The sequence below is a fragment of the Epinephelus lanceolatus genome, chromosome 22 (genome assembly GCF_041903045.1).
Source record: "Epinephelus lanceolatus isolate andai-2023 chromosome 22, ASM4190304v1, whole genome shotgun sequence".
Taxonomy (NCBI): Eukaryota; Metazoa; Chordata; class Actinopteri; order Perciformes; family Serranidae; genus Epinephelus; species Epinephelus lanceolatus.
This window is the reverse complement of record NC_135755.1, coordinates 34,974,837-35,025,676: the sequence shown is the minus strand read 5'-3', so window position 1 is coordinate 35,025,676 and position 50,840 is coordinate 34,974,837. Positions and strand designations below refer to the sequence as shown.

Here is a 50,840-nt window from a genome sequence, read left to right as displayed (position 1 = left end):
AAGAACTGAAAGACTCTTACAAAAAGCAATTAGACGCTGTGATACTTGCCAAGGGAGGCACTGTTATGCACTGCCCAGGCAGGTGCCCAAACTTTTGCTTCAGGCCCTTTTTTGTTGTTATTTTAAAACTGTAAAAGACTGAAATAAAAACATTTTAAAAAGTCTTGGTTAAGACTTGCTTAAAATATTGAAGAAATGTGTCATCTTCATGTCCTTTGGAGATCTGGTCATCTTCTACTTACTTAACTATTCACAGTAAACAAAATTTTGACCAGGGGTGCCCAAACTTTTGCATACTGCTGTAATTGATTGTATTATATACTGCACAAATCATTTTGCACTCTGTCATCTAGTATACTCACTGTCACTGTTGTAATACCAGTGCACACTCTTGGGCCTTCACATTCTGTTCTCATGGCAAGAAAATTTACATTTACAAAGTTTGTGGCATCTGACCGATTTCCAATGACAACTTAAATTTCCGCAAAATTATCAGTGCCTCCTAGAATAGTAGTAGAAGTATTCCTTTAAAGTGTGATCCCTTTCCACACAAGGTAGGGCCAGGACCTTCCTTGAAGACAAGTCTTGGAGGCACTGATGATTTTGTAGAAATTTAAGTTGTCATTGGAAATCGATCAGATGCCACAAACTTTATACAATGTAAATTTTCTTGCCATGAGAACAGAATGTGAAGGCAGTGAGTGTAATGAATAGATTTTCCAACCGAATGTTGGACATACATAGCAGCAGGTGAAGTTTTCCTCACTCCCATGAAGGCCATTGCTGCTTGGACTGGAGTGTGGCTGCATCAGCTCTCGTCTTCATGTGTGGCAATGACTAGGGCCCAGCTGTCTCAGGTAGATCCAGCGACGTTGGCCACGTTCTGAAAACTTCCAGTTTCAGAAGTTCCCTATCCAGATGATGAATTGCTGTCTTCTTCAAAATGACTGACAAAGTGCCCCAACTAACTCGCGTAGCATGTTCCTTATGTTAGCATGTAAGCTATATGAAACTAGCTAATGTTAGCTAGCTAACTGGACATTGTATACTTATTGTATGATGATTAACCCCAAGACCCCACAGGAGGACTGGGTTACAGAGGGTGTCAAAAATGTCCCCCCATGTTAAATTGGTGATTACGGCCCTGGTGTGCAGTGTATGACACATCTCACCAGCGTGTAGGAACTTGTCAGAAAAGACACACCACAGTATTTTTCCGACATCTCCTCACTCTACTGCTCTTGTGTTTTTCTTAAAGATACAAATTACAGTATTCAAACCCTAATCCAGTTTCTTGTGGATTAGGGCTGTGTGTCATTATTCCCAACAGATCAGCCCACCAACCGCTCAGTCCTCACATTTGAGTCTGGACAGGACTGAAGCAACGAGTGAAACAAGACACCTCCACCTCCTCTGCTGACTGTGTCAAGCTCACACAGCTAAGATCCAATTCAACCGGAAACACACTGCGAGTCAAATATGAGACTGGCAGTAACGGAGCTGGCACCTTTTTTTGATGAAATAAAAGAGTGCTGATTTAAGTGCAATCTTGCATAGCTGACAGAGTCTGTACTTTATGTTTGTCTCATATTACATACACATCTTTTTTTTTTTTTTTTTTAAAAAAAAAAACAACTTCTTGATCCACTGAGTCTAAAATAGTTTACCAGATGTAGCCTATTGTACATCATTAGAGGTCTGTTGGGCCTACTTTCATTTTTGTTAAATATATCATCAATTCCATCTTAAGGAAAATATAACCAGTGTGTATCTGATCTCTGTGTGAGAAGTAATTCATAAGTTGTGTCTCCTCCTAGGTGTTTTTGGTCTTCATTATTTAATAATATACAGTAGCAGAAACATAGAAAATTTGTGATAAAAATTGTATAAATAATAAGCTTAAGAGAGTATCTTTTAAGATATTACATACAGTCTACCCCCATAAGCATCACTGTACCCCACGTTTTGGAATAATAGAAGTTTATTAATGAAGAGAAAATCGTTTATTGTAAAGACTGGATGGAGAGGGGTATCTGGTCTATTATTCATTTATTTGATAATCATGGTAACATTTTAACATATAATAAGAAATATGTTCCAAGGATACAGCAATAATTTGACAGTCAAACTAAGAGCCAGATAGCTCTCTTTTGCAATTTCACCTAAGGCTAAAGAAGTTTAAAATAATCATTGAGATTTACACATAGGCTATACTGACTTCTTACACCAAAGGTTAAATTTGCATTTTAAATATATGTACTTTTAAACTCAGACACTGAAACCTTAGAGCATCTTTTCTTCTCTTGTAACTTAACAAGGACCTTTGGGGACTTTTTTCAACATTGGCTGACTTAAAATGACCAAAATATTCTGACTCTAAATTGTAAAATAATATAAAGGTTTTAAAATATATATAAAGGACAATAAAACACAATTAATAATTTTATTTTGATAAAATTTATTTACAAAGGTTTTTGTTTTTTTTAAACTAGCCCCATCTTTATAAAAAAATGTGTGAAATGCTGTAAAATTGGAAAAGCCCTATGTCTGCATGAATATCTGTGTACCTTAGTTTGTGAATGACCACTTGTAAGTTTTATTTTGTAATTAATTTTTTATATCTTTCATTATAGTAATATTGTAACTTGTATTCAAATTTCATATGATGTGCCTTGTTGATTGTAAAGAAAAGTCCTTGGGGGAAATAAAGACCCAGTAAAGCTTGTGTTAGACAGACTCAAGCTGAGTCTAAAACCTCGGTATTTTTTATAATATGTAAATATATTATTCTTTTGTTTATTTTGTCTTCTTATTCTTATTATTACTTTTTATGTTTACTTTGTTCATGTATCTGTTTGTATTTCTGTAAATGAATTTGTGCACAATAAAGAAAGTGAAAAAAATTGTTCTCTGTTTCACTGAATTCAACTTTAAGTTGATGTTGAGATTGATACTGATTGTATTTAGCTACAATACAATGTAACAGGGACAGGAAGCTGAGGGAAGAGTCCTTCTCGTTGTTACTCAGAGATATCACACAAGCTTCAACAAGCAGCAGCTAACAGTCTTAGCAAATATTAAAAGTTAAAGCTAGCGTGCCGTGCCGCGGTGTGCTAGCTAACGCTGGCTCTCTGAGGGGACAATGAGGCTTTTATTTTGAAGGCACTGACAGGAAGTCTCAAAGGTAAATTTTAAAATTGCCAACTTTTTCCTTTGCGTGAAATTCCTCAAGTTTGTGTCTTTTGTTTGGATGTTTGAACCGACGGTGACTGGATATCAGGCGTGTTAATAACCAAAAACATAAAGCAGCCCAGACAGTATGTAAGTAAGTGCGCAGACTGAGACGAAAGAGATTTGAACGGTTGTTGAGGACATTTTTCCGCTTCTTTTGGCTGGCTGACGAAGAAGACAGAGGGAGTAAACTCCAGATGGAAAGGAAAGGAAGGGGGAAGATAACTAGGAGGAGTTGAGGAAGGAGCGGACTGTTATGTGGCAAAACTCTCGACTACCTCTGTGACAACGAGAGCAGTAGAGCTGGTTTATATTGTGGAGAAAGTGGTAAGTTACCTGTTTAACAGCTAATAACAGTTTGTGGTGACGCATTAAGATTAGATAAGATTCTGAGGTCTCCTGCTTTCAGGCACACGCTGACTAGTCTAACTGTGAGTTTAGACAGGGCCGTAGCCTGTAACAAAAAAAAAAAAAAAACTGTACTAAGGGCATGAGTCTAGGCATCCCAACCTCCACCACAACCAGGGAACAAGGTCTGTCTTTTTTTCTAACTATTTGGCATTTTGTTTGTTCATTTATGTTTGGGGCCGGATATTGTTTGAACCAGGGGCGAAAATATAGACAGTGTAGGCAGTACGGCTGCACTGGGGCCCATTGGGTGGGGGGCAGACTCCTGCAGGAGTCCATTTTTGAAAACCCGTACCCGGCCATACCCGTTAAGCTCAGTACCAGAACCAACCTTGCAGCCTTGCTATCGGTTATATGCCTTCAAATATGCAAACCCATCTCTGTAATGATTTTCTTTCTTCTCTTTCTTTTCTTCTCTTTCTTTTCTTTTGTTTTCTTGGGTAAAATAGGCAGTAGAAATCCATAACAAAATTAAATGTTTATTCTACATGAACTATACAAACTCTGAATACATTATATGTATATTTAAAACTATTGAATGACTGAATACATTCTAAATGAATAATTCCTTGTGTTCTTTGATATTTTGTCATATACAAGTATGCAGTGATGATTGTTGGATAACATATCTGTTGCCTAATGTCAAGTCTCTATTTGTTCATTTGGCAAGACAATGCGATACAGTAGCTCGTTTAGCCCGTACCTGGGCTCCAAAACTTTAAGCATGCGAATAAACCCCAGCTTTTCCACAGTATGGGCACCATATCTCTTGCAATATACATCACGACTGCATCCGTGATCGCTTTCCACCAGGCCCCTTTCTTATCATATGGCAGTGTTTCCCCCTTATTAACTAAAATTTGCACAATTCCTATCTAAAAAGGGCTACAGACACAGGTGAGCACACAGCACACTGACCGACAATTATAACCAAGCCCTGTCTATGGAGGGGAGCCTGTGTAGCGTTCAGGCGTTGTCACGTAAATAACAAATTCCACCACTTGAATAAGGATATTTTCGTAGGGAGCAACACCTCTCCCACTCGGCAGCAAGCCTCTGTTTGAGGCAAATACACACTGTTTGGAAAAAAAAATATCTATATTATCAGAGCCTTTTGATATTTTTAATCACATTTTTCAATAACTAAATTATATTTAAAATGTAGCTAAAATGTGTGGCATTTTGCACCGTGCATTATGAACACCGCACATTATCCTACCAAACATGACGACAACTCACTAAATGAAATGAAATGAAAATACTGCCAAACTGCACTGGTTTTTATGAAATGTCTGATTTTTTTTTTTTCTTAAATCAGTCATTGTTAACATTAGTGGCTATCAGATGCTTGTTTTTTTATGTCAACATTGAAGTATGCAGCCATGACATTTAAGTGCAAATTATGTCAAAATGTAATTTAAATGTGTACATATATAAAATAATAATATCTTTATAATACGTTTAATTAACTACTATTTCTAATGTCAACTAGCAAGGATAGTAACATTTAATCAAGTAGATGGCGAAATTGGCAAATCGTGTACAACCCTAGTCCACACTCTGGCTCCTGCTCCTAGGTCAAGTCCCAGTGGACTGAGCTACTGCTGCCCCAACAACATTTACTGTTCAGGTGATATCTACAGAGTCTTAATATATCTATGTATAAATTAATATATATTACTTTGTCTTCTGTGTTAAAAAAATATTGATCAGTGGTTCAATATAGGGTTGCAACAGTATAAAATTTTTCACAGTACTATAACCGTCTCAGAAAATATCGCATTATCACAGTATTACAGATTTCTTTTATAATCAGCAGTGGCATACGATAGTTAGGATGGGCCCCAGTGCACACTATTATAACGGGCCCTTGCGCAAGATTTTGTGTCGTAACGGAATATTTTGTAGTTACAGAAAATACAGATGATGGACAACATCAACATACATAATACCATTCATCACTGCAAATATGTACAGTACAGGCCAAAAGTTTGGACACACCTTCTCATTCAATGCGTTTTCTTTATTTTCATGACTATTTACATTGTAGATTCTCACTGAAGGCATCAAAACTATGAATGAACACATGTGGAGTTATGTACTTAACAAAAAAAGGTGAAATAACTGAAAACATGTTTTATATTCTAGTTTCTTCAAAATAGCCACCCTTTGCTTTGATTACTGCTTTGCACACTCTTGGCATTCTCTCGATGAGCTTCAAGAGGTAGTCACCTGAAATGGTTTTCCAACAGTCTTGAAGGAGTTCCCAGAGGTGTTTAGCACTTGTTGGCCCCTTTGCCTTCACTCTGCGGTCCAGCTCACCCCAAACCATCTCGATTGGGTTCAGGTCCGGTGACTGTGGAGGCCAGGTCATCTGCCGCAGCACTCCATCACTCTCCTTCTTGGTCAAATAGCCCTTACACAGCCTGGAGGTGTGTTTGGGGTCATTGTCCTGTTGAAAAATAAATGATCGTCCAACTAAACGCAAACCGGATGGGATGGCATGTCGCTGCAGGATGCTGTGGTAGCCATGCTGGTTCAGTGTGCCTTCAATTTTGAATAAATCCCCAACAGTGTCACCAGCAAAACACCCCCACACCATCACACCTCCTCCTCCATGCTTCACAGTGGGAACCAGGCATGTGGAATCCATCCGTTCACCTTTTCTGCGTCTCACAAAGACACGGCGGTTGGAACCAAAGATCTCAAATTTGGACTCATCAGACCAAAGCACAGATTTCCACTGGTCTAATGTCCATTCCTTGTGTTTCTTGGCCCAAACAAATCTCTTCTGCTTGTTGCCTCTCCTTAGCAGTGGTTTCCTAGCAGCTATTTGACCATGAAGGCCTGATTGGCGCAGTCTCCTTTTAACAGTTGTTCTAGAGATGGGTCTGCTGCTAGAACTCTGTGTGGCATTCATCTGGTCTCTGATCTGAGCTGCTGTTAACTTGCCATTTCTGAGGCTGGTGACTCGGATGAACTTATCCTCAGAAGCAGAGGTGACTCTTGGTCTTCCTTTCCTGGGTCGGTCCTCATGTGTGCCAGTTTCGTTGTAGCGCTTGATGGTTTTTGCGACTCCACTTGGGGACACATTTAAAGTTTTTGCAATTTTCCGGACTGACTGACCTTCATTTCTTAAAGTAATGATGGCCACTCGTTTTTCTTTAGTTAGCTGATTGGTTCTTGCCATAATATGAATTTTAACAGTTGTCCAATAGGGCTGTCGGCTGTGTATTAACCTGACTTCTGCACAACACAACTGATGGTCCCAACCCCATTGATAAAGCAAGAAATTCCACTAATTAACCCTGATAAGGCACACCTGTGAAGTGGAAACCATTTCAGGTGACTACCTCTTGAAGCTCATGGAGAGAATGCCAAGAGTGTGCAAAGCAGTAATCAGAGCAAAGGGTGGCTATTTTGAAGAAACTAGAATATAAAACATGTTTTCAGTTATTTCACCTTTTTTTGTTAAGTACATAACTCCACATGTGTTCATTCATAGTTTTGATGCCTTCAGTGAGAATCTACAATGTAAATAGTCATGAAAATAAAGAAAACGCATTGAATGAGAAGGTGTGTCCAAACTTTTGGCCTGTACTGTATATGACAAAAATACCAAATAAAATAAGAAATTAATCACTAAATGGATTTTTTAAATAGTTTATCCATAGTTCATATAGTTTATGTAAAATTAACTTTGTTATAGATTTCTACTGACTATTTCACAAAGGAAAAAAAAGAAGAAACACTGACGCAGATGGGTTTGTCTTCTTGAGGGCATTTATAGCAGATAACAGCATTTGTATTTTAACATGTGTTCTTCTTTGAACACAGGCGTATTTCTTAGGTGGCAAGTTTTATCACTCACTTTATGATCTTCCCAGATCGCTAAGAACTCCAAATTCCCAAAAATAGAGGTCATGACCTCAGCAGCTTTAACTGGCTTCAGTCCGGATTTTAGGCAGCAAGCAAACATCTTGTTTTCCCACTTGTTTTTACAACATTTTATACTCTAAGCATTGGGCAGCATGTTATATATAGAGTGCTCTGTCCCAGACACTTGTAGCTGATTTGAATCTGTATTCTGCTGTCCCCACCCGTGTAGAGATGGAGGGAGAGAAGGAGAGACAGCGGCAGCAGCGAGAAGAGAAGGAGAGTAACGAGGCAGAAGATGACAGGAGGAGTGATGATGACGCTGACAATGAGGAGGAAGAGGAAGACGATTCGGAGGGTGCTGCGCTGGTCTGGCAGGAAGGCTACGGTGAGGACAATCTGGGCCTTCCCATCATGCACTGGGAGGCGCTGAGTCTGCGCATTGCTGAGCTGGAGAAGCAGGAGGAGGAGAATAAGGAGAAAAGGGCAAAGGTCAGTGGTTGCAGTCTGGGAGAGGGTGTTGGTTAGTCCTGGGAACACTAGGGGTGGGAATCACCAGAGGCTCCATGATGCAATATTATCATGATACTTAGGTCACAATACATTATTATTGCAATTTTAAATGTGTTGCAATATGCTGAGTATTGCGATAAATTATTGTGCAATATATTGCTGTGTATTACTTTTTTCAATTGCAGTTAATCTCTCAGAGGAAAACTCGTCAACATCTTCATTATCGAATAAGATAATATATTTTCAGTCCGTTCATCTCACCTCAGTCATTTCTTGCAGCAAAATGTATGCAGTGGACAGAAAAAGCAGTTGGTTACATTATTCTAGTAGGCTACCAAAAGTTTAATTTGTATTTGTAATATTAATAATTTACATAATAAAAAAAAAAGCGATACTTTTGTGACGATACAATATTACCAGACAAAAATATTGTGATACTATGCTGTATTGAGTTTTTCCCCACCTCTAGGGAACACTCACTTCTATCAACTCAGTTAAGTACTTTGAGTGTTCTTGGTGGAGAACATGGGTGTGTTCCAGAAAGCAGATGTAGTGAAAACTCTCCCTGTCACCCTGAGTTGAGGGAAACTCTGAGTTTTTAGTTCCAGAGACAGTGGTCACTGTAACCCTGGGTCAGTTACTGTAGTAACACACTCTGTAAATCTCACATGCTATACTGGAAGATTTTCTTTGGTGGTGTGAGCAATTGTGTGCAGCCACAATCTGTGTGTATTCAGCAGCTGAAGATATCAGCTCTTTACGCAGTCAGCTCCTGGGCTGATCCTAGCGATGCATTCTGCCAGAGAAGTAGAGATCAGCAGGCGCGGTTCAGCAGTGGGATTTTTATGAGATCATACAGTTCAGAAGAGAAATGATAATGTAGCAGTCTTGAGTACAAAATAATTACTGACTATGGTACAACTGCACCTGAGAAAAAAACTAAAAAAATATTCCTCAAAATTAAATTCTGATCTTTAGCATATATCTCATTATTAATACTTTAAGAGTGAATGAACATTTATAGGGGATGAATTGATATAATAAGACAAATCAACGACACATAAAAATATAAACAACCAGTAGGTGGAGAGAGAGGTGGAGATGGTGTTGATATAGATGTTAATTTGTATTTGATGCAAGGTTTATTGTGTTTTTAGGCACTACATCTACACTGACCAAAAAAAGGTAATTTCACTACAATAAGACATCTCTAATGTCAATTCCGTGAATTTGGCAGTACATCCAACCAGCTTCACAACCACACAAGATGGTTACAGTGATGAACTGTTATCAAGTCAAGACCCTGGTGAGGATGATGAACATGCATATGAGTTTCCCTGAGACAGTTTCTGATCATTTAGGTAGAAATTCTTCGGTTGTGCAAACCAATTTTTGCATCAGTTGTTCAGGTGGCTGGTCCTGAGCTGGTCTGTGGTTGTGAGGCTGGTTGGATGTACTGCCAGATTAACAGAAACAACATTGTAGACAGCTTATGGTAGTGAAATGAACGTTCAGTTATCAAACAATACTTTAGCAACCCTCCTGCAGTAACTCTGAGGACCCCCTTAGGGTCATGGACCCCCTGTTGAAGGCCCAATGGTGTATAGTTTACAAGACAGAGTGTTACACATCACCAAAACCTGAATTTATTAATGATAGTTTCAAAAACTTACACATAACATATTCTACAGGTGATCTGTTGAATGCCATTAAAAAACAGCTTTGTTTGTTTCTGTCATTTTGTGATTAAATGTTAACCTGATGAACTGTCAAGCTAATGTGGGTGTAAAGAGAGATGAATTGTCACAGACAGCTGAGCTGAGATATTTCAAGTTCACCAGTGCTGCACATTGAGTCACTGTAGTGGAGAGTTGTGTAAAGTGTCATTTCTGGTGTTGTTGGTATGTTTCCATTTGTTGTAGAGCTGATCAATCAATCAGACAGACAGTAATAATAGCTTACAACAACTTTAATTTAAGTAATAATATTATAATAATAATTATGGCTATTGTGGTACAATATGTTCTAAGTATATATTAATGTATGATAGTATATGTATGTGACAATCATATGTGTATAATAACAGTAGAAGTATGACTGATAATAACAGCAGCAGTAGGAGGCATCAGGCAGGACCACGGCAGTGGCACAACCACACACGTCACACTATCCAGGCACCGCTGCAATATGAGTTAACCTGCGAGACAGTGGAGCACAAAGGCTCCGGAGAAGAAGCCGAGTTAGTGACATGCAGTAATAGGACATGATTCTTATTAACTCACCCGCCATCAAAAATATAGTTTATTATGAATGTAGTGTTAGTGACTAAGGATTCCTCCAGATTACTTCTCTCAGATTTAGTGGCTATAGTTAATATTAAAATGCTTTGTGAAATACTTTTAGACCGAAAAAAAATCCATTCTAGTCAGGACTGACACACTTTTAAAGGAGTTTCTCCTACTTTTAGTCTACTTTTAGGATGTTTTGTGAATGGGGTCCCTGGAAAACAAATCCTAAAAAGATATTTTTCAAAAAAATTGAGAAGAAACTAATCAGAGGTCACGTTTATAACAATTCTGGATTATCTACCTCATTCCTGAGGGCACTACTGTAGAAAGTGGTTTTGAGTATAACTTCAAGTGAGATAGTAGAAGTAATTAGTCCTACTGACTTCTTGTGGTTAGCCTCAGTGGCTAATTGCCAATGGATGTTCCTTTTGAAATGAATTCGCCTTCAATTTAGCAATTATTTTAACATATACTTAACTAACAGCAACCCTCAGGAGCTCTGGTACCTGTTGAACTGTCCATGTCTGTAACGTTACTATCTAGGCTGACCAAACGTCCTCATTTGCCCGGACATGTCCACTTTTCACGTCCTGTCCAGGGCATCCGGGGGGTGTTTATAAATTGATGATAATGTCCGGTTTTCCTGTGTGTGTGTGTGTGTGTGTGTGTGTGTGTGTGTTAGAGTGCGGCACGGGCCGCATATTTCTGTCCGAACCCGACAGTCATTCTGTTTTGTTATGTCCGAAACCAAACCGAGCCTGACGTTATTTAATGACTAAGCACTGAGTTTGTGTCACACAGTTGTTATGGTTACAAGCTATTTAACAGGCCGGTGGTGCGCCGTGGGTGCTACACGGAGAGGGAGACCTCCGTGTTTGAGACAGGAGCGGGTGGCGGGAGGTCCGAGGCTTCCAGCAAGGGTAGAGGGAGAAATATAACAAAATAAGATAAAATAGGAAAAACCTGTCTCCCTCTTTTATTTAATTTTCAGCGTTTAATCAAGGCGGAGGCGGGCAGCGGGAGGTCTGAGACATTTTCACTGAAAGCTGACCGAATCCGACCCGAGCCCAAATACAATTTGTACATTTTCCCGTCGGGACCCATCGGACTCGGATCGGGTAGCCACACTCTAGTGTGTGTGTGTGTGTGTCCTATCTATAGGAGCTATCTGAATTTCTGTCTTTGAGAGATATTATTTTGTAATTTAACTGAATATTCTATCCATACATATAAACTTTAAATATATTAAAATTATAAGGCGTCTTTGAGTAAACTGCGAGTATCATTTAAGTAGGCTATCTCGTGGCCGGGCCGAGTGTCCTCTTTTTTGGAAATCAAAATATGGTCACCCTTTTACTATCAGACTAAGGGTGCCTTCAGACCTAGAGTCCGCTTGCTTTGGTCTGAATCAGGAACTAATTTTGTTACAACATTGCATAATTGCCTAGAGTTGGTTCGTGTTCTCACGGCAGCATTTACAAGCGGACCAGATAAAATGCTTGTGCAAGAAAGCTGCTTTTGATTAGTCAGAATTTCCATGCGGAAAAAATCCAGGAAGTAAACAAAACGTTGAAGAAGAGTACACCTGCAACATAAATGCAAACCTTTCTAATGTCTCAAAGGAAGGATAACTACCCACGCTGATTTTAGTGCTGGTCATGGGGTACTATATTGCTTACACTGTTCATGGCAAACTATACAGGCTGAAAACAAGGCGCAGTTCCTACTAGAAAACAGTGTTTTGATGCATTGGATGTGCCGAATGTGCATATTAAGGCAGTGCAGGAGGAGGTGCACGTTAATAATCCTCTTGGACTGTAACATGCTTGTGATTGTTTAAGCCAAACAATGCGTAATGCCACTGCAGTTGGTTCGGATCGAGATTGGAACACGTTCTCACCACAAACGAACCGCACCAGAGTTCGGTTGGAACAGGACTGAGACCATTTCTTCAAGTAGGCCCGGTCCAGTTGTCTTTGTTGCGCACCCGAGTGCGATTGCTGCGTTCACACCTGTCCAGACAAACCGCACTTAGGGGGCAATCGAACTTGAGTTTGACAACAAGGCGGGTGTTAAAGCACCCCAAGCTAAATGTATTACTTCAACAACAGTGCATTGAACATGCAGTCTGAACAAAAAAAGGATTGTTCTTGTAACTAGCAGTATAGTTTCCATCGCCTACTGAGAGAGGAATATGTTGCCACCTGAACTGCACAAGGTTGCAGCAGCATATTGGTTTTAAGGTATACTGCAATATTAAAATTGACGGGTATCATATCGTGTACATTTGCTTATCTACAATATTGAAAAACAATGCAACTAGACGGAGAATCTCAACCTCATTTTAGTTATTTCAATTATTATTTCTATATATATGTTCAATAAAAAATAACCCCTCTGGTTTCATTCTGTTAAGTGTAATTTTGACTTATAGTAATAACTCTATAACACTGTGAAACTGAGATATTTTTTGAGACAGTTATAGAACCATGAAAATCTCATACCATTGCAACCCTAGTAGGCTACTGTATAACGTTAATACCTCATAGTCCTGTGTAAAAAATAAAAAGCAGTATCCCTTACTGAATCAATAAGAGAAAGATTTGTCCCATATTTTACCTAATGTATAGACAGTGTTTTCACATGCTTGGAATGACAGAGGAAATAATAAAACCAAAGAATTTTGAGAGCAGAGAAGTATTAATTAATTCTCATCTTGCAGAAGAGAATGACATCTACAATGACAAATCTGTGACTCAACATCAGTATGTTGTCCCTGTCTCTCCCTGTGTGACTGCATTCTCAACCTACATTGAAAACAAACTCAGCAGCACCTTGAATTATGGGTTTAGTCATCTAGGCTGAGAATGTGTTGCTGATTTACTGTACTCACTGTACATCGTATGAAATACATGTCTAATGTTATTTATTTTACTACTATTATATGTCACTGGCATACACTGAGGTCTGCTGCTAAATTCAGCATTATGTTTCACTCAGCAAAACTCACATTTAATAAATCAGCAGTGATAAAAATGTGTAAACTGCATCCTTGAGACAGACAACGAGATGTCTGTCCAAAGATGAGCAGAGACGAGCAGAGCATTAGCTGGTAAACATCATGTCATTCATGGAGTTGAAATTAATACAGAATTATGTTAAATGTTGGCTGAATGTGTTGACGTCTGTTTATGATGATGAGATGTTGACCATAAACCAGCTCAGCTCTATTAAATTCATCAATATGCTAACCTAGCAAGGTAAGCTAATCGCTAACACAATTGGTTAAAAAGATAAACAAAAAATGCTTTGAGGCTGTCAGAGATGACACAGGTATGATCACATCCTCTCTAGAAAAGAGGATTAGCATAGCGTTAGCACTGGAAAACACTGGTTCTGGTTCAGTGCTGGAAGTTGCATGTAACATGGGGTCTAGGTATAAGGTGGATAAGACCCTGTATTTCAACATCATCATCAACCATTGTTTATTCGGAGAAAATTGACTGAGCACGAATACAAATTAGTGTTGTCATGGTACCAAAATTGGGACCCACGGTACGATACCAGTGAAAGTATCACGGTTCTGAGTAGTATCACAATACCACAGCAAAAATTAGGCAGATGTGCCTTTTGTCATTTATAAAAAGATAAATCACTTTTCTATAATACATCAATGATATTTCAGTGGAATAAATTACTTAATGACTTATTCATACTTCAAAAACAGCATCAATAAGTGATTAACATAGGGGAGATCAAAATAAAATAAAAAAATAAAATAAAAATCTACTAGCCACCCTCCTCCTCTGATAAGTATAGAACAGTCCTTTCAATGCAGTGAGGTTTGTGGACCATTACCTGCCACAAAGAGGGAAATGTCAACGGCTCGTTTCTCCTCTGACACGCCACATACCTGTGTGCCGCCACAGCTCGGCTGTTCAGGTACTTCTGGGCAGTCATGATACCAACGAAGAGGAAATTATTGTACCTGGAGCTGGGCTTCTCGGTCACCGGTAAACCGTTATCTTGCGGTGGCCATAGTGCTCCGCCGTATTCCTGTCTGTGACCCCCGTTCAACCCACAACCGGCAGGATTCGCCTTTCGTTTCTGCTAGGGATGCACCGAATATTCGGTAACCGAATATATTCGGCCGAATATTGCAAAAAAACACACATTCGGTATTCAGTGGAATAAGTTAAAAGGAATGCCGAATAATAGCGGCGTTTTGATAACGCAATTAAACGGCGTGCCGTGACGGGCGGAATAAAATGTCGGTAGTGTGGCGATCTGTCCGTCACGGCACTTGCATTTGTGACTAAAAATAGTTTTGAGCGAGCAAAATAGGCTTAAATCATTCAGCACGCTGTGCGAGCAGCCTACAGATTTCAACCAGCAGCAGAAACGAAAGGCGAATCCCACCGATTGTGGGTTGAACGGGGGTCACAGACACAGACAGTAACGTTAATGTATTCCTGTCAAATACGGCGGCCATCGGTTTACCGGGCGACGGAGAAGTCGGTTCCAATAATATCCTCTTCTTGGTGTCATGACTGCCCAGAAGTACCTGAACAGCCGAGCCAGCTGAACACAGGTTTGTGATGTGTCAGAGGAGAAACGAGCCTTTCACATTTCTCTCTTTCTGGCAGTAACGGTCCACAAACCTCACCGCATTTTAGGGACTGTTCATTACTTATGAAGGGACTGTCAGGGGAGGAGGGTGGCTGGTTGATTTTTATTTTATTTATTTATTTTATTTTGATCCCCCTTATGTTAATCACTTATTGATGCTGTTTTTGAAGTATGAATAAGTCAATAAGTAATTTATTCCATTGAAATATCATTGATGTATTATAGAAAAGTGATTTATCTTTTCATAAATGACAAAAGGCACATCTGCCTCATTTTTGCTGTGGTATCGTGATACTACTCAGAACCATGATATTTTCTTTGGTATCGCACAGTGGGTCCCAATTTTGGTACCGTGACAACACTAATCTGGAGGGGGTTCATCTGCAAAAACTAATGAAAAACTAAACAATGATATTCGGTATTCGGTACTCGGTATTCGGCCAAGCGTTTAATAATATTCGGCTTCGGCTTCGGCCACAAATTTTCATTTCGGTGCATCCCTAGTTTCTGCTGCTGGTTGAAATCTATATTCGCACAGCGTGCTCCTGAATGATTTCTTTTGCTCGCACAAAACTATTTTTAGTCGCAAATGCGAGTAAAATGCTTGCACCGTAGAGCTCTGTTAACTTATTTAACCCGTAAATACAGTGGAAAACAAATCAGTGTAACATATAAACAAATCTAGCCTACAAGTAAAACTAAATAAATAATAACTTTCACTGCTTAAAGATACTCAATAGCTCAGCTAATACCTGAAATGTCACTGGAAAACAAACCACTGCAGCAACATATTGAGTGCCAGATGGCCAGCGCATGCCATTATTGGACGGCGCATGGACACTCACCCTCTTGCAAGTGGACTTTGAACTTATCCCACAGTAGTGGTACCGTGAGGTACCGTAGTACTACGGTACTCCAACATTATGGTATCATATGTACTGTGGTGTTTGAGTACTGCAGTCTACCGTTGTTGCCAGTAGACCGTGCAACACTAATACAAATATGTAATTGCAATGAAGTGATGAAAAACAAAAGTCCATAAATACAAAATAAGTAGCAGCAGTGTCTATCAAGTATTATAAATAGCAATAAAAAAACAATAAAAAAAAAAGTTAAATAATTAAGAATGGAGTCTGCCATAAAGGACAGATACATAACAACAACAAAAACCACAATAAAAAACAGCAATATGTAGAAAATCATGTTTGTCAATTACCAAAGCAGGAACACTGTAAAACAACCATATCATCTAGCATACGCTTTAAATATCAAAGCCTTAAAAAAACCTTAAACCTTAATGAATCTAAACCTTATCATGACCCAGGTAATCATAAAGCACAGTATCGCCATCCTGTCCGCCTGTCTCCTTACCATAAAGTTCTACTAACCTCAGCTAACCTCAGTCAACAGACTATTACAGTACAGTCATTCTCAAGTAATCACAAAAATGAAAAAAGAAAAGGATATATAAACTGTATATATATTTATAAATCCTGTTGTGCTGCCTCTGTAACTCCTGCCCCTTGTGGTCTTCAGAGCGGAGTTTCTCTGGAGCGAGGCAGGGCTCCACTGAGCTGGATGGAGGAGAGAGGGAGGAGAGCAGAGAGCTGGGAGGACGGAGACGACGCCTGCAACAGCCATGTGCTGGCACTCACCTCTCGGTACACTCACACACACACCTCACAAGACTCATGACCTATTACTCATGAACATGGTGTCATTCTGGTGTGTATCATCTCTTAACACATCTAATGCAGCACTTCTTAACAAAACTATTACAGCTTTAGTAATAACACATAGGCTTATTAAAAAAAATTATTGCACACATATGAGACTGTTAGCATTAAAATCAAACAGGTGTTGTGGTGCTTCGGCTCCAGTGTTGAGAGGCTGTTATAATTTTGACAAACCACCAGGTGTCACTGTGTTCAAAGCCCTGGAATCTTTATTTGACACTTTCCCTCTGAGATGATGTTCAGTAATTGTGACTCAGTAGCTGTGAATTTTCCGACAGCACACATCATTCAGTGAATCAGACATGAGGTCAGACATGAGGTCTGTTTGACTGTTGTATATCCTCCAGCCTGCAGACGCAGATGAATCTTCAGCTCTGCTTCATCAACAACAGTGAAAGTGAGGAAGAGGAGGATGACAAGGAGAAGGAGAGCAGCAACACACGGGTAACAGCCCCTTACACAAGTCCCTGACAACACGATACAGCAGTTTGTATTAAGCCCAGTTCAGACCAAAGATTCAGGATTAGACGAGTTCAAACAGGCAACAGGTTGCAATGCACCATTCTGCAACGTTCTAAAAACCTGCCATTTCACACCAGTGCAGCTAGATGAGACAGTGTATCATCTCTATGAATAGGAGACATAAGTACATACAGAGAGCATTGTTCACTGTTCAAATAGGTGACTTGCTATACGTTCTAAAACCAGCCACCGGCGATTTGACCAACTTGTGGACTGGTGCAGAGCAAAAAATCTCTGCATCAATGTGGGGAAGGCTAAGGAGGTGGTTGTGGACTTTAGGAGGAGAGGCCACACCCCCGCTCCCCTCTTCATTGGAGGAGCAGCTGTGGAGATGGTGTCCACCTTCAAATACCTGGGCCTGCACATCTCCAATGACCTCACGTGGGCCACCAACACAGCCAACATCATAAAGAAGGCCCACCAGTGCCTGTACTTTTTGAGGAGGACTTGACCTTCTTTTACAGGTGTGTGGTGGAGAGCACACTGACACCCTGCACCACTGTTTGGTATGGAAATTTCTCTGCGGATGGCAGGAAGGTGCTGTAACGAGTGGTTAAATCTGCTCAAAAAATAACCAACAGCAGCCTCCCTTCCTTGGAGGACATTTATGTCAGCAGGTGCACAAACAGAACGTCTGTATGAAGGACCCCACCCACCCGACACACAAACTGTTCACCCCCCTCCCCTAAAGCCTAGTGCACATCACATGATTTTTTTTCCCTGATTTTGTGTCGCGGAGACTATGGTAATCTTTTGAGTGTTCATACCTGGCGACGTGTTTCTGTCAGCGGGAGTCTCACCAACTGCGTTACGACCTGTGTGTGCACACCACAAGATTTCTCCACCAAGCCCTCGCCGACAGAGCCCCAGATAATGCAGTGACCTCACCAAACTTGGAGATGACACATCATAAAGGCATGGATATTCTTAATTTTCCTGGGTCCAAGCGCAACGCGCTCCCCGTGATCCTGTGGACACTGCCATTGTTGTTGTTGCTTGCCAGCTTGTCAGTGTTACCACATCTTGGGAGAAAAAGCAAACAGGGCTATGGAAACAAGCCCAAAAGAAGCAACTATCATGCGTTTAAATAACTTATTAGACGGATATATATATAGAGAAAGGTGACATTTAGAGAGCAAGCCCAAATAAGCAACTCAGCTTTAGAAACAAGCCCAAGGTCGCAGCTAATAAGCAGACCTGGCAAGTGGCAACCCTGTGGCTTGTCCTCCTCACATTTCTTCCGTCCTTCTGCGTGCTGACGCATCCTGCCTCTCATTGGCTGATGGTCTTTGTCAGTCGTGTCAGTCTTCTCCAGTTTTCTAGCATGCCAGATATCCAGTCCCAGTCACAGACAAGGGGGCAACTTGCTCATAGGCTTGTTCACACATGAGGACTCGTTGTGGCAGACTATCTGCCGACTCACCTCCGACCCAAGGTGGCTCTCAAGATCCTCTGCATCGTCAAATTCACGGTGAAAATGTAATATGTAATATACGTAATATGTAATGTGAACTAGGCTTAAGGCAGGAGGCTGCCCAGCCTCAAAGCCAGAACAACGAGGCTAAAGTACAGCTTCTTCCCAGAGGTTGTGAGGCTTATGAAGGCTTGAAGTCTCATCTCTGCACTTTGTACTGCTGTGACTGCATGCTGCTGTTGATGCACTATTATGCACTTTAACATGCTGCTTGTTTTTTTAATCATGTGTTTTATTTATTATAGGCTTTTAGGTTACTTAATTATTTTTAAAGGTCTATCTTAAAATGTTATTTATTCTGTGTGCCGCTGGACCTGGGAAACAGATTTCGTTCCCTCAGGTTTTTTACCATGTTTGAATGACAGCAAACTGAAGCTTGAAGCTTGAACCAACTGAGTTGTAGGTGACAGCCCGCTTGAGTTGAGCGCAGACCGACCATCCCCGCCCCCCCAACGTTCTAAAACAGTTTCATCTCAGCGTGAACCATTGGAATGAACTGGGCTTTTGTGAGCAGAAACTGTGGTGTAGTTGGATGATTGCAACAGCAAACAGTACAAGGACGTGAAAGGGATAATTAATATCTTTTTAAGTGGGGTTTTATGAGGTACTTATCTTTAGTCAGTGTATAATGTACAGTACATGTCAGTCAGCATTCCCCCAGTTTGGAGAAGCAGGCAGGAGTACTGACACGGAAGCTAAGCATTGTACTGCTGTGGATGGTGTCAGCAACAAAACATATTTTGGTCATCTAAAAGGAATCAGTATCAGTTCAAGCATACGCTGTATTATGATATTTTCACGGCTTTACCTTGAAGCTGCAAGTGTCTTCCGTATTCCCCATCTATGCTCTCATCAAAGCCACCAGACACCATTGAGGATCAACAGTAATTTAAGCTCACCGAACACAGGAGCTGCTGGTCTGCCTCTTCAATCAGTCAGATAGTTAGTGTTATTGTGTGACTTTGGTGAATCTGAACTAGCCACTAAAAACGCCAAAGTCACACAAAAACTCAAACTAATGAACTGATCAAGGCAGCGGTAGACCAGGCTTTCAAGAGAGAAAAATAACAGCTTCACTTCCCTGTCATAAATCGCTATCTGGGGGTAAGGAAAGCAAAGAAAATATTCTAAAGATAATGTACACCTGAACTGATTGATTTTTTTTAAGTGGCTAAAATACATTTTGTTGCTGGTCCCTCCACAGCAGTGCAATGCTGAGCTTCCTTAAACTCCAACCTGCTTCTCCAAACTGGAGGTGTGCTGAGTTACATCTACTGTAGGTACCAAACTCACTGTGGATCAGTACCTTATACAAGCCAACTTCAAAACATCTGAACTATCTCTTTAAGAAGAGTACGAGAAATATCAACAGAGCCACACCTTACTCTTGTTATTTCATGTGTATCTTCTTCATGTTCTTCCCACTCTGTTGTCTGTCCCCGCTGAGAAAGAGAGGGACTGTTCAGGTCCTTAAGAATCCTCAGCCTCCTGCCAAGCCAGAGAAACCAAAATCCAGAGGCTTCAGGAACACTCTGAGGAACCTACGAGACCGACTGAGAACAGACCACAAAACACTGGTGAGAGCTAAATTTCTCATTCAGCCATTTTTCTCTTTTAATCCCAAATACAGTTTATTACAGCTCCTCTCTCCTCCTTCTCCCTTTGTCCTCTCCTATTGTCTTCCTCTCTCCTCCTTCTCCCATCTCCTTTCGTCCTCCTTGTCTCCTCTCCTCCTCTCTTCTCCTCTCCTGTCAGGCTGCAGCTCGTAGTGATCCTGTAGTCCAGAGAAGACATGTGGAGCGCAGCGATTTACAGAACTTCAGTATTAAGGATCTGAAGGCTCTTTGTACGTCTCTCAGCCAGACCATCCAAGGTACTCCTCACCCACACAGCAAGTACACAGTCCTCACTAACCCTAACCCTGAAGTGGTTGCACAGGTTTCCCTATTTTTTTCATTTAGGTCCACCAGAAATTTTTCACATTTTAAGCATTGTGCAACAGTCCACAGAAGTCATGGTTTGTGCGAGTTCAGTACAGCAGGGGACAAACCAAATGCATAAGAATCTGTTTATTTTCATTTATTTTGAACAGACAGTACTGTTAGTGTCAAGGAAAGACACAATCCTCCTGCTGTGGACTGAGACCATTTTTCAAAATATGTTTATTGATTTTTAATGGAAAAATAATACACGTAACATTATACAGAATGTTCATATAAAACAACTCAGTTGAGCTCCGCTCAGAAATGCAAAGATCTGTGAAGGGAAGAGACTCAGGCATTACACACTAAAACTAATACAAAGAGTGGCTGCACTCTAGACCCTACTAATCCTAATGTAAGAAAAAATATTTCTCAGACATACACCTCTGAAGTGCTGCTGTTAATTTAGATCTGCAGTTTGAACTTCTGATTTTACGTTTGTCCCCATCAGACCTGAGCTCAGACCTGGTGAGTCGCCTGCAGGTCCGAGACCAGCTGAGGACGGAGCAGGACGCCATGCTGCTGGAGGTCCAGGATCTGACATCGCTGTGAACCTGCTGATGGCTCCTGACTGGAGTTCCCCTGCCGAGCAGTCAGGAGCGGTTAATATTACACAAACATTTGAACAAGTGTTACAGCCTGTGAACATTGTTGGGAATCAGACAGTGCCACAGTGGTCTCCACAAACATCTCAGTCAGCCCCTCTTGCTGTTGGTCTGACCAGCCAATCACTGTGAAGAGTGTCACTCCCTGAAAGGACCAGGACATTCAGATGCCTAGTATTTTTTTATTGTTGTTGTTATTGTCTGTGTTGTATATTTATGAGGGAAATTTTGTCTCACTTAAGGACGGTGTCCACCAGCAGTGGCTTAAAACTTACATGTGACAGGACCAGCTTTGTCCAGCAGGTGTGGTCACAATGTCAGAGCGGTAGGGTACGGTTAGTAGCTGAAACTGATTTGGACACAACATCCAGACAGTGGATGGTGGCCTCAAAGGAACACACTTACATTTTTGGGGAAATATGCTTTTTGGCTATCTTACACTGAGTCACATTATGAGGTCAGCACTGGTTTCTTCTCCTCTAGTCCACAGCAGATTAAGGACTGGGTCATGTTAAACCCAGTCTAGCAGTCAGACTGGAAGCAAGGGGGAAACACTTGTCCTTACAGTGGATAGCTCCCACCTTAACACACCATCATAAAAGCGTTTTTGCACATGAAAATGCATCTGTACAGCATGCAGAGTCACTCAGCCAATCTTGAAGATATGATGAAAGGATGGTGAGTTTAAGATTTGATCGTATATCCCCTTTCCACCAAAGCAAACCTTGTTCTGGTTCTGGGCTCGTGCTAGTACTGGTCGCCGTTGGATCAAGTTTTAAACCTTCTATGAACCAGTGTTGCCAACGTAGCGACTTTGTCGCTATATTTAGCGACTTTTCAGACCCCTCTAGCGACTCTTTTTCAAAAAAGCAACTAGCGACAAATCTAGCGACTTTTTCTGATGTTATTGAAGACTTCTGGAGACTGTTGTGAGAGCATGTATCATTCTTATTCTTCTCAACGGGCAGCGGATGCTGCCGTGGGCTCCTCTCTCGCCCCAAAGCACTCACAGACGGCCCAGTCCTCCCTCCCAGCTGCAGTCAGAGCAGGAGATGTTAACCCCTCCACGTCCAGACTGCAAGTGAATCGCGCATGCGTGGAACCGCCGCTGGCTGATCCCTACCTGGTTTACAGTCAGGGCAGGATGTAAATGTAAAATTTTCTTTATCTAATATAAATCACTGAAAGAAGGTTCATTTGTTGTTCTAAACATATTCAGGGTGTTTTTTTACTCAGTTTCTGTCTCTTCCACGACGTTATTCCTCTCTCCTACAGCAGCCATTACAATTACATGCATATGGACAATTATGCAAATTAGGCGATGACATTATTTGGTGACTTCTAGTGACTTTTAGGACAGCCAGTAGCTACTTTTCTTACTGAGGAGTTGGCAACAGTGCTATGAACCGCTCTGCTGCAAGCAACTTTATTAGCGGGCTACTGAGCAGTATCATCACATAAATGAATATGGTGTATACGTTTTCGCTTTCCCAGTAACACCAGCACCAACTTCAATCACAACAACAATGGTGGGTTACATAGTCTCATTACAAGTGTTGCTTTTGGCTTTGCGAGCCTACATTGGCAAATGCGGTATCTACGATGTAGATAGCAGACAACTTTATAAGCAACAGCAAAAACAACAATGCTTTAAAGCTTCCACTTATACAGTGTTATCCTTTGTGAAACCAGATGTTAATATTGTTGGTGAGCCAGTGGCAATTTCAGAAAGTAATGTGCTAAAGTTTGCTTTTGTTGATAAGGTTAGTGCCATCTAGTGTAAAGATTTATAAAAACATGAAGGACGCATGGAAGTATGTGGACAGTAAAAGTTTAAAATGAACGCATCGATTTTTGAGGGAATATAAATGAGCCTTTAGAGACTAGACAGTGGCTCCAAACTGGCCTTCGAACTGCCTTGGTGGAAAAGGGGTAATAATAATATTTTTATTTGTTTACATAGCCACTTTTTCTTGTTCTTGTCACTCACCTTAAACCATCAGGGTTTTGTTGTTTCAGTGACCTCAGCCTGTGCTCATATGTCACATCATTCACTACATGATGTGGACAAGAAATATGGAGAAATGATCTTGCAACTCCCTCAGACAGTCATTAATTTTGCATGGACAATAACCTTTATGAAGAAAGAACATCCCATAAGTTTTGCTTTGGTTAAGGGGAAAGAATTGCTCATTTCAGGTTTTGGTGGCAAACCAGCATATTTCCCCAAACATCTGAATATTCATTGAAAGGATTCATCCAGTGTTAATGGAAGTTTTTTCCAGATTTTCCAGATCAGTCTCTCTCCCTTAAAGGCACCCTGTGGTGTCTTTGACCACTAGTAGCACTATGGAGCAATGTTTTGGTCAGCAGGTCCCCATGACAGTTTGATGTTATTCCATTGATTTCAGCCTGTACAAAAACATTAGGACAATAGCTTAAAAGCAGAAAGTGGAATAGCATCAACATTACAACAGAGATACCAATCTGTAAAATGAGGGTTATCTTTTTTCATCTCTGGAGCTATGCTTTAATACATTGTGTTTAGCATCTTTTCTAAAGGCTTGCAACTGCAATATAAAAGGGACTCCTGTTAAGAAGCTGCTTATAATTGCCAACTGAACAATCTGTTGTTTTCTACTTTGTCTCAAGTGTAGTTATCTCCTCTGATAAGAGAGAAAATGTCTTCTGTTATTCATGTGTATCTTTGGCCCTGTTTATACCTGGTATTAACACGTCTTAGCTGATCTGATCTCAAGTGGACAGCGCTAAATACAAATGTGAACAACCAGCAGGACACATTGTGATTCCATCACTCAAACCACTTGCTGAGATGGTCTGGGACGCATTTAACCACATTTTTTGTATTGGAAATGCTGATGTGTCCTATTGCATCTCCAACAGGTGCCCTTTTTACACAGCAATCACGCTATACGGCCAAAGTCCCTTCTTTTATGCCTCCTTTGCATTTTCACGCAGAAGCAAACAATGGCAGAATCATTCCGCTCCAGTATGTGCTTTTAGACAGCATGGCAGTATCGCGGAATCAAAAGAGGCATGGCGGGAATGCCATGTAAGGGCCCAAACACACCAAACAAATGTGGAAGAACTAGCGTGTCTTGGCCAAAAAGTTGCTCATGAACACACCAAACGTAAGGCCAACAAGCACATATGTTCTGCAACTGCATGAGAGGACATACCCCTCCACACCAGCAGACGGCAGTAGTCTGTAATCATCGTTCAAAATGGAAACTGGAATACCGTCCTGACGCTAGTTAGCCAGTTAGCACTTTAACAACACAATCCAATATTGAAAGAACAGCATATTTACTGTGTGCCAGTGAACAATAACACAAGCCATCAGGAAACATTTCTGCTAAAGAGCTCAATGGCTAAAGACAAATAATCTTATCTTATAATAAGTCTGTTTTGACTTTACTCCCTCTTGACTTTAGCTCTTTGTTTACAATTCTCACGACGGGCTCTGCTATGCCAATGCTGAATCAGCAAGAAAAAAGGTTAGCTAGCGCCAGCAAGGGCCAACAGTGCTGGACACACCACACTGACGAGGGCAGTAAGGGTAAGGAGCTCCTGGACCTCAATTTTTTCCCCAATTTGCAGACACTTTTGGCCACTGATCTTCTTCTTTAAGGGAGCTGCTAACTGCTATCAGCTACTTTTTAATCTCCTGCCTTGGGTCACACGCACAACACATCATTAAAATGTCATACCTGTACCACCCATGATCCCGTCCTGTTTATACAGACATTGTTTTGGCTCTGTTACCACCACCGATGCTGCCTTAGTTGGACGAAGTGTTGCGTGACCATCTTATGGTCTTGCCCTAGGGAAGGAGACATGTTGGATTGTGCTGACAGCTATTTCTCCAACTGTACCATCACAACCGCTAATGCTAGCAAGAGTGTGGACATTTTAACTGGTTTGACCTTCGAGTGTAAGTGACGTAGGCAGTAACACATTCTGAGCACAAGTGGTCAGCTAGATACATCATAGACAAAGGTGTGAGAGGGCTGTGTCTTGGCTGTCCACTTGTGTTTCGATCACAGGAACTTTTTTAATACCAGGTGTAAACAGGCCCTTTATTTGTAAGCCATTTAGGTGGAGTTAGTAAAGAACTAAATATGATCTTACATACAAAAAAATGAACACATTTTTATTTTCTTCACCAAAATGCTTTTCGTTTTATATCTAAGCAAAATATTTTAATCTTTTTATTCAGGCAATCAGTTTTGTGACAGTCTTGGCACACAATTTTGATTTTTTTGGTTAAACTCTACACAAAAAGAACGTTTACCTGTTAAGATTTCAGAAATTCTGTGTCATATACATTTTCACAGCTTCATTAGACACAATTGTTAATGTTATCTCTTATTCATTAAGTCATTGCCTTGCCATCTTTTTGTTTGTACGCTGTTGGGCTACCAGCAGTAAAACTCAACTCTTTCTGCACAAATTGTATGTCTGACAGTAATAACCATCCAACAGCTCATTCCTGGGAAGCCGTTGGTGTAAGACCTCTTCCAAAAGTATTGGGTTTCATTCACAGTAACTTAGAAAAACAACTAATTTCACCCAGGTTTTTACCTGGCAGTTATTAGAAACCAGAAATTATTTGAATATCAGCTTCCAACATTATGGACCAACTTGAAGGCATTTTAAAGGGATAGTTCAAATGTTATGAAGTGGAGTTATACAAGGTACCTATCCATTGTCAGTGTATTATATACTGTGGATGTTGGTTGGCGCACCCCCAGTTTGGGAAAGTGGCAGGAGTACCACCACAGAAGCTAAGCAATGTACTGCTGTAGACGGGGGCAGCAACAACACATATTATAGCCACCTAAAAAAATCCAGAACAGATTAAGTGTATGCTACATTAAGAACATTTTTGCCACTGCATTAACTGCTTCAGTTCCATATGTATGCTCTCTTCAAAGCCACCAGACTCTATTGACAAAACTAGTAATATTGGCTTGCTGAACATGGGAGCTGCTGGTCTACTTCTGCTTCAAACTGTTTGTTTGTTTGTGTTATTTAGTGACTTCGATGAGTCCGAACTAACCACTTTAAATGCCAAAGTCACATGATAACACAAACTCTGGCTTTGAAGACAGCAATATAACGACCTCAGTTCCCCATCGGAAATCACTGTCTGACAGAAAGGTAAAGCATTGAAAATACTCATAGTATAGTGCGCACTAAAACTGATATTGATTTTTTTAGGTGGCTAAAATACTTTTTGCTGCTGACCCCTCCACAGCAGTACAATGCTTATCTGCCATGGCAATACTCTAATCTGCTTCTCCAAACTGGGGGTGTGCCAACCACCATCTACTGTAGGTAATACACTGACTATGGATAAGTACCCGATACAACCCCATTTCAAAAAATCTAAACTATCTCTTTAAGATTTCCTAAGAGCAAGACAACCTAAGCACTGTTGGCACCCAGCAGCTGATGGTCAAGTGTGTCGGCCTTAACAGTTGTGAGTGGACATTACTCACCATTAGAGACAGAAATAAATGAATCTAATGCCTGTCTCAGAGTAAGTCAGTGCTGACATTGTCATTATTCAGTCATGACCACAGTCTTTCCCTTATCATACAGGTGAATTCCTTAATGTTGTTACTGCACCCAGTGAATAACATTATGTTGATTTGAATGAGTTAAGATACACATTCAAGAATGGGATCCTGTTGAACTCATTCAACTTGTTTTATTTACTGTAAAGAAATCTTAATCAACAGAAGAACATGAATCATTTAGATTTAGTTGTGGTCTTGTATTAATCTGTGTATTGAAAAAAATCACTTAAGTTGAGATTGATTGCACACTCCAATACTGTGTTTTTTTTATTTTGGTGGTGGTTCGACCATTTTGTTTACATTGATAACAGATTGTTAAATAAAGTATTAGTCCAGTCAGTTTCAGAGAAGAACGTGTGTGAGCAGTGTCTTTACACTGATGACTCTTTGTATGTATTGCTGTCTGTCTGTTTCCAAATAACTTGGGTGTGTGTTGTTAAATTAGTGAAACGAGGAAATCTTTGTGTTCCTCAGTTTTTTAGGGTTTTGGTCAGTCTGTCCAACAGTTAGTTCCAAAGCAAATATCTCGACAGTTGCTGGCTGGAATTCATGATATCTATATTGAGGATGGTTCTGAAATAATTTAATGCCCCTCGGACCTTTTGAACAGCTGCAGGCGTAGGCAGCCTGCGGCTCCTGGCGATGGGCTAATCTAAACTTAATAGACCGTATTACCCTCACTACAAGCTTCAAATATGTATTTTGTGTTTGAGTGTTTGTTTGTTTTTGTTTTGTTTTTTTGTCAAAACTGCCTCTTTTTACAGTAAAGTTTGCCGTCCCCTGGGAGACTGAGGACATTAAAAAATGGACTAACCTTTAGGTTTTGATCTAACCATGGCCTTCACTTTAAGGCCAGCCTCTGACTGGACACATTTTACATTTATTCATACTGTCGGTTCTGCGAGTAGCTAAATTGTTATTATATTCTTTGTTTCGTCATGATCAGAAGTTAATTGAGAAACGTATTTGTAAGTCTGAATGGACGGAGTTAAACTGCAAGTGGGCGGGACTTGTTATTTTCAGGCTGAAATTGTAACAATTGTCACGACCCTCGATTTCTCATAGCGACGTACAGGGCAACCTTAGCCCTTTACCCTATGTGAGACACAGCTGAAACTCATTGTAACACGTAGTTAATGTTGTGAAATGGTCAATGTTAGATTTAACCAACAAAACTACTGGGTTAGGTTCAATGGTGTTCATTATGTCTTCAATTTCTGATAATCACTTTAGTTCTTTTATCTCAGACATGTATTAGGGTGTTACATACCTTGACATCTTTCGGCGGAAACAGCCTTCCTCTTAAGTGTCACTTGGTGGTGGTTGTGACGTGTCTTTATGTAATACCCTTACACATGTCTGAGATAAAAGAACAACTAAAGTGATTACTCGATTAGGTTTAGAAAAAAGATTGTGCTTGGGTTCAAGTACTTTTTTATTACGTAACATTACAAATGGCTTATTATGTAACGTTATGTATGGTTTATGTCAGGCTGACGTGACATATTTACGTCATGTGAGTGACATCAGTGTGCGTAAACCATACGTAAATTATATAACGTACATTAAAACAACTATGACTTTTGGTTTTACACAGGACATAGTTACGTAATGCTACATTAAAACAACACTGACTTTTGGATTTGAACAGAGCACAGACTGCTCCTGGGGTGAAACGTTATCTTGTATCTTCCTCTCCCTCCCGCCCTACGTGGACTTTCTGATTCTTTGTACTACATCAGTTGCTCTCAGCGTCAAGTAATGCCATAGATAGTGTTTGAACACTAGAATATTTTGTGTTTACTCGCTGCATACTCACGTCATACGTGCATGAAATAGCTGAATTAATGAATAACCTTCTGCCGGTATGTCCTCTGCATCATACGTCCCTGGAGGATCTCAATGCTGACTGGCTATCCGGGCGCCAATTGGTCATTGAAGTTAAGATTTTTCAACTCTGGCAAATACGCATGTGATGCAAAATTATGCTACACGCGTTTTCACATTGACTTTACATGTGATTCACTCACGCAAATGATTTTAAATGTGCCCTCTGTGAACATGACATTACACTGGAGTTAGTTGAAAGCCTAATGCGTGTCATAAAGACATTAAAAGGATGCCTTTAATGTTCATAACACACACCAAGTGTCATTATTTGATGACCTGAGAATGAGAAGGGTTGAATATGAAGTTGAAATTGCTATATTTATTACAAAACAATTTACAGAACAGCCTCAGAAGCGAATTTCACATAATTTTAATTACGAAAGTAAAAGACTAAATACAGCCACCCAAAAGAGGATTTTCCTTCATCGTAAGGATATTGCCACATTTGACTCTACTATGATACTCGTAAAAAGTACAGTATCTGTAATGGAAGCTTGTTTCATCTGAACTAGAATGATCTCTAATGCTCGAATGCTGGGACTTTAGGGTCACTTTTGGGCACCACAACAAAACAAGGGAATAACTGAGGAACCCTGTAAGTATACACTGACTGAATATAATCAATGAACTATATCAGGAGTACATAAATGTACATGCACTGATGGGATCCATTCATCTGTCTGTGTGTTGTCAGAGTGACCAGCCGCGATTGCAAAACATCCAGCTCAGCTCAACAGGTGAGAAGAGAGCAAGACACACACACACACACACAAAGGTGAGACGGGTAAGAAGAATTGGATGACACACAGTGAGGGACAGAGGGAGGGACTGAATTACCATAGAAACTGGCTGGACTGATAAGAGAAGCAGCAGAAAAAGGTGAAAGCTGAAGTGGTCCAACTGCCAAGGTCACTGTTCACCCAGACTGCTGCCACATTGATTACTGGTTACAGCTGATGTTTTCAGAGCTTTTTAAACAACCAGGAAAAGGTGTGTTTAGTAGCCGCTGAAATACAGCTGCACTGAATTCAAAGCCTTTTGGATGTTTTTGTGTTTTCTTGTGATTATTCTGATGGGCGACAGCATAGGAGCCATATGGAGTAAAAGACATCGCCAGCACAGGTAAGCTCTTTGTCTGACAGCAGATTGCAGTGATGCAGGTATTTATGAGTTCGATGCAGTTCTCTTTACACAAACCCTAAACTCCTAATGCACCTCTCCAGACTCCACAGAGGTTATTTTTGGGCCAGAGCGTTTGCTGAAGCAGTAAAACGGTTCATTTTTAAACACCTGTTGAAGATTTGTCCTGAAGCTAACTTTAATTCCATTAAAAACTTACCCTGGAACATTTCTTGATATGATTGAATAATGAATTCAGAGGCAGATGATACATCAGGCTGGAGTGGGTTTTCTCAGAAGCTATTAGCTGTTCCTGGAAAACAGCCACTTCTCATTTGGCCTCCGTGCAGTCAAGAGAAGAAAAATGGATACTCCTAGTAATATATTTTTGACAAACCAGTACGTGTGACATTGATTTTGTTATTTTGTCAAAACAAGGTGTCTGTGCTTAAAAAGTCCTCAATTCAGTTTTTTTCAAGAAGACCATTGAAGTCACAGGAAGTCTTAAACTTTAATTTATTTTAACAATAAGGGTTTTTTGTTTGGTCACCACTACTACATTTCTTCAGCAGCAGCAGGGTTTGATCACCCATAAAATTCAAGCTAATCCCATGCTTAAAAACAAAACAAAAAAGATCTTAGACAAAGTCCCAAACAAAAAAATTGTCACTAATGTAACAATGTGATTTGTACTAAATGTGTTCCTATCGTTTCAGGCAGCTGTTCATTTTCATTGACTTCTGTGTTGTATAAAAAAGCTATTAGCTGACTCTTGAAACATGCTAGAGTTGTATAATCCATCACAGCGCTACTTAATTTATTTTTGTTTAATAGCTGGATTTGTTCAGTAGCATGTTTTCGTAAACGTCATGTATGTGTGAAACCGAGTTTCCCAGCTATATTTCTCCTAAAGGAACTTAACCTTGTATAGATATAACCAGGTTTCTAACCTAATGTTAGCATGTGCAGCAGAGCAGCAAGGTGAGGGGAAATATTGTTACACACAGCTGGTATATTTATTTTCAATATAGTTTAATTTAAAGTCAGACACAAACTTAAAGGAGCTCTATATAATATTCAGAGTGTATCTATTGGTTTCAGTAGGAAATTTAAACTGAAAAAAAAAAACCCTGCAGTCATATTTGTGACTCAGAAAGTTAGGAGAACCTCACCAACCCTGACTTCAAAATCCAAAATGTCTTCTCCATGTATCAACAGTAGTGAAAAGTGTAGTAATATTCTGTTTATTAACACTATGTGGACATGTCACTATGGTGTTTGTATGCCCAAAATACAGCTTTATGCATTGTTACTAACTAGTATTGCTGACAATGGTTAACCTGGCTTGAACTGGCTACAACTTGCTACCAGTGGCTTAACCTAGGTAGAACAGGTATTGCTAACAACAATTTTGGTTTTCTGACTGGAACACGAACACATTCTCCTTCTGACCCCGTCACATTTCGACGGTTGGTCATGGACATTCTGGGACGTCATGTCAACTTCTGCCTGTTACATGCACTGTCTGTTTTCAAAATACATTTCCGTTTTAACAGGAAGTTTGTGTACAGCCTATTTCAAAATAAATGCACTACATCACAACACTGCAAATTGACGTTTTTTTCCTTCAAAAACTAACGCACATGGTTACGTTTAGCCAACGCATGCATATGGCTGGGTTTACGAGAAAAGAACAGGGCTTCGCTTTACATTCACATGGAGAATGAATACCAGCCTTTCGGGTGAAAGTGGGTGGTTGTTGAACCCACCCACCACCCGCCCCACTCAGACTTTTCGCTGCCTTACTTTCCTTGTTGTCCTGCCGCGTTTCCCCCTGACACTTGTTTAATGGCGTCCATCCTTGTATTATGCTGACATGAAAGGATGGCTTTTTTTTTGTCAGTGTCTGACGCTGGAAGTCACTGACCAACTGCCGGTTTTCATGGTCAACTTGGGTGCAATGTCATTCCCAGCTCTGAACTCTGGCTTCCAAGGTAACCGCCTGCTGTGGCTCAGAGGTATAGCGGGTCGTCCACCAATCGAAAGATCAGTGGATCGATCCCAGGCTCCTCCAGGCTGCATGTCGAAGTATCCCTGAGCAAGATACTGAACCCCAAATTGCTCCCGATGGCTGTTCCATCGGTGTGTGAGTGTGTTAAAAAAAACTGAGTAGCAGGTGGCACCTTGTATGGTATTGTATGGAATGTGTGTGTGTGAATGGATGAACGTGACTTGTAGTGTAAAAAGCGCTTTGAGTGGTCACTAGATGACTAGAAAGGCGCTATACAAATGCAGGTCCATTTACCATTTACCATATGAGCGCAGTTGCAGACTGCAGACGTTTAGCTAGCCGGAGGGATACACACACAGAAATTCACAGGAAGTCAAATGCACTAACATGCATGTGTGGCTTTACCGTCTACCAGAACAACAAAAGAAGGAACTCAGAGCACACATAGTGGGAAAATGACCTCATTCTCTGCTCAGGATACCATTACTCCACTGTGTCTTTACATAACAAATAGCTGTTTACTGCTATATTAATGTTCTGAATATTATATAGAGCTCCATTTAAGTTTTCTTTATCAGTCTAAATACTGTAAAACTTGAATTAAAAGCCTAGTCCCAAATAAATACCCAGTCCCTTTTTGCTAGCTGAGTATAGCTACACATTTTGACAAATAAAGGCCTGTCTCAATTAGAGGCCTGGCTGGTTGCCAGGCAGTTCATTTTATAGTAGTTTTTTAGATGTACAAAACTGGGTTGTTAGCTACCCAGTTTAGCTGACATTAGTTAGTAGTAAAAGTTATAGTAATATTCATCAACAACAACAGCACAGCAACAGTTTTGTAAAAGAGAAATAAAAGCCTGTACCATATAGACGCCTGTCCTAAAGAGTTGAGTGATTTATTAATTCAAGTTTTACAGCAATTGTAAAATTGTCTCACATATTAATGTTGTAAGGAAAAACTGCTCTCATTGTGCTGTCCGAACAGATTTTCATATTGTAGAAAAATGAATGAAAGCCATTGGAGGCCTGGAATGGAAGTACAAATGTATTCAAATTTATAAAACACTTCACCATTGTTTGCTAAATGGTTGGCTGTAATGGATGGATTATCTTTTAATATTTTGTCAATTTTTTATTTGTTAATGGGCGAAAACATGCAAAACATCTCTCTTGGCTTCCATTCATTTTTTTACAGTGTAAAATCCAGACTCTTGAAACCTGCTTGAGTTGCATAATCCTTCAACACTGAACATCAAGCGCATTTATTTTTGTCAAAGTAACATCATAGGTCAGAGGTAACCCAGTGCAGACAAATGTATCTCCATTTTGATGCCATTATCATATAATAATAAATCTGCCAGGAAAATGGATGCAGGCTTGATGTACACTGCAACTGGTTACAGCACTCAAACATCTTGTTCTAATCTAAAAAAAAAAAAAAAAAAATCTAAAAAAATATTTTGTGTATTCAAAATAATCTGCAAGTTTAGCACCTTACCTAAAGTTGCAGATTATTCAAAAATAATCTGCAACTTTAGGTAAGGTGCTAAAACTTATTGTCTGAATGGTTTTCCTACATTAAAAGGTTATTTCATTGACAGTTACACACCAAAAAGGAAGTCTAAATGTCACACGTTCTCTGTGTTTTTAGCTCTGAGTCAGAATTGTTCAACTTCAGCATATTGATGAGACTACCCCCGCAGGTTGTAAGACCATATTCAGCTTATGGAGCGTAGACCTTTTACATCTTATTTGTATCGCACTGTTAATATGTCATGTTACTGGTTGACACATTACCCTTATTTGGTTGAACTCTGAGGTGAAGTGGTGGTATCACCTGCGGATGTCACACTTAACACTTATGCAAGCACGCACAGCTGCACCTGCCTGTGAGCTGATGATCCTAATATGCAGGGGTGATGGTGAGGCTTTCAGCTGAGGGCTGGAGCATCGCCTGAGTGAATCCTGTTCAGTTGTGTTGACTATAATGATGATGTAGCCCATCTATATGAGACATAAAATATTTTTAGGATTGTAAAGACAGCACTGATGAGATCTAGTTCATTGTCATTGGAGTGAGAGCAAGACCAGCATACGGAGGGGTGCATGGAGACACCTAGGGGAAGTGTGGTTACTTATTGCTGAGTTAATGGGGTGAGAAGAGACTGAATCAGCAGCATACCCTTGTACACAGGAAGGCAAACAAGCACTAAGAATCAGCAGCATACAACAGGAGGTCAAACAGATTGTGCAAAGGCCCTAGTAAACAGTCAAAGGGGTAGGGTGGTAGGAAGCACAACCTCTTTCCATTCCTCCCCTTTAATACAAGCCAAGACGTCACGTTTTTTTTAAGAAGACAGAAGTTATACTTTGAGCTAAATGCTAACATCAGCGAGCTAACATACACTGTAAACCCCAATCCATCCATGACACAAAATTTCTGTCTTCTTAAAAAAAACACGTGACTTTTGAGTGAGCACGCCGAGTTTGCTGAAGATTTATCTCCATACACAACAGTACTAGCCAGCCGGCCGTGACCTCCCCAAGATGGCGGCGACGTTGACGCATCGCTGAAATGGGCCGAAGCCCTCAACGAGGTATCTACTGTATATGATATCTATGCTTCTGCGATTCTCTCATAAGTTGGCCCATCCTTCACCGTTCCTGTCATTTGACGGTTAATAGCCTCTTCATTTGCGAGGACAAGGAGGGCGCGCAATTCTTTGTTTTCCTAGTTGCTCATCTTTACTGTAGTTTCTTTCAGGTTTGCGTTTCCCTCTTGCTATTAGCTGCTCATTCCTGCTATCAGCTGTTTCCTATTTATCCACCGCCAGTGGGTTGCACTTGCGGCGTCATCAACAGCTCCTCCCACAAGTCATCAACAGCCCCTCCCGTGGCGGAAGTGCGCCTCATTCTTTTTAAACAAAAAAGGTTCCGCCAATATGTCTACCCTACGAGGCGGAAAATCGGGCACCTCGGATCAACTCGTCAATCCAGCTCTGTGTGTCTAAATGCTCGCAGCTTGCCGGCAAAACTGCCCAAGATTCGCCGAAAATCTGGCAGTGTAAAAGGGGCTTAACATACAGTTGTGCTGTGATGAAATAAAGAGCCCTCTCTGATTCAGAATTCATCTCTTTGTCTTCTTCTTGCAATTAAAAAAATCCATGTTTCCCACAATTTATTTTTATAATTCAATGAACTTGAAAAAAGTCTTGTGAAATGTATATTGAATGTTTTTTTCTTCAAATGAAATAGACTTAAATGAGGAGAAGTGTTATACATTCTCTTTTTATTATATAGGTTATAACATATGACAGTTTTGGGGCTGTGCTGAACATTCAGAAGGAGAAGGCACATGTCAGAGATCGTATCATAAATGTCTGTTATTGCAGTGGAAGGCTTTAGATGTTAGCTTGTAATAATCTTTTCATATATAGAAAAAAGTTTTTCAGGCTCAGGCCCAAACCGTGGCCATACAGTACGTTTATATGACATTAGAGAAAATCCCTTTATTGTGTTAGTCAGACTAAAACCAGACTTTAAAATACATTTACATACACATTAGTCAAATTACTCCTGCATGTATACGGTCAATCGGAACCAAACTGGCCCAGGCGCATGCTCCACAGTGTCCACCCGGGGCTTTGACATTGAAGTTAAAAGCATTAAATGTGTAACAGAAGAAAAAGCCTTTAACAACATGGGGAAATCTACATCCAGAGCTGTGCATTTTCGGATGGACAAAATGTACAGAGCTGTAAAGTATGCCATAGCTAACTTGTTTGTCGATTGTTTGGTCTGTGACATATTAGGTTAACCAGAAATAGGTCCAGTACTAACAAGCTGTAAGGAGGCACATCACCACCTATTGTAGTGGAGTCGGATAAATGGATAATAAATGGATTCCCCTCCCTTGCTTTTATTCTAGGACATACACCGATCAGCCAAAACATTAAAACCACTGGCGGGTGATGTGATAACATTGATCATCTTCTTACAGTGCAATGTTCTGCTGGGATTCCTTAGGTCCTGGCATTCATGTGGATGCTACTTGACGTGCCCCACCAACCCAAGCATCATTGCAGACTAAGTAAACTCCCTCATGGCGACAGCACTTGACGATGGCAGTGACCCCCTTTGCAGGACAATGCGACATGCCACACCACAAAAACTGCTCAAAGATGACCTGAGGAACAGAACAAAGAGCTCAAGGCGTCAACTTGCCCTTCAAATACCCCAAATTCCAATCTGATTGAACATTTGAGGGACGTGCTGGTACACCAGAGGTACCCCCGATCCGCGGTGGGTCCTATTTGGACTGAGTATGGCTATGACCTGTCAGTGCATAAACACAAGACCTCTGGAGGGTGTTCTTTGGTGTCTGGCACCAACGCGTCAGCTTCAGATCTTTTGGGTTCTCTGGGTTGTGAGCTGGGGTAACAGCACTTCCCACAGATGTTTGATCAGACTGAGATTTGGGGAATTTGGAGGCTAGGTCAACGCCTTGAGGTCTCTGTCATGTTCCTCAGGCCACTCCTTAGGAGTTTTCGTGGTGTGGCATGGGGCATTGTGCTGCTGGGGGGCCGATGCTACTGGGGAGTGCTGCTGCCATAAGGGGGAGTACCTGGTCTGCACTGGTGTTTAGGCGGGGGGAGTGTGTCAGGTGGCAATCACATGAATGTCAGAACCCAAGGTTTATCAACAGAACATTGCATTGTCACAAGGTGATCAGTGTTGTTCATGTCACCTGTCAGTGGTTTTTAATGTTTTGGCTGAACGGTGTAGTTCGCAGTCAGGTTGGGCTTGAAAAGAAATATGCAGGTTCATGTGGCGTCGAGCCTGCACTAGACTAATGGTTATGAACCAGAATACTGGACAATTTAAAATTTGGCCTGAGTATGACGCTAGTGGAAAAAATTAAGGGACCACCAAACCATTCATTCATCCAATTCCCATGTTTCCCATTGCTTAAAGCCACAGTGTGTAGGAATTTCTCCCATCTAATGCTGAAATCATGTATTGCATTCAAACTGATAGTCCACTCTAGCGCCTCAATGTTTCAAACATGCATTGCAACAACGGTAGCCGCTGTGTACCAAAAAGCTATGATAACATTGATGAAACCATGTCATACGATACAATTCATGGAGTATTCATTCATGCTCCTACACAGACACACGCAACGCGAGTTGACAAACCCCCCCCTCACTATGCTGGCTGTGTTTACAACGTAGGACTGTTGGCGCGGGTGTAAATCGAAATGACCCAATCACGTCGGGTCCACGTCATTGGTTCGACAGCCCATTGGTTCGACATCCCATTAGTCCGACTGTCCGCGGTGCTGAACGGCTCGCGGCGGGCGTATGGTGTGCCGCGACCAGCTTGAGGCGGAGCAGGCTCACGGCTTTTTGTTTGTCACTTTCTTTTTCATTTTAACCCATACCATGATCTTTTCCTGACCCTAACCAAGTGGTTTTTGTGCCTAAATCTAACCAGACCTTAACCACAGGGCATCATGATGATTTCGGAACGGACTTCGGAACAATGAGTTTAATATGGTCGGAACAATGGGATGTCGAACCAATGGGCTGTCGAATCAATGGGCAGTTCCCATCACGCCTTGTCTTTTGACAACTTACAAGTGGCTCAACCTCGCACACCTCATCCCTCTCCTCGCATCACTGCACCGCTGACAGCTGTTAGCCACTGTTGCTGGCGCTGGTACTACTCCAACACTACTGCAGCATAACAAAGTCCCACTCTTTGAGCATAATGCAGGATTATGCAATATGCAGACAGAATCCTTGTTGCTAAGAAAGCGCAAAAGGTAATCAAAAAGACAATGTGACCAGTGAATTCAAAAAACGAGGGTCTTTCCCACGTGGAGAGAGCTGCTTAAGGAGAAAGGTAATGCTATCACAGCCCAGCGCCGCTGTTAGCCACTGTTAGCACTAACAGCTAACAGCGGCTAACAGTGGCGCAATGATGCGAGGAGAGGGATGAGGTGTGTGAGGTTGAGCCACTTGTCACTGTTAGCCGCTAGCCGCTGTTAGCTAACAGGTGCTAAAAGCGGTTAACAGCTAACAGCAGCGCTGGTATGTGATTGCATTACCTTTCTCCTTCAGCAGCTCTCCCCACCTGGGAAAGGCTACCCCGATGTTGCCCCTCGTTTTTTTAATTCCCCGGTCATGTTCATGCTTTTTGATTCCCTTTTGCGCTTTCTTGGCGACAAGGATTCCGTCTTCCGTGATGCTGCATATGCATGATCCTGTATTATGCTCAAAGAGTGGGACTTTGTTATGCTGCAGTAGTGCCCGGGTAGTGTGTGTTCATTAAATTTGTTGTGCAGCACTTTGATAACCTTGTTGTTTTTACAATGTGCCATATAAATAAAGCAGATTGGATTGGATTGGATATTGGCCTGTTTTACAAATGCCTGGTTGTCTCTGCAGCCAAGGTGAATTACTCAGGAGGTATCATTGAGTTCAAAATCTCTTTTGCAAGAGAGACCTTAGAACAAAGTTCTGTACAATCACAAGTATTAAATAAAATATCAACAGGTAGAACTGTAAGGATTTTCAGAGGAATCAGTGTCTTCAACTCAACTTGTTTTGCAGTTTATTTGAGTATGAATTAACATAATATCAGAAATCAGCCAATTTCAGTTCAAAGTTGGTATGAGGAACTTAAAAAACTAATAGGTGATCATTAAAGTCTTAAAATCCACTCTTAGTGAGACACAAAACATGCATGGAATGTAAGAAAGTGGAAAATGTACTAATAACATCATACTTTGCAGTATTTATTAGCAAGCTAACTAACATTCATTTGTTAGCTGGCAAGCTAGCTTCCCGTGTGCATCACATCCGACACTGCCTACATTCTGTATGAATACCGTGTCGGTAGGCAATGGTCACTCGCCTGCATTCACTCATATAAACTATACCTTTATACTACATCACCTGGTTTCCCCTTTTGCTTTCATCATAAGTACTACAGCCATCAGAGATAGCTGCCTAAGAATAAACACAACCATTGAATGGACCAATAACAGCCTTCTGATCCTACTAGTAGATGTACCAGCCCCCTTTAAAACCATATCTACGAGGCTGATAACCACTGACAACGGCAATTTGATTGAGTGATACCATTTGAAGCGAGTGAGATGGTACCATCAGCATAAAAATGGACAATGGCATTTGTAATTGGAAAATATATATATTTTTGTATTGAGAAAAATGCAGGGAAGGTGCCTTTATCAACCCTTTATAGACTTGCTTTGAAACCATTTGCAAAATCCAGATTTTACCAGAATGAGTCGATTAGAACCTGCTGTAAGTATCATTAAAACTAATGGAAAGCAACCACAGACATGGCTATTTTGTGCAAAGAGCCAGTAAAATACTACTGATTGCACTGTTATGCTAATACTATTGGATGAAGTGAGATACTCAAGGAGTATGGATGACTAATTTGTGTTTTTATCTCTAGGTCTACACCCATTCGTGGATATGACCATCTGAAATCTTCAGAAAATCCATTGTATAGGACCATACAAAATTACCATTAAACAGTACAGAGTACAAGGATGACACAGAAGACGGTTGACAGAATCCCAAACACACAAGCTGCATCCTTGTTCAACTTCTCCCTCACATGAAAATCCCTTCATCCTTCACAATGTCATCCAGAGGTGGAATTTCTCCCAACATTAGTGTATCTGTACTCCAGGACTTACTCAGTTCCCCCTTGCCCTCACCCTCCACTACCCCTCCATCTCCATCTTGCAGCATAGATGAGTCCTACAAGTACATCTTTCTCCCCATCTGTTACTCTTTTACGTTCCTCTTCAGCATTTCCCTTAACTCTGTCGTCCTCTACCGTTCCTTCCGCCGGACCAAGCGCTGGAATGCTTCACTGATCTACATGGTCAACCTGGCCTCTACAGACTTCATGTACGGCCTGTCACTGCCATTCCTTGTGGCTAGTTATATCATGCGTGACCGCTGGATCTTCGGGGACTTCATGTGCCGCCTGGTCCGTTTTCTCTTTTACTTTAACCTCTACTGCTCCATCTTCTTCCTCACTTGTATCTCTGTCCACAGGTACCTCGGTATCTGCCACCCAATGAAAGTCATCACACTAGAGACCAAGAAGGCTGTCAAGTGCACTTGTGTCCTGGTTTGGATTGTAGTGTTTGCTTTGACCTGCCCTATCTTCCGTTTTGCTCAGACTGGTCATGTGACAAGATTGGGAGTGCTCGGTGGCAATGCAAGCAGTATTGACAACCGTAGCCATGAGGTATCATTGATAAATGGTAATGCCAGCTATGGTAACATGGGAGGGGTTATTGAGGAGTACCAGAATTGTTGGGATGATGCAATTGATAAGGAATTTCCAGATTATGTACCCTATGGCATCATACTCCATTTGCTGGGCTTTTTTGTCCCTTTTTCCATAATTGCTTGGTGTTACTCTCACGTTGTCCTGACCATATTTAGAACTCTGCATTCTCAGCCCTCATCCTGCAGAGGTCGGAGAGATGAAGGACATGAGGAAATAGAGAGAAGAGAGAGAAGCAGCCCTGCAATAGTTGCAAGAGGAAGAAGAGGAAGTAATGGACTGCCAAGGGCACTGGGAAGAAATGAAGGGATTTCCATTTTCCTTGGTGCCCATTCCCCTTATGCCAATCGCAGACGTAAATCTATCAAGACCATCATCACCATCACCCTTCTCTTTGCTCTGTGTTTTTTCCCTTTTCATGTTACTCGAACCATCTTTCTCCTGCTAAAGGTCACCAAGGGAGTCCCCTGTCACACTATGACCATGGTCTCCATGTGCTATAAGATCACAAGGCCTTTAGCATCGTTCAACGCATGGCTCAACGCTCTCCTTTACTTCCTGACTAAAGACAAGGGGGGAGCTCACTGCTGCCAGGCGGTAAACACCACCACCCAACAACATGCTGGGCTTCTATTGCCACTAAGGATGATGGGAAAAGGAGAAGATGCAGAGGAGGGAGGGCTGGATGACAGAAATGACAATAATGAGAATAAAGCATTTCACAGTCTCTCATACATGAGCAGAGCAAAAGTCAGATATATAGTTGAATGAATGGTTTCATGAGGAATGAAAGAAGAATTTTAGATGCACTGTAGGTTGACCTTTACTGGAAAACAAAGTATATGAAATATAATATAAGTACTATAGCAAAAGCAATGATTAAAGAAGACCCACCAAGAATCCTAATATGCCTTATATTTCTAATTGTACGTGCCTGATTGTTGGTCTGCAACAAGTCATATTTAGAAAGTAAACCAGTGGGTAAATGCAACATGTATGCAAATGCGACGCCTCATTATGGTGATAATGTGTTGTTTTGTTTTACAGGGTGTATGTTTATAATGTGTTGCAGATGAAGTGTGCTGTAACGGGAACATTGATTTTCTTATAAGTTGTTTTTACAACTGCCCTCCAAACCACATGTAAAGGTAAACGTGTTTCTGCTGGTTCCAAATGGCTACAGTTGAAAATGCTGTTCTTATAGAAAGGGACAAGGAGCAATCGTCAGTCAAATAGGAATATTGGCACATGCCGTCAGACAATCTCTCTATGAAGGCATTCGTGGTGTGAAAAAATGAGGGCTTGAAAGAGACAATGAAAACCTTTCCACACCACGGCAATTGCTGTTGTGAAGTTAGAATTTATTGTTGTAAAGGTGTGTGTTGGGGGTGTGGGGGGGGGGGGGGACAATCTTACAAGCTGTGTTGGAGCAAGCTGTACTATGTATGTGATTTCCTCAAAGATTTTTCTTTTACTTGATGGTATGCCCTGATGATGATGGTATGGATATTTGACACACGCATGAAGTGCATGTCAGATCACTGAACATTGTCTGGAGCCCTCTTCCCTCACATCTTTCCCCCATCAGAATTGGTTTTCTGTGCCAGACGACTCATTCCAAAAGTGACAATCCTACATTCATGCCTACTTTACATGGTGATTGGCCAGGTATATGGTTTCTTTTTCTGTGTACAAATGAGTGCAACACTATAAATGCCGTCAAAGAGAGACTGTCTGAAAAGTGTGCAGGATTGTCCTCATTTGACGATTTGTCACATCTTGCCTTTCTCTATGGTGACAGATTTACCCCATTTTCAAGTGTGACCTTTCGGAGTAAATTTTAACACTTGTGTTTTAAGACATGTACAGACCACACTTTGTATGAACTCGTGTTTGAGGCATATTGGGCCCTTATGTCCTTTTTATCACCACTTCTGCAACATAGTCCAAATGCATATATTTTTTGAATTTATCAGATCATTGAAGTTTTGATTCATGCATTCATTTCTTCCAGACTTGACTGTTGTAATTTTCTCCTGTCCAGCCTTTTTCTCAGTCATCTGTCAAAAGCTTGCAAGTTGAACTGCTGCTAGAATCCAAACCCTAACCAGAACATTTGATCCCATCACACCAGTCTTGATCTATCTTTACTGCCAGGGTCAGAGCAGACATCCAAATATTCACCCTAACTAGCACCTGGCTGCTTCTCAGATCTCATTACACCAGATAAACCTGTATGTACCCTTTGTTGTCTGGGTTACTTTTCAGAATGCATGAAAGGTCATCCCAGACTTCAGAGCCTTTTCCTTCCACAGTCCACACTTTTAAAATAAGTCTTCCCACCTACATTAGAGTAGCTTCTTCCTTGAAGACTTTTAACACCGGACTCAAACCCAAAAAGTGTATAACCAACAGTATCCTCTTTGTAACCCTCAACCTGCACTTAAGTAATCTACACTGGTTTCACTGTTTAACTGTTAACATTCAGTATGTTTGCATGACATGAGAGAAAATCCATTTATTGTGTTAATCAGGCTAAAACCAGACTTTTAAAACACATATAAACATGTTACTCCAACTGAAATCGTACTTACTCGATAGTCGGACTAATACACCCAGATAGTGCGATTGGGAGTTGAATTACTCTTGCATCTATACAGTCAATCTGACCCAAACTGGCCAAGGCACTCAGCGCATGCTCCACAGTTTCCGCCCCGGGCTTTGACCTGGAAGTCAAATAGTACTAAATGGCAAAATCTACATCCAGAAATGTGCATTTTTGGAACGAGGAGACGGAGCTCATGCTGTATCAGCTGAAAGAGTTAAATATTTAACAGCACAAAATGTACAGAGATGTAAAATTGGGCCATGGTACCATGGTACCAGTTTGCTGCTAGCTAACCGTAGCTAACTTGTTTGTCGAGTTTTTGGTCTGTGCATTATAGGTCAACCACAAAAAGGTCCAATACTAACAAGCTGAAAGGGGCCATATCGCCACCTATCATAGCGGAGTCGTACATAATTTCGGTCAATAAATTGATTCCCCACCTGCACTTGTATAGTGGGACAAGGACAGCGGCCCAATTAAATGGCCATGCATGTAAACATACTGACTGTTATACATTGTCATTATTTTTGTAGTTATTGCTGTTTCACTCTCTTATTCTACATGCTCTAATTTTCTCTTCATTCTCTATTAATGCAGCTTACAGTGTTAGTACCTATTCTAATACTGTTTTGTTTATGTATTTTTTGTACATACAGTATGATACACATTAGTGTGATAATGCACTTAAATAAACTTTACAACTTAAACTAATGTGTTGGACATTTGGAAACTGTATCTGTTGGTGGCACAAGATGAAAGGTCAGGGAATCACTGAAGTAATAGTGATTCAACACTTTAGGTACCAGAAATGTCTGGACAAAGTGTGTTAACAGAAAACACGACACTGTAGTTTAAGGCAATATTGGGCATCTCAAGATTGTCTTCCTCAGAGCAGCTCTTGGATGTTTTGGTTAGTAGCTTGCTAACAGGCTAAAATTGCAGTAAACACCAAGTCTCCAAACTTCTTGATGTGGATGTCTGCAGAACACCGGAGTAGGCCACTACCCAGAGGAAACCTACATGCTCATAGTAAGGTGCCAGGTACAGGTCTGAATATAGACTCTGGTATGCTGTGAGATGCAAATCATAGATCCACTGTGCTACCCTGTGGAAATGTACCATAATGCTTAATCTCAATCTAACTCTATTGTTCTATCATTTTGCAATTACAACATTTGAAAAAAAAGAGAATACAATGTAGCCACTGAGCCACCCTTGGCCTGATATCTCAAACCAAACACTGGATTTATGTTGAGCTGGCAGCTAGCAGCTAACAGTGCCAACTCCATAAACAGCGCTAAACAACAGCAACAGTGCTGACAGAGCTAAAGATTTTAAGGGGGGAGAACTGGAGGGTGGCACTACACCTCTGCCATAATGACGTCCTGATATCAGCATTAAACACTGTATGAGGGCTATGCAAAACGGCAGTGATGAGCTAGCCAATGGGATAAACACATGCCACATACCCAAGGAACAGCACTGGGCAGTGAAATTACAATTTCCGGCTCCTGATGTCCAAAAAGACTTTTTCCCAGAGAATTACATTGTCAAAAAGACATCTGTAAATCAGTGGATGGATTTTTTTGAGCGTCACAATCCCGTGAAATGACTAATTTCACTTTTGGGATTTGATCCAGTTGGCCCAATAACATTTCAAAAGTCTAGAGGAATGGCACACTCAATTATACTCAATTATTTTATCCCCACTGAAGTTGACAGAATGCTAAACAAGCCTCTAGTCTAGCCTTACCATTTAGACCATCTAGACTCTTTATTGTGTGCCAGAATAGAAGGAGGCATGGCTCAAAACCTAAATTTTATCGCATACCAGCCACCACTGCTTGTCAACAAAAATGAAGACAACTTTAGTTAAATGTGATAAGACAAAAGTACTGGATGGAGGCCATCATTAAAAATGCTCACATGTGCAGCGCACACTTCATATCAGGTTAGGCAAAAAGTATTACTGTTGTAGGGATGAATGATGTTATGTGTATTAAGGGTTATCATGTCCATCTAATCAGAAATTGGGGGGTCTTAAGAGAAATATTGGATTTCTCCATAACACTAACTTTTTAGCGCATTAGCTAACGTTAGTTTTGATAGCACAACAAACCAGAGGAAACCGTTCCTTTGTAAGACTGGCATAGTAATCAACCACAAAGCTGGACATCCCACCTTCAGCAATCTCGTCAAATCAGCCATGCACTGAGTGAGAGCATACGGGTTGGCCAGTCTGGTCCCATTGGTCAGTGTTTACTTACTCAAGTAACACTTGTGGTCCCGGAGAGTGAGTGACCTGCGGTGGTGCATTCATAAATTCAGTCTGACACTGTACACTAAAATGAGAGTCCTGTTGGACAAAGTGTTATAGTTCTATTGGAATCAACAAACAGTTAAGTTATTCACAAATTCTCTCCGCTCTGCACTCTGCTGCTTCGTCTCCCCAAACAGAGTCCCTGCTTTGCTCCCTCACGGGTCTATGGGACCCGTGAGGGAGCAAAGCAGAAGATCAGGGTAATTTACACCTGATGCGCCACTGAGCAACTTCCATAGGAGTGAACAGGGCCCCACCTGCGATCTTTTATGCAGTCCTTTTTATACATCCATGATTACAACACACACACAGATAGTGTGACTTCATTCTCTACTCAGTATGCCATTACTCCACTTTATCATAACATAGCAAATAGTGGTTTGCTGCTATATTAATGCTCTGAATGATGCATACAGAACCTTTAAGAGCAAAAAAAAAGCCTGTCCTCTGCACACTAGTTACCAGCTGTTACAGTAATGCTCACTATGCATGTACACTTTGCACTAAAACTGCTCAAGATCATTATCCTGTTACTGGAACGATTTAGATCATTGATGAATTCTGAATGTTTCTAATCTTGGTACCATCTGGTGGTAGTAATGAAGCCAGACCCAGGCTTTTACACAATAGCAAACTAGACTACTGAACTACAAGAGAAGCAATGTCAAGATACTTTCTGCTAGACTGTGTTATGTCAGCTGAGCATGTTTTTTTTAATTCATGAAAGTTGATTTAAGAAATGTGTCCACAGACAACCTGGGATCCTGCTTTAAAATTTATCAGACACTCCCAAGGAAAATTCATTAAGTCCAAGCCTATGAAAGTGCAGGCTAACTTTCACTTATCTGGATGATGACCAAGATATTGGTAATAGATGGTAGTTCTATACTGTAGTAATGCTCACACCATTTGTTCTTGTTCTCTTACCTCTCTGCAATTCCAATGAAGCAGCTTGTGCTACCATACAAGATACAGTGTAAGACTTCCATTGCCAATGTAGAGATTATTATCAGTTGCTACCATTGCATGTTAAGAGTTGGAGTATGGTTCTAGTTTTTAGTTCAGTCTTTGGTAAATATTTTAGTTATTTATGATTTTGTTGTAGGCTATTTTTTTGCCTTTTCTTCTATGTCATGCACTATCCACCACTTATGACTGTTCAGGTTGGGGCCAACTCATATAATTAGTTATACATGCAGTGCAATGCATTGTGGGGGAAGCAGAGTTTTTTTCTGTGTTATGAAGGGTTGCGTCTGATTGTGCATTGTGTCTTTAATGTCTAAACACTCTAATGCAAAATATGAATATCCTCCACATATGAATTATACTTGTCATAAATACTGATTTTGTATAAAGCCACTGTCAATATGTGAGTCGTGCATCGATGCGAGTCACGCACACATGAAATGGTCCTTCATGTTGAACATCTATGTACGGCTACATCATTTGGACAAACCACATGTCATGATCTAAGTTTTGTGTCACGATCTGAGTTTCAGCCATGGATGTGAGTCGCACATACACCAATTTACGTGCATTTATGACATACATAGGCACACATATAGCTTTTTTTTTTAAAGATAAAAGAAAGATCTACAAGATCAAATGAGCTGTCATTGCGAAACAGATCTTCATGAGATAATGCCTTGAATCAGCCTTTAGGGGTTAATTTCACAATAATGACCCGCTTGCTGTACATAAGCCTGCTTATTACATGGCTGTTTACTAAAGAAATCAATAACTTGACACAAACTGTTGATGTAAGAATGATTTTATTGATTTAAAAACTATTCTATCTCCTTCTTTCTCTCTCACCCCAGCTGATTGCAGCAGATGGACACCCACCAAGAGAAGTTTTGGCACATGTAAATATAACTGACTTCATTTAGATGTGTTTTTTCTGAGCTGTTTTTTTGCCTCCTCAATCCATTTTTCCATCCATCCGGGGACGGGTCGGGGGGGCAGCAGGTCAAGCAAAGCACCCTATTCGTCCCTCTCCCCAACAAAACTTTCCAGCTCCTCTTCGGGGATCCTAAGGCGTTCCCAGGCCGGATGAGATATGTAATCCCTCCAGCGTGTTCTGGGTCTACCCCAGGGCCTCCTACCAGTTGGACTTGCCCGGAACACCTCTAACTGGAGGCTTCCAGGTGGCATCCTGATCAGATGCCCGAACCACCTCAACAGACCCCTTTCGACGCAAAATCTAAGGGGAGCTCTATTCCAAGCTCCCTCTGGATGTCCATGCTCCTCACCCTATCTCTAAGGCTGTGCCCAGCCACCCTTCAGAAGAAACTCATTTCGGCCACTTGTGTGGGGCAATCCATCATTTTCTGGCAGAGAACAATGGCCTCAGATTTGGAGGTGCTGACTCTCATCTCAACCATAATCCAGGCTGGCTCTGGGGACATTCATTTAATAAAACACTGGTTATTTTGCTTTTTTTACACTTAAATCCTGTAGTTGTTTTTATATTGTTTATTTTGGTAAAATGTCAGGTAAATATATTAAATATACTGAGATACAACAGAGATATTATCTCAACAAGCACAGGCTTACCTGATGGAACTTTTAGAGCTGTTTTCAGTATTCTTGCATGACATTTGTTTTCACAGAATGAGTTATTACAGAAAATGTTTGGTTCATGTTCAAGATGTTGTTTTTTGTTGTTGTTGTTGTTGTTTGACCCTGAGAATGAAAAGTACTAGTGTTACTATCTCATATGCTCCTTCAGTTGTAGTAGCAATAAAGCAGGCAAAAGTTATCATTTTGTGTTTTTGCATTTTCTCACTAATCGCCATTGAGTCATTGTATCGACTTAATGGCGATACAGTCAAGTGTATGTGGTTTGTCCACGTGGTGCAGCCACAAGTAGCTGTTCAAGATGGCAGACCTTTTCATGCATGCATGACTCACATCTTGTATTGACAGCCACCATATACTCATTTTGCACTTATGTTTCTGTCCCTATCTGCTGGTGTATAGTAGGCGCATGGCAAGCCTTTTCTCAGGTGACTTTTTAAGAACTTACTGGTATTAAAAAAAAATAAAAATAAACAAGTACAAAATACTATAGATCCCACTAGATTTCAACTTTTACAATAAAAAACAACCTGCTTTTATATATTTTCATAAGAAGTTTAAGATTGCCTTTTCTTTGTCTAAGGTACAATGTATTAAAATAATTTAAAAATACTTTTGGATTCAAATGAAAACTTTCCCCATACACAGGGTAATTAGTATGCTTGTCCATACAGTTACCACCCTTTAAAATCAAGGCTGTACCAACCAGCTACCACAACACTGCAAAGTCACTTCTCAAGTATTATGGCCAACATAGCAGACTCAGAAACCTGTTCCTATGTGTAAATTTACATACTTAGTGAAAATCGGGTTTGGAAATATTTACAATATATTTACAATAATGATCACTGACTACAGTATTTATATATATATATAGTATTAAATATCATGTTGTTGTTGTTGTTGTGTGTGTGTTTGTGTGTGTTTGTGTATGTGTTCATATTTAATAAATAAAATAAAATTAATATTTTATATGTCAACCAGCTTTCTTCACACCTGTCTCTAAAATAAAACTTGCAACTGCTGTTTACTAAAAAAAATGTATCTATAAGTTTGTGCCTCAGTATTTCTAAAATCTTGAATCTGCAATTTAAACTTACCACAGTTACCCAGGAGAGGTTAAACCTCTTCTGATATGACGTCAACAGACTCAATAAACTGACGGACAAGGCCAGTAACGTCATGGGGGTGGAGCTGGACTCTCTGGTGGCAGTGTCGGAGAGGAGGATGCTGTTTAATAGGTATCATCTCGAACAGTGTCTTCCATCCACTCCAGGATATGCTGGTCAAAGACAGGAGCACATTCAGTGACAGACTTGTTCCCCCAAGAGCGCCACACTAGGTCATTCCTGCCTGTGACCATCGACCTATACAGCTACTCCCTCAGAGTGTCAGCCTCTCTGAGTCAATAGACTGGCACTTGGACTTAATTCACCTATCAGCATTTATAATTCATAATGATCTATTATGTTTTTACTGTGCAATAGTGACTTAAAGTGCAGTTTTTTTACTGTGCAATAACTGGTGCAATAATTCAACTGCCGCAATATTATTCACACTTACAGTTTCAGCACAGTGACATATATTTCATTTTCAGTATCTTAAGTACTAGAAAACACTTTAGCACAATGCACGTTTTATTTCTATTTTATTGCTTTATATTTACATACATTTCATAGTCTTATTGTTACCTATTATAATTTTCTATTCTTTACATCAGAGTGACTGTTACGAATACAGAATTTTCCTTTGGGGATCAATAAAGTATTTCTAATTCTGATTCTGATTCTGATATGAAAGGCCTATAAAGTTTGACTTCACACACACACACACACACACACACACACACACACACACACACACACACACACACACACACACACAGGGAGAGAGCCCCTGCAGGGGGAGACACTGCCCTCCTCTTCTCAGACCGGTTAGAATTCAAAACACAACCGCCTTGCTCAATTTCCCGTCCTGCACCGCGGCCTAAGAAAAGCCCTGTGACGGTTATTTTAATTTAACATAAAAAATAAATAAAAATCACAGGAATGATATTATTCAAAAGTAACGACGGGGGTCGATTGTGCTGGTCGATCGGCATATTTTGGTACCGGTGAAATATTACTGCGCGCGCGTTTGAATTTCTATTTATTTTTTGTGTGTGTGTGACGGCTGTGTAGGGAGCTCGAGGAGCACAGCAGTTGGCGCCACTTTCAAATCCTCCACTGACAGAATGAGAGTCCGGCTTCAAATACATTTACACCCCACTTAATTTCTCTTTTTCATAATTACTGTAAAGCGAGGATTATCTTAACACCATTTCGCCTTTGGACATTTTTTTTCTTCGGAAGGTAAGCAATTAAGTCATTAAATTTTGTGTGTACATTTTTTTTTTTGAATTTTTGAGAGATAGTTTTGTGTTTTTAATTAATATGTACAGTTAAATATAATACCCTACGTGCTGCCCTCTTATAGTTTTAGGGAAAGACAGCGAACTGCTTGGGAGAATTTGGTGTTACTGTACAGCGAAGCCGTTGTGTAACCTCCTGCTTACTAAGCTAAAATGAAGTGCTGTCTAAAACAAAGGCTGTGTCGCATTTACAAACAGCTTCACGCGTCTTTTTTTTTCGGACAGCTGCGACTTTATCCTTTTCTACATTGAGCCAGGTCGGTTTACAAAAGTCTAAGCCGTTGCAATATATGGGCTAACATTAACATGGGAGGAATTGTTTTATATTTCGGTACAAAAGAGTTTTGGGAGATAACTGAGGAAGCGGGACACTCCCCCAGTCAAAGCCCCCTCCCCGAAGACCCCAGCCCCCTCCGACCGTTCACTCCGAAGAAATACGCTCCGAAATTACACTTTGCCCGTATGAAAACGAAAAAAAGCAACTTTTCCTTTGGACTCAACTAGCAAAACTAGTTTACTCCAGTTTAGATTGTGATGGAAAAGTGCTCAAACGAAGTCGTCGGGTTTAGAAGGAACACTGACTCAGCATATTATCGAGGGCTCGCCCTGTTTGTCAACCTGCCATTACAGTGCAGCACACTGTCCGCACTTCGACGTTTTCCACAGCCTGTGAGCTATAGTCTTACAGG

At 40.7% G+C, this 50,840-nt stretch overlaps 2 protein-coding genes across 2 annotated transcripts; both read left to right on the top strand.

Moving 5' to 3' along the window:
- Positions 1-3,419: 3,419 nt before the first annotated feature.
- Positions 3,420-23,631, top strand: LOC117272866 (schwannomin-interacting protein 1). The gene is made up of 7 exons (XM_033651988.2): positions 3,420-3,558; positions 7,748-8,007; positions 16,482-16,606; positions 17,029-17,125; positions 20,129-20,254; positions 20,433-20,550; positions 21,111-23,631. The coding sequence occupies exons 2-7, from the start codon at positions 7,750-7,752 to the stop codon at positions 21,209-21,211; spliced, it is 825 nt and encodes a 274-aa protein (XP_033507879.1). The 5' UTR covers positions 3,420-3,558; positions 7,748-7,749; the 3' UTR covers positions 21,212-23,631.
- A 6,015-nt stretch (positions 23,632-29,646) lies between these two features.
- Positions 29,647-41,570, top strand: LOC117246416 (P2Y purinoceptor 3). The gene is made up of 2 exons (XM_033610284.2): positions 29,647-29,882; positions 39,382-41,570. Exon 2 carries the CDS (start codon positions 39,547-39,549, stop codon positions 41,002-41,004), a length of 1,458 nt encoding a protein of 485 aa, XP_033466175.1. The 5' UTR covers positions 29,647-29,882; positions 39,382-39,546; the 3' UTR covers positions 41,005-41,570.
- Positions 41,571-50,840: the final 9,270 nt, after the last annotated feature.

What these genes read in the sequence shown, in the direction of transcription:
- LOC117272866 (XM_033651988.2), top strand. Translation starts at nt 7,750, where the DNA reads ATGGAGGGAGAGAAGGAGAGACAGCGGCAGCAGCGAGAAGAGAAGGAG. An exon ending in ATAAGGAGAAAAGGGCAAAG is followed by an intron (nt 8,008 to 16,481) that starts GTCAGTGGTTGC and finishes TGTGGTCTTCAG; the next exon opens with AGCGGAGTTTCTCTGGAGCG. An exon ending in TCTCAGCCAGACCATCCAAG is followed by an intron (nt 20,551 to 21,110) that starts GTACTCCTCACC and finishes TGTCCCCATCAG; the next exon opens with ACCTGAGCTCAGACCTGGTG.
- LOC117246416 (XM_033610284.2), top strand. Translation starts at nt 39,547, where the DNA reads ATGAAAATCCCTTCATCCTTCACAATGTCATCCAGAGGTGGAATTTCT.